This window comes from Anas acuta, chromosome 1 (genome assembly GCF_963932015.1).
Source record: "Anas acuta chromosome 1, bAnaAcu1.1, whole genome shotgun sequence".
NCBI classification, from domain to species: Eukaryota; Metazoa; Chordata; class Aves; order Anseriformes; family Anatidae; genus Anas; species Anas acuta.
Genome location: NC_088979.1, coordinates 90,321,924 through 90,381,520, shown reverse-complemented (window position 1 = coordinate 90,381,520; position 59,597 = coordinate 90,321,924). Strand labels below are relative to the sequence as shown.

General features: G+C 45.4%; 1 protein-coding gene across 2 annotated transcripts; it reads left to right on the top strand.

The window, feature by feature from the left end:
• Nucleotides 1–10,245: 10,245 nt before the first annotated feature.
• PTCHD1 (patched domain containing 1) lies at nt 10,246–40,914 on the top strand. Of its 2 annotated transcripts, XM_068687407.1 has the most exons (4): nt 10,651–10,789; nt 20,332–20,514; nt 21,914–22,574; nt 39,185–40,914. In XM_068687407.1, exons 2-4 carry the CDS (start codon nt 20,440–20,442, stop codon nt 40,837–40,839), a joined length of 2,391 nt encoding a protein of 796 aa, XP_068543508.1. In that variant the 5' UTR covers nt 10,651–10,789; nt 20,332–20,439; the 3' UTR covers nt 40,840–40,914. The 2 variants fall into 2 exon arrangements, with proteins under 2 accessions (XP_068543498.1, XP_068543508.1); XM_068687397.1 differs by lacking the exon at nt 20,332–20,514 and having other exon boundaries at nt 10,246–10,789.
• Nucleotides 40,915–59,597: the final 18,683 nt, after the last annotated feature.

The following is a 59,597-nucleotide window of genomic DNA, read 5'->3' as shown; positions in this document are numbered from 1 at the left end:
CACAACACCGCCGCCCCGTGGCCGCCTCTGCCCGGCCGCCCCCGCGGGCCCGGGGCTGCCCCCGGCCTCCTTTCCTTCCTTCCTTCCTTCCTTCCCCGAGACCTTTGTGTTTTGTTTTATTTGGGGCTTGTCGCCTGTATCTCCCCGCCCTGCGTGGCTCTGGGTGGTGGTGTGAGCCACAGGGAGGGCTGCAGGGGGAGGGAGCAGAGGGAAACTGAGGCCGGAATGAAGGAGAAGGAGGAAGGGGAGGAAACGCGTGATTTGATAAGAGCTTTACGGCAAAATTGGGATGCAGTAACGTTTTGTATGTCGGTGTCGGACTTCGACGGCTGGCAAGAGCCATGCGTGAGTGGGGATGCCACTCAGGAGTGGCTGCAGTCATGGTTCCTGCACCAGTGATTTTCTCTGCGGGTTTTTTTCCAGGAACTTCAGGTGAGGGAAATCCACAACATTGCCGGCAGTGTAAATGGCAGGCCCTGTTTTCTTTACAAGAATTAATCGACTTTTTTTTTCCAGGTAATCCTCTGTGTTTACAGCCTTCGGCTGCTGATGCATTGACGGGCTGGTGGCATCCCCAATGACTGCTAAAAGCAGCAGAGCTTCAGCAGTGGTAAATGAGAAGAAATGATGAAGCTTTACCATGAGACAGTGAAGTTTAGCAATCTCTCTTGACCCCAAATTCCACCTTGCTGAAGGCTTCCCTTTCTAATTACCTTTTTCCTCACATCTGTAAGCTTGATTGTGCCAAACCCTGGCTACTCTTCACATCCTGCCCCCGTTCTTCCCCCCTCACGCTTCAGCCGGTTTCACCTTTGTCCAGGCCATTCTGAGCCTCCTGGACCTCTGACTACAGATCAGCGACCCAGGGATTAGCATTACTTATCTTCATTTTCTCTTTCACTTAGAGGCTCTCCCTGCCCTGACAAGATGACAGCTAACAAATTTCAAGAGCCAAGGCTGAGTTCACCCACTCTACTTCAGCTCTTCCCCAGTCAAGCACTTTCCTCCTGTATTTTCACCCAGACAAAATTGTGCTTCCCAGCTCTCAAGTGTCAGAGTCCCCAGGCAGTCAGACATCGCAGGAAAAGGCAAGGACAAGATCTAATTTGCGAGAGGATAGACAGCTACGTAACTCACGAATCCCTCCTCTTCTTTTTCTGATAGCTTCTGCTTTGCTCAGTCACAGCTTCTTTCCATCATCTACAGCAAATGACACGGGGTCTAGCCTCCAGGGAACAGACTCATTCCACATGCAACTCTTTCTGTGACTTCCATTGATCCTGGACACCTGATATGGAAGGGGTCAATCCTAAAAAGAAGCAAATGTGTAACCATGCAAGTACAATGTGTGTGCACACTAAGGCCAAATTAAGGTCGTATTGACATCTCCAATTAGGTGTTTCTGAACGCTTCAGTGCTTGACTCTGCAACCTGAATGTTTTTAAACATACATCTGTATATAAATACTGGAAGGGAGTGGTGTTAAAGCAGATGGCTTCCCATCCCCCATGTGAATTCCCATGTACAGTATTGTCTCGGAGGGACCATTGGCAGATCTGAACTCCTAATATATGGACTTTGCTAGCTAAGAGGGAAACTCCAAGGGAGGATGAAATACTCCCTTTGCTGTGATTGTTGCTACTCTTCTCTGGCAGCAGAGGAGACCCAGAAATGCAAGACGGGAGAAGGGGAAAGCCTGTTGGTGGTTACAGACACATCTCTCTGTTCATTTTCCTGTTAGCAATGTGCTCCCCAAGCCTGGGATTCACTCTCTTACTGATATATCCCACCTGCTGGTCCCAGTTCCCCTCTGCACCATTATTCCCCATCAGCTCCCTAAAATTTCTATATTTCCATGCACTCCTGTTCCTCTCCATTCCAGCCAGACTAATTCACCTTCCATGATATCATCGGAGGATGCATAAAAATATATGTGGGAAAACAATCTCCCTGAACTTAGCAGAATTGCCAGGGACCAGAGCAGCCCCTGGCTTCCAAAAAAAGCAATTGCAAAGCCCCAAACTGAGCATGCTAAATGCAGCATGGTTTTAGCAGCCATCTCCTAGGAACCATCTGCTAAGCATGTGCAAATAGTGACTTTTGAGATTATTATGATTTAGTGAATTTGGAAGAACTTTACAGGAACAGCAAGAGGAGGCTCTAAGTACTACGATGACACAAATATTACAGAATAATGAAATACTGTTTTTAGTATTAGGAATAACATTCATCTCCCATGAACCAAAATGCATGCTTGCAGCAGCCTTGAAAGAAAAATAATAATAATAATAATCTTAATAATTTCCTCAAAACTTACAGTAAATTCCATTGAAATATAAAGCAGTCTTTCCTCATATGATATTCCCATGCAGTCAAAATAAAGTGTGTGCTTTCAGGTGCAAAGCCAAACTCAATTAGTATTATACACAAACCAGAACATACCCTGAATTCTGATCAGAGGCAAGCTGATGATTCATACTGCCATGGTCTGCACGTTCGTATTTGCTAGGAAAGCCAGTGTACGGATTGATAAGGGTTTTTTGATCTAAAAATAGGCACATGTGCCATTTTAAACATATGCCTTAGAAAATTACATTTTGACACTGTGTTTTAATTGTGTCATCCGGTGCTGATGGGCACTTAACCGGGTAGACCACCAACTCCTTGATTAAAATGTGAAATAGCACGTTACATTCACAGTAATAATATAATTTCGTATTCATGGGTGGAAAGTGCTGTTTGGAATGCAGCTTTCATAGAAAGCACAACCAAAACCCCAGTAAAGATCAAATGTATGTCTTACAGTCGGAGAACTCCCTGCTTCTGTTTTTATCTCAGGAACATCAGGAACAATCAGAAAATCAAGCCACTCCTCTGAGAGCATGTAAGAGAAATAGGAAGCTGTTTCCTTTACTTTGCATACCCGCCTGCTTAAATGTCTAAGGCTTCTGCACTGAAAATGTGCTCCATAACAGTAAGTGCTCTCCGTCAAATGCTCCGTGCATTTCACCTGTTCATGAGATGTACACCTGTGACTTACTGCAATGGGTTTCTTTCAGTACTGTGCATTCCTTTTTTTGTCAAGGGAGCTCGTTATTGCTTAAAAAGAAAGCCAGACAGACTGTTGTCTTACCCTAACGCAGTGCCCAGAAATCTTCAGCTACTGCCCTGCATGCTGTCCACACGGCAACACAGAGTAAGCAAGTAATGACATTTTTAAGCACTGTTTAAGGGCTGTGATACATTTTTAGTGATCACATTTAATATAAGAGCTGTGTGAATGGCACTCCCCTGCTTTAAAACAATGAGGCTATTTTGTTTTGCTTGTTTGCTTTGCTCCTTAAAAACCCTAATTGCTTTTCCTCTATGTTCTCCTGGCTGTAGGCAGTCCCTGACTTCATTCACAAGCACTTAGAGCAGTGCAAGGGAACGACATCTTTGTGACAGACAGAAAGGACAGTAGCAGCTCAAGGCACATCAGAGAAACAGCACGGAGGCACATCCAAACTCTTATAACCATGTACCTGGTACAATTGCCTGGCATACGTTGAGAAAGAAGAGCTGGGGCAGGGCTGTGACAGCGGTCATAAGGGATCCATATTTTCATGGGAAGCTGGAAATGGGCTGAGGACAGAGTAATTAAAACTCACTTCTTTATTTTCATTGTATTACTTGGCTCATTTTAGCACTTAATAACAATTGATAAAGCATAACAAAGGGAACATTAAGAATGATTTTATGAATAAGGCTTCTCTGGTCTGAATGAATACAACTCAACATTGCTGTATCACGTTGTATTTCCTAGATGCTCTTAAATCACTAATTACGCTCACTCCACTCCCTGTGAGAGGCAGCTTTTCTCATCCTGATTTGAAAGAAACCAAGGCATGGGGAGATTGACAGTGAGAAGTGGTAGAACCTGATTCCTGGAGCTTTCAGTCCTTGGTCCATACTTCCACCAACAGTCGCTGCTGCTCCTGTAAATGATGCAAAAACTCTGTGATAGTCTAAAACCTAGTCAACCTGATACCAGTTCATACACACACTCTGAAAGGCTGGGGAAAAATATAGGAGATGTTTTTAAATGTCCTTTACTGAAGGTCTCTTACTTTAGAGCCAGCAACACTGTCAATATGACTCAATATGCAATCTAAATGCAGGTGGAAGAACGTGACAGAGCAGTATGAAGAAAATTCTGAGTCAGAGTGTGCTGTCCCAAAGCTGTACATCTGTAATTTATATTTAGATAATTCTCTTTACTAACAGCTTTAGAGACACAAAGCCTAGCCAAAGGCTATAAAGGGGATAGAAGTCAGAATGCGAAGCAGTAAGGAGGAGGAGAAATAGGGTGACCAGCCCTGCCTTTACAGCTTGGCTGCTGTGCCAGGGACTACCAACAAGCCCATGTTTTCTGTTGCTGTAGGTGAGCTACAGAGCTGTCCTCCATCTTGGTAATAAGTGTTTCTGCATCCACAAATCACAGACCATTTTTCTTACATTATACTTCATCAATGGTGTGTGAGACATCCAACCCACTCTTCAGCTATATCCCGGAGTCACAGAAAATAGTGCTGGCTGACAGACACATCACAAGCACACCTATTCCATTCTTCTACCCCAAGGTGGGATTAGCAATGCTTATGTTCCACCTTACAACTTTATCCAGCTTGCCTTTAAAATCCTGCAATGGAAAAGTCTACACCCTTCTTAGGTGACCCTAGTACTCTGCATTGCTATTAGAAAGACACTGCTGTTAAAAAGCTTGGCTAGCGTATGACTTAAATGTCCCTTGCTTTCACTTCAGCCAGTGTGTAAATATATATACATTTGTATTTAAATATACATATATACAAGTAAACAAGCACCTACATATATGCCATGTATATATGGTGTATATGCATGTTTGCATACATGTATATGTGTGTATACGTGTGTGTATATGTATACATTTATTCCTGAATTTGAAATCAATTACTATCCTATTTCAATAGCTCCATGTGTTTTCTTTTGCTTTCACTTGCAACCTACTTGTTTTGCCCAGTTTTATGTGAAGACACATAAACAGAAAAGAAACATTCACACTACTCTAGGAGATACACTCTGCCAAAATTGCAGTGTCTCCAGACATATTTACTAAACTCCTAGCTAATGTTTTGTTTTACACTAAAACTTGTCTCTTAAAGCAGTGCTTTTACTGTTAAAGCAAAGAAGCCATAATTTTACACACTTAGCTGTGATGATTAAATTTTAAATTCCTACTTTCCTGGAAATTTTATTCATAAATGATACTTCTTCTTTTTTTCTTTTTTTTTTTTTTTTTGTCAGTCCCTTGAATCCTGCATAATATAATTGGTTTTCTGGTATCATCAGGGTTATTCTAATATGAACTTTGTATTTCATATGCAGGATAGTACATAAACATCTATGCTCTTTCATTGGTTCACAGACTTTTATCCTAACTAATATCTTGTTTAAGTCTGTCCTGTACTTCCTTGGACAAATTTATACTCTTGACAAAATAGGTGCATTCCCTATTTTTAGGAAACTGCGTCATCCAGTTATCTGATACAACTGCGTTCAATTAACATCAACCAGGCTAGGACACTAGGCAGATTTACTGTGCTGTCTTGTCTGCTTCTTTTGTTTCTTAAAATGTAGTATGAAAGCTGTAAATTGACTCGTCTGCTTATATTAGCTGTTACATTGCAGTACATCAGGACCATTTAGACTGCATTTCAAAATAAGAACTTAATCCACCTTACTGCAATGAAGGACTTTTTTTCCAGGCCATTATTGTTTACAGAGAAGCAAAGACCCTTCCTTAAGGCCAAAGGCAATGCTGAGAGAGGCGCCAGCAGTCACTGTTTTAAAATAAACAGGTGAGAGGCCACGATTAACAATCTGGTCATTCACAAAAATCAGAGAGCCTGGCCGAAAATACAGCCAGAGAATGACAATCCAAAGGCTTCAGCTTAAGAAGTGAGTCTAGATCTAACAGAATATGGGAGAATCCTAACAAAAGCAGAGCTGTGTTTTTGTGCAGCCTGCGCCAACGTGCGAGGGAACAGAATCATCCTTCCCCTCTACTGAGTTTTTGTACAAGCAAAGAAAAAGCACAGGCTCCCTGTGACATTCCCGTTTGTGCTTTTCAGTCCGTTCATGCTAATGGTACAACCGGGAATCTCCAATTTTTGCGTCATCACTGCCAGCAGCAGGCTAATGGAGCATCTCAGAGACAGACCACAGAACTGCAGTTCCAGCCACACAGGGCACTTCCCTTTTTTATTGCTGTCTATAAAAGATAAGTCACACACACTTTCTCTTAGCAGTCTTCATGAATCAGCAAAGAGCTGCCGAAGAGTGACCATCAGGGCACTCGGGAAAGAATCAGGTGCCAGCTGTCAAAGTATTTCTTGGTGATTTACATTCTTTTTATATGTCTCCGTGTCTAGTAGGAGGAACAGGCCAGCAAAGAGCATTTACCTATTTGCATTCTACAGGACAGGCTGCAAAAAGGAGATGTTGTCATGCAGCACCAGGAGGGTGGATCTCTTTCCTTTTAGCTGATGCAAAAAGATCTCCCAGTTCCTGTGACTTCTCTCCCAGGATCTGCATTAGCAAGCCCAGTTAGCACAGGTACGCCCTGTCACGGGTGGCAGAACATCAGGACACTGGGGAGTGCAATGCAAAGGGCATGTACAGCCCTTTGTACTTCATCTTCACCTTTTTCCCTTCCGTTTGGCGAACACTAGGGGCTCACGAACGCAAAAGGAAGAATTTCAGCAGGGCTGATTTTGGCAGTAGCCTGTTTCAGAAGGCAAGAGATCAGCCATCTTGAATCGTGGCAATGAAATCCGTGGGTGCAGGGGGCAAAATGCGTGGCCACCCCTTGGTTTTGTTGTTTGTACGTTGGGTTAACAAGGCAGCCATTGTCTGGATGGCCCCCTCGAACTTGTTCTGAGGGGGAACACGCATGCCAAAAATTCTGATGTGATCATTTTGTCTTTCTCTGGTTGCAGGGTTTAAAAATCACCTTGTCTCCCAGTCCAGGGCTCTCCCTTGCTGCCTCCTTCCAGCTGTAGGCAAGTCATGGCACAGGTTGATGTGATTAAATGTAAACTATTAATTGCACTAACACCAATTTATGATTTCCCATGGCTGCTTCTGTAATGCCCTGTTTGGTATAAGCAAATCACTATCTTTGCGGTAGAAGTGCATTTATCAGTGCAAAGATCGATTCTTTTGGATAATCCTCCTAATTGCAATGGGGCCCAGCTTGGAAACGAGGAGAGCTTCTGCTCCGCTCTTCTGTTCACTGCAAACTCAAGCTACCAGTTCTGAGGTTCTCTCACAAATCAGCACTGGGAGATTAACTTTATCATTAACCTTGTCTGTGCCCTCACCAACTTAATTGGCATTGGCCCAGGTCCCAGGCCTAAGGCCAAGCAATACAGAGCCGAGCACGGTTGGGTGATGCAATGACAACTACTGCTTTCCCCAGCCACATGTTACTTTGATCCCTCGGCACAAAGCAGACCGGCTTTGCACATCACCAGCCAGGCTTTCAGCAGGTACAAATGAACTTAACACAAAGAACTTCAGTGAAAAATGTTTTCATTCCTTAAGAATCTGGCCATAATTATTAAACTCTCCTTGGAAGTCTTTTTATAGTTCCTTTCCAAAAACAAAAAAAGTCTTTGCTACCCATCTCCTCACTGTGGGTAACCTCATTCTCTCCAAACTCCAGCTGGAACCTGCATCACAAGTTGCTCAGTGCTCTCTTGCAAAAATCATTCCCCGTTCACAGCACTAAAGCCCATGCAGACGCTCCTAAAATATCTTCTCTGGTTCCTCATGCCTAACTAAACAACGCAAAATCCTGATTTTCTGCATACCTCCCACAGCCATCCCAGATGCTCCTGCCACCTTTCCTTTCCCCTAGGCCCTCCTCACTCGTCTGAAGTCACTCACCAGAAACCCTCCCCCTCCCTCGCTTCTCAGCTTTTGCTTTTACAGGACCCCTTTTGGGGAGGTAGGAGGAAGGGGTTATTTTAAAGAAAGCCTTGCCAACTTCTTCCTCTTGCGTTCATTTTAAAAATTTGCTATTGTGACAAGACTGGAGCAGATGCTCGTTCCTGGCTGTTCAAAGCATCCTCCTGGTGCTTGCAAAGACCTAAAGCCCTGTGGCCTAGGCTGTGGGGAGCCTACCCAAGCCTTTCAGCCCCAGCAGTGAGAGCCTGGCCTCATGCTAAGCCAACGGGACCCGTCTGGCCTTCTCCTTTCCTGACAGCTCCCAGGCATGGGTCAAGGCTGTCTCTGCACAGGTCTGAGCGATAACAGGGCTTCACAGGGGACAGGTCTGCTCTTGAGAGCAGACTTGAACCCTGCACAGATGCCATCTCTCTGAGTCATGTCTTCCCCATCTCCCTTTTACACTCTGTCCCCCAAAGTAGCTGCCCTGAGGCTTCACTTTGAAAAGACATAATCATATTGTCCTCCCCCTTATTATCCCTCTTCCCAGTATCTGCACCTCATCGTACGGCCATCTCTCCCCATCATTCTTGCCTTAATTCACTTTGGAAACACTCTGGAGCAATGAGACATCATTATCTATTTTGCCAAGCGCCATTCAGGGCTGTAGCAGAGTAGCACACAAACATGATAGAAATCCTGCCCTCCCCTCCATTTCCTCCACGAGACACGCAGAGCTGGGTGTCACCCAGCAGGTGAACGCCGCTGCCCTGCAGGCTGCTGCCAGGAGCTCCAGTTGCTGGGGATTTCCCCTACAAGTGAGGGTGGCACTTTGCTCGGCCAGGCTTTGCTCGTCATGGAGTAGCACCTGAGGCCCCGCTGCTCCCCTCCTTGCAGCTCCCCCACCATAACGTGCTGAGAACTGGGCCTAACGTCAGGTCCTCAGACCCGTTTCACTGAGGTACTCTGCAAGGCTCGCGAATCAGCCACTGGCTGGTTGCTGAAATAATTAATAGCCCCCTTCATTTTTAATAATGATAAAATAAAAATCGCTTAATGGAAAGAAAAAAAAATACCAGCACAAATGACACTGCCAGTAGCAATGACAAAAGCTCTTTGCTCGTTGCTGATGACAAAAGGCACCAGGCACATCCCGATGCTTCACCCTAACAGTAACACAAGCCAGCCTCTGCTCCATCTGCCTACAGCTCTGCAGGGAGACGAGAGACCTGGGCTCCGTGTCCTGGTCTGCTGCTGAACTTTGCGGAGACTTGAGACAAATCGTCTCCGCTGTCAGTGTCTCGGCTGCCGTTTCCATCTCTGACGCTTCCTTCTGATTTTATTCATATGAAATGCGTTCCTTAGGTTGATCTGGGCACGACAAACACCCGCATCCCCGGACTCGGCGGGGAAGAGGGAGCCAGGCTGGCACTGCGGGCAGCCTCCCGACTGCGTGCTGGCCTTGGGCACGGCGAGCCAGCAGCATCGGGGGAAGCGGGGACACGGCTGGCCACAACTCGGCACTGCTCCACCGAGCGATCCGCGGTGAAACACGGGCAGAGTTTAGCACTCAGCCTGCGTGACCCAGCTGCGAGCGAGGAGCCGGGAACGATGTCAAGGAGGCGAAGCAGCGCCCGTGCCCAAACACCAGCTGGGGCCAGGCGCCCCCGAACCGCAAGGGGCTGTGCAGCCCAAGCGGGGAGCCGCTGCCGCTCCGGGCAGCAACAGGTGAACGGGCTGCCGGGCTGAAAAACTTCCCGGCGCTGGTGAAACCCCCGCCTGGGCTCCGCACAAGCACAGGGACGGGCGGCAGCAGCCCTGCCCGACGCCCCCCGGCCTCTCTCACGGGCGTGTGCGGCGCCCCCCGCGGAGCCCTCCCGCACAGCCCGAGCCCGGTTCCCCCCCGGGGCGAGGTGCCGCTGCCGCTGCCGCTGCCGGTGGCGGTGCCGGTGCCGGTGCGGGCGGGGCGGGGCCCCCGGAGCGCGGCCCCTCGGCGGAGGGCTGCGGGTGCCCGGCCCGCCTGCAGCGGCGGCGGTGGCGGTGGCGGCGGGGGGATTAGTCAGCAGTCTGCGGGCGGCCCCGCGCAAACTCCGCGGCGGGGGCGGGGAGCGGGGGAGCGGCGGAGCGGCGCCGGCCCCGGCCCCTTCGTCGCCGTCGCCTTCCCCCCGGAGGGCGGCGGCGGCGGCGGGGCGGGGCAGGGCGGGGCGGGGCGGGGCGGGGCGGGGCGGGGGCCCGCGGGCGCGCGCGCGCAGGAGGCAGGCGGGCGCGCCCCCGCGCCCCGCGCACGCCCCCGCGCCCCGCTCGCACGCACCCGCGGCGGCGGCGGCGGCGGCCCCCGGCCCCCCGCAGCCGCGGCCGGCGGGGAGGCGGCGCCCGGCGGGGCTGCCCCATGGTCTTGCGGGGGCCGTGGGGGAGCCGCGGGGGCCCCGGCGCGGCGCTCGCCCTCCTGCGCGCCCTCCGCACTAGGATGTTGCGGCAGGTCTTGCACAGGGGGCTGGGGACGTCCTTCTCCCGGCTCGGCCACTTCGTCGCCAGCCACCCGGTGTTCTTCGCCTCGGCGCCCGTGCTCATCTCCATCCTGCTGGGCGCCAGCTTCAGCCGCTACCAGGTGGAGGAGAGCGTGGAGCACCTCCTGGCCCCCACGCACAGCCTGGCCAAGATCGAGAGGAACCTGGTGGACAGCCTCTTCCCGGTGAACCGCTCCAAGCACCGGCTCTACTCCGACCTGCAGACGCCGGGGAGGTACGGCAGGGTGATCATCACCTCCTTCCGCAAGGCCAACATGCTGGACCAGCACCACACCGATCTCATCCTCAAGGTAACCGCGCCCCGGCCCCCGCCGTGCCCGCACCTCCCCGCCGCCCCCCGCAACAGTTGGGACGCCCGGCCCGGCTCCCAGCCCGGCTCCCAGCCCGGCGGAGCGGGGGCCGCCGCCTCTTGCCTGCTCCTGCCTCCCCTCGCCTCGCCCCGGCTGCTGCTGCCCACCAGCACCGCTGCCCCGCTCCAACTTGCCGAGCACTTGGGCGCCGGGGATGCTCTGGGGGTGCTGCATGCGGGCAGCCCCTTCCCTTCCTTTCCCTTCCCTTCCCTTCTCTTCCCTTCCTATCCCTCCCCGTTCCCTTCTCATCCCTTCCCAGCCCTTCCCAGCCCTCCACATCCCCTTCCTACCCCTCCCCATCGCAGCGTGCCCCTGAGCAAAGCGCCCACAGCAGACCCCCCACTGCCTCGCTCCCGGCCCCCCGTGGCGCTGCGGGTGGCTCGGGGAGGTGAGGAGCACCGCAGCCCCCCCCCAGTTCCCCCGGCAGTGTCCCCCCGTGGCACTTGGAGGGCTCCGGGCGTGCGAGTACCTGGCAGGACGGCTCTGCGCACCGTGTGCCATAACATGTCGGCAACCTGCGTGTGCCCGAGCTGGCACGCCAGCTTGCGCCGGAGTAGTTTTGGGAAGGGTTGGGAAGGAGAAGCGAGGAGGACGGACGCTAAAACCGGGTGTTAAGAGGGTCGGGTGCACGGAGGGAAAGGGCACCGAGCACGCACAGGGAGCCAGAGGTGTGGCTGGCTCAGCCCGGCACGTTTTCCCTGTTGCTTTACGGAAACCCCAGAGGCTCGGCATGGCTTTCCCCCCCCCCCCCCCCCCCCTTTTTCCTTGAATGTCAGGCTGTCAGACCCTGCAAAAGCCAACGCTAATTCTTCTTAATAGCTTCAGGGAGTGCAGGGAGTGTCTCCTCTCAAATGACAAAAAAAAAAAAAAAAAGGTGCATATACCGGTTGTGAGAGACTTTGGGGAGATGTCACTCTTTACTAAACAAGGAAATAACTGCTAGAGTGGATTTATTTCTCTTCTATTTCCACCGTAGCCACATGCAGGACTGTAGCACAGAGCCACTCGCTATTTTCCGCTTCTCTTTCCTTGCCGTTAACGTGTTACCCAGCGGTAATCAGCAGACAGATCTAACGAGCACAGGCTGGCTGAGCACAGGCACAGAAACGGTACCGGCGAACGAGAAAACTCCAGAGACAGACGGTTTTCGTTCCTTCATTTTCCTGTACCGTGGACTGCATTCACATCCACTGTATGCACATTTACTCAGTCACAGGACAATAATGATAATGGATTTTTTTCGCTGTACTGCTTTCTCCAGAGATCTGTAGTTTTATCGATAGCGCAGCCACACACAAATAAACGTTGCCCTGAATCCCTCCACGAGCAAACTTCTGCATAAGATTTATCATATCGGCAGAAGAGCTATAACTTAGAAAGTTCTGTCAGTGTTTAACGCTGCTTCATTTTTAACAGACAGAATTTGCCAACAAGATGATTATTTTTCATTTAGTGAGATAATGAACAGCATTGCCATTTGACTGTTTACTCATACCGTTAATCTGACATTGTCAGGCGTATTTGATGCATTATTTCCAACTCTTTACTTATCTAATTAATTCCAGCTTGCCTTGTGCAGAACAGATTATGGCCTTTGTCCTGAATGTTTTTCTGTGTGCGGGCAGAGCCGGGCTGAGGCAGCTGCCCATCCAACCTCGTGGATGGCCCAGTGGGGTCGAAACCCGGCGAAACAGGAGGGAGAGCCCCCAGCTCCCAGTATTGTTATGCTGGTGGTGATGCAGGGCTACATCATTCTGTGTCAGCAGGACTCACTGAGAGAAGGAGGAAGGGAAAAGGTGTCCATCAAGGTTTTCCTATGCGTATCCGGCTGCACGGAGGGCAGAGAGGAGCGAAGGCATCTGCAGCGTGCCCCCTACCCCCAGCCCAAAGCTGGCCAGTGCTGCTCCTCGGATGGACCAGGGGTAATCCCACCTGCACGCCTCTGAATGCTGCCGTGGGGGTGGAGTCAGGGCAGAGAACCCCCCTGGCAGCATTTACCTACCTTTCCCCTTCAGGGGAAGGATGACCTCCCCAGGGAAGAGTTTTTGCTGTAGAAGAGGCCTCAGCTCCTCCCGTAGGGCTCTTGCTGCATCTCCACCCGCTCGCAGGTGGATGGGAGACCCAAGGTAGCCCCAGGCGGGCACCGGCTGCTCTTGCAGCACCCTCTCTAGGTTCCCTTGCTGGCCATATCCTACATCACCAGCCACGGAGAGGGGGGAATGAGCCTTCACTGTTACTGCTACCCTGGTCGCATGGCAGGGAAAGAGAAGGAGATTTTCTCTGGCTACGGCAGAGGAAGAAGTGAGCTTCCATTATTGTCCCCCTGGAAAAGGGTTATGCAGTTTTGGGGTCTGAGCAGTTGGAGCTTAGTGGCACTGTCAGAAGTTAATCGCTCTAGTATCCTAATTAACGAATTGGTTATTACAATAACTTCTGTGGTGGTTTCTCTAAAATACTCTGGTTGGCTCAGTGCAGTTCCTTATGGGCAGGCCGTCAGCCTGAGAAGCTGTCAGCTGCCACAGCTGTGCAGCACCCTGCTGGCTGGCCAGGTAGAGATTTAGGGAAGGGCCCAGATCCTGGGCAGGACTCCCCAAGTAAGAGCAGCCGTGGGGCACAGCATGCCTGTGCCAGCATGGCGTTGGCTGCCCACATGGCAGCAGCGCTTCTTGCTGGACACGCAAGCTGCTCCACGGAAGGTCTCTCCTGCTAATTAGCAGGGAGGCATGTGGCTGCCTGCTAGCACAGTTCTGGCTTGGAGGCAATGCTGCGTACCCGTTTTTGTTTGTATAAAAGTAAATCTCCATCCATAGTTCTCATAACTCCCTGTAAATAGGAACTATAAGCATAGAAACACTATGCTTACAGTGTTTCTGTGCCTGCCATCCGTTGTGTTTCCAACTGTCCTAGCCATCTGCAGAAGAGAGGAAGGGGAGAAACCTAAACATGACCTGGAATGGATGGTCCAACAGAAGCCTCTAGAGAGTCTCGGATATGGAGGAGATGCATCCTGGGGCTGGGATGTGCTGGAGGGCAGTGGTGGCTTCATGCTTGCTGCTCCACCTGCTCTACAGCTGAGCCCAGGGCTGTCCAAGTGCAGGACCTCTTTCTTCCCCAAGATTTCACTCTGCCAAGAGAAAGAGAGAGAGGAAGTATGAACACTCAGCTGAAGAAAGTGTGCTCTTACCCTTGTATTTCCAAGAAGTGCTTGGAGAAACAAAAATAATTTTGGATATTTGGTGTGGACCATTGCGCAAAAGTTCAAATGCTAGTGTAAATTCTGTACAGCTCATCTAAGCCTCGAATCCAGCCTAAAAATAGCGTAAGAGCAGCCCCCTGCCAGTTCATTGCGATATTTCCACTTGCAGCTAGAAACTTGGGAGGTTGAAGGCACACAGACTCGCTGGAAACATGGACCTAGCCAGATGTTTTGAAGCCCTGAAAACATATACTGAGTTAGCCAGGATTTGAGACATTTTGAGCCTTTTAGTTCCTCTGTAATTAGAGCGATTTAACTGCATTGTACTGCAATAGACTTTTTTTTTTCTTAATGAAAGCTTTCTTTTTTTTGCAGGGTAGACTCTCTTATATTATTGTGTTTATAACATTAACACAGTGCTAATATTTTTTTTAGCAATAACTCTACTTATGATGCAGAGATGAAAAGGGAATGAAATGTGACATGCCTTACTAAAAGGGGTTTTATTCACAGTTTGCCTAGACAAAAATCTGTAGATGAAGGCTTATTTCTTTAAAAGAAACTGTCCTAACTACATGTTTTCAGACAGTGCTTATACATTGCCTCTCTCCTATGAACTGGCCATCAATGTATCTAGTTCACTGATTAAATGCCTATTTGCACGTGCAAGCAAATACTAAAATATTCATGTATAAATACACATTTATTTAAGCAGTGCATAACTTCTGATTATTGCAAAGCAAGACGGTCAAACTTCAAATTTTTGCAGACCTCATACTTGTTTGGGTTTCTTTTCCTCTCTCTGCTCCCTAATTACTATGTCTGCCCATGTGTGTGCCTGCATGCTCTGTCCGCAGCCCTTCCAGATTTCCTCATTTATTTTCTACGTGTGAGGAAACTCGTGGAGGAACCAGCTATATTTATGTTCCTGTGTTTGTGGTCTTTCTAATTGCTTTGCTGTGGCAACATGGCACGCTGAAGCCATTGTTTTCGAAGCTGGTAGAAGTCAGTGCTGGCTGTAGCAGAGCTGAAGGCTGGGGCTGGTGCAGCTCTGACTGGCGTAAGGCACCCAGCCATGCATTTTAAAACTTCGGGTAGTTCAGAAGGCCTGGAGGCAGCCAGCCAGCTGTGGATCTAGCAATGTATGTAGTAGTCTTCACTTTCTCTGCATAGCTTCAGCACTAACAGTGCTTCTAGAGAAATTGTCAGCAAAACAAATAGTGCATTTTGCTAAAAAAAAAAAAAAAAAAAAAAAAGGATGAAGTCATGTCTTCAGAGCAAGGCTGTAAGACGAGGGGAAGAGTCCTAATACAAGAAAAACAAGGGTGTGAAAGCAGCAGAAGTGCAAGCCTGTTGTCATAGCAGCACAATGCTGCAGGGCTAAAACGTATCTTATGCGAAAACAGATGAGAATTAAGATACGCAGGTGAGAGCCGGGCACAGCCAGGGAAGAGGGATGGCCAGCGGTGTGCCGCGGAGAGGCGCGTGCGGCAGCCCCCAGACGCCTGGCTGTCGCTTCAGGCCCTGCCTCCCACAGCACAGCATGGGAGGGACAGGTTCCCTTGAGGGGTTATCACCCCTCCAGAGGAGGGACCAGAGCTCAGGGGACACCATGCATCACGGCCACCAGGGTCCAGGCAGTGCTGCAGGGGTGCGGTCGGCTAGCGCAACCACGCTGAGGCTTCCCAAAAGCTGTGAGTTGAAAAAAAGCCCTGAAGTTGGGGAGTATCGGAGAACCCCCTCGCTCCTGCTGGGAGAGAAGACAAGGAGCTAAGTCACTGATGAACTTGATAGGCTGTGAACTTGTAGCTCTTGAGGTTTTCTGCAGTGAGGTAGGTGCCACCCATCGCACAGCTGCCAGAGGAGCCCTTCATAAGAGCTCGCACCATGTCCCCGGTCCCCCCCGAGAGGCGCTGTGAGGACCAAAAGGTCTTCATGGAGAAGAGTAGCTCTGTGGAGAAGGACACTGGTGGATCTAATGTGACATCAGCAGCAAGAGTGAAGTCGTCCTCTCTATACCTATCATCAGAAATGGATCTCAGAGTCCTTGGCCGTGCTTCACGTACTGGACTTGTGCAGCCCACGCATCATGTCTCCTCCAGGAGCAGTCAGCCTGAAAAGTCACGCTCTGAACCAGTGTTCCTCTCGGTGAAACAAATCCAGATGGATTTGCCAGGGTGCTGGTCAAAATTAAAACCACGTTGGTTAGGAAAGGTTCTCCACTTCAGATTAGAGAAGAAAACTCTTAGCTAGCAATTATCAGTAAGGTAGATGGAAAAGTAAATGCACACATAGCTGCCAGCATATATGTTTGAGCAGTAGTTGTTGTTCCTCAGTTGATGACTTGTGTTTTAAACAATTTTTACATTTTAATTACATGAAAATTGTTTAGAGAAAATGCTATTCATCATGTTTTGGACAGCTGAAAAAATAGTTGTAAAAATACAGAGCTTCCATAACTAGTATTTTAGCATCTTTTCGGGAAATCTGGTTGTAGTACTGCTAGTAAAAGAGTCCGGCTATAATATTTTCCAAGCTGTTAGGATCTGCTGGCTTCCTGACTTGTTAGTGCATGCAGCTGCCATCCTTCAGCCAGAACGGCTTGGGCAGGAGGCAGGTTCCCACCAGCACTGTCCTGAACCCAGGTACCTAGGCTGGCCTCAGGGCCTGGTCCTGCTCAGAGGCTCCCTTCTTGTCCTTCTCCACACCTTTTGGTTAAAATAAATTTCTACTGGTTTAATTCTGCCCATGTCTGTTGAGCCCACAGTGTTTTCTTTTGTGAATTAGGCTGGGAGATCTGTAAGTCTTTTTCTCTCCTATAACCCTTTTACTTTTTTCACTGAAGCAGGCTCTCAAAGTGAATAAAAAAGCACTCCACAAAGATAGAACATGACAAACATTACTGAGATCACAGAAAAAGTGGAGAAATTTACAGCAATCCAATAAAGGATTTTTCTTCTCTTCATTTTCTTTGGCACAAGTTACCTGTAAAAATTACCCAAAGAATAAACCAGCTTCACGTGAAAGTGAAGCCTGCATTCAAAATCATTGTCTTATGACTGAAAAACTAGAAAGCAATACAGAGCCTAAAGCAGTGTTGAGACTTGAAGCAGTGATACATAATGAGTTCACTCCTTGCTTTATTTTTGAGCCTTTCTGGGTTCTCCTCCATAACCGTGAGATCAGACTTTTCTTCATGTAATGAAAGCTGAGATTCTCAAAAAAAAAAAATCACACTGCTTCAGGGCTCAGAGAAACACCAGACTTAGTGAAAATGACAATAAAAAATAATAATAAGAGTGGCAACACTGACTAAAGGGAATCTCGTCTTTAATTTGAACCATCAGACATCAACTGAAAGACTAAATTGAGTCAAATATTAGCAAAGGCAATGTAGTATGGCGTGGTGAAGATCTTACTGCCATGAGTGAAACACGTCTCTGTGTGCCAGCTCATTTGCGATAGGGGAAGACATACGTATGCCTAGCTAGTTTTATCTAGTTGGCCATTCATCGACTATATGTCAAGCAACAAAGTGTAGTCGGGTCCTTATGATGAGTAATGTCACCTATAAAACACCGCACATCACTGCTCCGCAGCAAAACCGAACACGTTTCCACAGCCTGTATGGTAAGCACAAGCTAGCTGTGCACACCCTAAACATCAAAACCCATGGCTGACCCAGCTCCTGGGAGGTCGAGCTGTCTGTCTTTCCACAAATGAGAAATAGGAGCTTGGTAAAGCCGACGTGTCCCATACCTTCCCTGGCCAGGGGCTGTGTGGGACACCACTGGCCACTGCCATTCCCTCAGTTGTTGTCCTGCCAGGAGAGGAGTGGGACCCCGGCAGGCTCTGATCAGGGCAGCAGGTTGCATAACGTGGCCTTAGAGGATTTCTGGGATTGGAACGTTTTGCAAATGAATCAGCAGTTTCTGCCCCCTCCCTGCTGGGATGGGATCTGTTTGCCTCGCGGGAAGGCTGCAGGCTTCCTCATCACCTGATGGAGCCGACCAAACTCTGACAGCGGGTGCTCGCATTGGCGTTAAAGGACGGACTTCTGAACAAGACGACGGAGCTAGAGGCATTCCTCTCCCCCTCCTGTGGCTCCCTGGATCCTCCTACACAGGCTGAGGAGTAAAAGCAAGCTGTCTTTGTCAGACTGAGTGTCCGTCTCCCTGTACAGCTTCTCGCCTCCAGGCTCAGCTCTGCTGTCCCTGCTGCGGGACGTGCCAGGCCCCATGCTGGGTCAAGCCGTCCCGGGAGAGCGAAGTCGAGCCCAGCGGGCAGCTCTGTGCCTCGGCGCCTGCCCTCCTGCCCATACGGCAGAGCCAGCAGGACCAGCAGCCAAAAACAGCTTGAGGAAACCTTTGCGGCCGCAGCACGCTGGGGCCGTGAAGCAAATGGTTTCTCCCAGTACAAATGGAAGGCCTTCACACCGGGCTTCCTGCACCCACAGGCAGCAGGAGAGGATTCGTCCCCGCGTGGAAGCCACCGTCACTGTCTGAAGTAAACAGATCAGCAAGCATGGGACTTAAAGAGCAGGGCTGAGGTGTTAAAGAGTGCAAACAGCTGAAGAGAAAACACTGTTCCAGAAATCTCTGCCATGCTGTGCGGCACACTGAAACACCATTTTTGGAAGGGAAATGGGAATCACAAGGGATGGGCGCTGTTGAAACAAAAGTGGAGAGGCAGAGGTATAAGTTGTTGTTTCATGACTGAGCCCTTTCAGCCAAAAACAGTGCCTGCCACTGTGAGCTTAGGCATGCCGTGCAGCTCTCATGCTGCAGTGCTCTGGCACTTGAGCCGTGAGCTGCCTCGTGGTTACTTGCACTGCTGGCTAACCCAAAAGGCTGCAAGCAAGGAGCAGGCAGTACGTGTCTCCATTCGAGAAAAACTATTCAGGCAGCTTTTGGTATTCTTTTAGTCCCCCTTCTCTACTAATAACATCAGTAAGGAGAAGAAAACCGTTGGGTGAATGAGAATCTGCTGGATTCATTTAGAATAGAGTCACCTGCTACTCAAAACCTACCATGCTGATGTTTTCACCCTCCGACAGCAGGCTGTGCCACATCCTGCTAGCAAACCCATGTTCCTGGGGCTTCCCAGGTTCCAGGCCAGGACACAGGAGAGCCAGGAGCCGTGGGGATGCAGTTTTGGCAGGGGGAAGTCAGCAGTGAGGCAATGGGGTGCAGGGACTGAGTGGGAGAGAGAGGCACGGGCGTGCAGCAGGCTGTAGGGCCACCACGGCACCTCGGGACCCTGAGCTCGAAATTATCATTTCCAAGAAGTGATTAGTACTTTAGGGATGGCATTTAGCTTCTAGCCTTCTGCTGAAGATGAAGTAGCAGCTGTGACAGACAAGGTTTTTTTATAACCTAAATATTAACAGAAAGTGCTTCAGATGTAGAAAGAAGCGAATGCAGTGGCGAGGCAGAGCAGGTAAATAGCAACACGCACTGTTTGATGAAACTCATGCAACAGTTTCCCTTCTTCTGCTTTGTGTCACCGGATGGATCCTTTCAGACGTTGTTGTATTGTTAATAAAACACAGGCAGTAAATTCCTTCTATTGCTCCTAGTTGTCCTCAGCTGTACTTTATATGACATCTGGTTTTACAACCGTTGTCAATGAAATACATACAGCAGCTGCTGTTGTAAAATAAAATAAAATAAAATAAAAAAGCTTAAAATCAGATATCTGTCTTTGATTCAGTAAGCTAGGGCATTTTCCCCAACCTGTAGCAACATACCTTTGTATTCATACCACAAAACAGTTCTTGCAGAGCTTGGCAGGAACAAACTGGAAAGATGGGAAGAATTCCCCATACAGGCTCAGTTCTCTGGCATGTTCTTGCAAACCTTTTAATGTTCTGTTTAAGAGGAAAGTTGTGCAAGAGCCTCTAATCTGTTGCACAGGAAGTTATTTGTTCTCCCAGCAAGATGGAGAATTTCCTTCTCACCATGGCAAGGTATTGTGTTCTCCCAGTGCTGGGAAAAGGTTTATTAGTTCATTTAATTGCTCAAACCTTCCTACTGTTAATACTGAACTGTTCTTCTGTAGAAAATGAAAACTGCTCAAATGTGGAAAAACACACCTCCAAGCTGCTAGAAAAACATGTTGAGAATATAGGAGGAAGTTTGCATTTTTTTGCATATATGACATCATATCATCCTGAGGAGTGGAGGCGGCTTAATTAAATTTATACCCATCACAGATTAGGCAATGTAATCACAAAATAACCAGATTCATAGTATCATCTAAATGGTGGTTCTTTTTTTTTCTGCAGATAGGTCTGAAATAGCACACAAGCGTCACCACGACTGTTTAACTTCAACAGATGCAGGATCTGAGCCATGAGTATTAGACATGTCATCCGTTGTCACCAGACGAGTATATGAGCTGTGCTGCTGTGGTGTGCACCATCTCCTGCTTTATAACCAGTGTTTCTCTTCAGAAGGAGCTAATTCCAGTAAATGTCACCTAATCCCAGCCTCTCTACTTGGTACAACAACCTCCTGTCCTCCCTGGGAAACAGCACATGCAAATACAAAAAAGGGAATCATGTCCCTGTAGCCCATCTGCTTTGTCTTGCTTGAAATATGAAGGCAGAAAACTACTATTCCCCCTCTAAGGAAGAGCAGTCAGAGCTGTTCCTCCTGTGGTTCCTGCCGTCCAGGTGTGAGGATGGACTGGTCCTGTACCTCTGCTCCCAGTCCCCTCGGCCAGCCCAGGGGACACGTGGTGCTGAGTGTGGGCTGCCAGCCTCACGCAATGCTGGTGCTGGCACCAGGCAGCAGAAGCAGTGGCATGCAGGGGCACCTACGCTGGGGTTTTTGGGTGTCCCCGTGCCTGCTAAAGGGGAATAGAGGAGGACATACAGCTGCTGAGGATCAGACTTGTGGTGGGTGATGTGGTCTTGGCCTGCAGAGCACCTGTACGGGAGGTCATGGTGCTCTTTGCACAGCGAGCGTGGCACAGCAGGAGTTAAACAGTGGCAGTGGTGGATGAGGACTGTATGTTTCACAAGGAGATACCCCAAAATTAGTAGGTACTTTGCTAAGACATTGGCAAACTCAGTTCTCTACTTCTGAAAAATACTGCAACCCTGCCTGTTAGGGTTATTGCTTTACTGTCTTTTAGATGTCTTGTTTCTTCTGCATTAACTAAAATGGATTGAGAAGGGGTTGCAAGATTTTTCTGTACTTTTTTGAAAAGAGAGTGTAATTTTTCTGCCCTTCTGATGCTCAGAAATAACTGAGTGTGCTGTGGGTCAGAGCTCGTAGAAAATTTCATCAGGATACAAAGCAACTTAAAAAGGAGTCTGCACTAAAAGCTGCTACAGCAAACAATAAGCGGGGATAACCTGCAGGCCCTGAAAGGAGGGCCTCTGATCAACAGAGAGAGGAGAAAACTGGTGTCTCCTCCGTGACTCCTCGCTTTCCAGCAGGTGGGGGTTTGATGGGGGAAGGAGGGAGGCAAAAAGCAAGCAAATTAAGCAACACTGGCACCTATGCTCCAGCTGTGCCAACGGTCCTGGTCATCAGAGCAAGAGGAGAGGCAGCCTGGGGGGCACCAGCGCGACGGCGTCCCCTAACCTGGCCGGGCTGCCGCCACCCCTGTCATCTCACCTACCTGCAAGGGACGTGGGAGAATGGCCGGGCTGCTATCTTAATGCATGCTTCCTTTTTTTTTTTTTTTTTTTTTTTTTCGCGCTGAGCGTGCCATTAATACCGCAGGCACCAGAACTTTCACTGCCGTTGCCTAGATGGAATAGGAGAGGGACGGAGGCCGCGAGCCGCTGTTGTTCTGGCTGCTGCTGGGCGGGATGGACTGATGAATAACGTCTGTGATTTCTCTTTCCCTTGTAGTTGCACTCTGCTGTGACCAGGATCCAAGTGCAAAGACCTGGTTTCAATTACACGTTTGCCCATATATGTATCCTGAACAATGACAAGACATGCATAGTGGACGACATAGTGCATGTGCTGGAGGAATTAAAGGCTGCTCGTTCTTCTAATCGAACTAATTTTGCAATCACTTATCCGATTACTCACTTAAAGGATGGCAGGGAAGTGTATAACGGGCATCAGCTTGGTGGGGTTACTGTGCACAGCAAAGACCGGGTGAAGTCTGCAGAAGCCATTCAGCTCACCTACTACTTGCAGGCAATCAACTCCTTGAATGACATGGTGGCAGAAAAGTGGGAATCCATTTTTTGTGACACTGTTGAACTTTTCCAGAAATCCAACAGGAAAGTCAAAATGTACCCTTTCACTTCTTCTTCGCTGAAGGAGGATTTCCAGAAGACGAGCAGGGTGTCAGAACGCTACCTGATCACAAGCTTGGTCCTTGTGGTCACCTTGGCCATTCTCTGCTGCTCCATGCAGGATTGTGTCCGCAGCAAACCCTGGCTTGGCCTGCTGGGATTGCTGACCGTGACCCTTGCCACCCTGACTGCAGCTGGGATCATCAATCTCACTGGTGGGAAATACAATTCCACCTTCCTGGGGATCCCCTTCGTCATGTTAGGTAACTATCTCCTACTCTCTCTTTTGTGTGTTTGTGCCTCCCTGACGCCTTTCCCAGCCGGCGGAGAAGCATCACTGCATGACTCCCCGTGTCTGCTCCCTGTAACACTGCGCTGTGCCAGCTCATTTCCTAAGCAGCTTGTACCGTGCCTGGACGTTACGATTATTTCTGGGTTCCTGGTGGTGCGCGGTGCCCTGCTGTGTGATACGATGCCCACGTGGTGCTGAGCACCAAGTACCCGCGGGTGCCACACGTAGTGCAGGGGAGGAGCCCTGCTGCTGTGGTTCCTTGATCCTTGGTTTGGTGGCCAGCATTAGAAGGAGACCTCTGCACGGGTCAAGGCAAAGCAAAAGGGCCTTTGGAGAGCTGGCTCCTCTGCAGAGCAGGGCGGTGCTTTGCTCCCTGCTTGGCCGGCGCCTGCCCACAGGATGCGTGCGGCACTGGGTTCTGGGTTGTGTTGCTCATGGAAGTAGCTGAGTTGGGGCAGGGAGCACTTCCAGCCCCAGTGTGAGAGCCTCATGCTGTGGCCCAACTGTGCTGTGGGATGTTTGTCCTGAGGGCGGCGAGGAGGAGGAGAGGAGGGCAGGCACCGGTGGAGGTGGTTCGGGGCATCTGGGGGGAACCCCGGTGTCATAGCCAGATAGGCAGGAGGGCCTCGCGGGAGGCAGAGGGAGCTCTGGGGAGCTCCCAGCCTCTCTGTTTGTGTTTGGTTCATAAACAGCGTGAAAAGCTCTGCGCACTGTAGGTGTTTAATGCGCCCTCGTTCTCAGCGTTATTCATTTGCGGAGAATAATACATGCATTGATTCGATCACAGCTTTCCCAGCTGAAAATCAGTGCTCAGTAATACTTCAGATTTCAAGTGTAAGAGTGTCTCCACTGACTTAGTCACATTGTGTAGTGATACGACACGTTTTGGCACAGCTATTTTTATATCGAGCGCCAGGTTCCCATTCCGTGCCCGTACTATGTCTGTGGTATTGTTGCACTTTAATTAAAGACTATGCTTCAGTGCATCGCACTACCAGCTAACGTGCAGAATATATTCAGTGACAAAGAGAGTTCAGCTACACTGCATCGGCTGCACCGTGTCACTCTTGTTTTCCGGTGACATCCATGAAAATTAAGCTGCCTCGTAATCCAGAGAAGAAACAGCACAAGAAGTCCGAGTCAGAGGAAGGCTAGCATTCTGACCCAACTCTTTGTTTTCTTTTGTGGGTTTTTATGCTTATGCCTGTGTTAAAAAAAATCTCTTCCTCAAACTAAGTAGTTTATATAAGCACGCGGGGGAGATTTCCAGATGTGTTACAGAAGAGTAGTCACAGTAGAAAAACAGTCTAAAGTCCAGCTGCGGACAGGATAGTACCTGGGGAAAGTGACTCAGAAATATGAGATATTAGCTCTTTTTAGGGATCAAAGCATCTGCTTCCTGGGACAACCTTCCAAATTGTGAATTCACTAGTAATGGCTATGCTGAGACTTGAAATCCTTAAAGACTTATGGATAACTATGAAGAATTTCACACTTCTATTTTAGTGCTCCTTTAACTACTGAACTGTATAGCTCACTCTGCTTTTTTCCTTTTTTTTTTTTTTTTCTGGTTGGTTTTGGTCATGCTTACTTGAAGTATTCCACTCTTAAATAAGTGATTTTCAGGTACGCAGCTCAGCTCTCACGGCGAGCAAGCCAGGACAGAGCAGCCATGTTCACGGGAGTCCCCCATATATAAGGGAACATCCCCAGCTGCATTGTCTCCCAGGGTGTGGGGGCATCTAGAGGTGAACAGAAGGCACTAAAGATGTTCAGGAGTTTTTTTAGGAGAGCTACTTTAAACCAGCAAATAGCTGGAACAGCAGGGCTTTTCTTTTTTTTATCCTGCAGTGCAACAGAAAGATTCATCATGCATTTCAAAACGTGTTTCATTCCTATACATCGCTTCGCTTGTAAAGGACAGTTTAGCTCAAGGTAGCTGAAGGCTGGAGACACAAACCACGTTCCCTTACAGCCAGCTGAAATGCTTCCACTTAATTTCAGTGACCATCAGATTAGATCATAGATTAACTGACCTTTAGAAAGCTAAAGGATTTCTGGCTAACAGGGTAGCCCAATAGCTATTACTCATAATCTCATGCCTAACAGCAAAAATTACACAGAAAAAAATGCTTACGCTGGACACATTTCAGGCAAGGCCCCTATGCGGGTATAAATCATTGATGAAGTTTCCCTGGTTTATAGCAGCTGAGGATTTTCAGCTCCTCGTCAGCACCACGGAGCAGGGGGGGGCTCTCCAGACATCGTCTGACCTCTGCCACAGGACAAAGATTACGTCTTCCCCTGCAGATCCTTCTCGCCCCGCACTTTGCCTCCTCCTTGGGCCGCTTCCCGCTGTGGTTCACTGTGCTACCACTACAGCATACATCACGTCTAACCCGAATTCCCCTTTTGCAGCTCAGCTGCCATTATTCATTCCCTGCATCTGGAAAGCAATTTATTTTCTTCACGTATTTGGGACCACTTTCACTCGTGCAGTCCTCCTCCATTTCATCCCAGGTTTCCTGGCGGTGCTTGCTGGCCTTGCAGCAGTCTTCCTGCTCGCAGCTGCTCGGCATCCTCCGCGGAGCGCAGTGCCTAAAACTGGGCGCGGGATTCGGGCTGAGGCTTCAAGCACCGAGTAGAGTAGGAGGATTATTTCACACATCTCGCATATGGCACTCCTGTTCATCTATCCCCATATGACATTCGCTTCTCTCAGCAGTATGAAATGGTTGACGACTGGTTTGTGGCATGTGGCAATTCACAGACCATTCGTGTCACATTCTACCCTGTTTGCATGACCGATTATTCCAATGCTTTGAAGTTTACCCTTGTCCTTGCTGAATCAACAGCACTTTTATGTCACACCATTTCTCCTGTTCATTAAGTTCCTCCTGATACCACCACCGCCTTTCCAAAATACATTAACTGAAGCCGGTCAGCAATGTTTTGCAATTGCCTATTTTTTCGTATTTTCAGGAATTATTTTCTCAATAGCTGGTAGTTTATCCGGTCACAAGCCTGTACTAATAATTTAGGCAATATACTCAGTTCATATACTCAGTTAGGCAATATACTCTGCAAAATACTCAGTTCAGCATGCTCTGTACTACTCAATTTTATCCATCTTGTACAGCCCTTCAGCACCAGCCATTTCCAAAAATAAGCAATCCGCAGTGAAGGGTGCCAGCCTCTCTACATGTGGCCTCCTTAGCTTTTGCGCCACTGGGACAATTACAAGCAATTCAATTAGCACAGCTTACCAAGCTGCGCTCCCAAGCTCAGAGTAAGTGCAGACAGGAACATCTTTTGCCTACCCCACCTGTTAAATACGACATACTAGCTTAAACCTCTCGTGCTTTGGGTTTAATCACCTTCATGGCGAGTTTCTCCTAATTTCTTTTCCTCTTTAATTAAGGCGGGTTGCCGTAGCTCAGCCGATGAAAGGTAACTCATTAAGTGGCGGTGGCTCAGTCACCGGTGCCTGCCTGCATGTGCCCAGCAGGTGCCTCTGCAGGGGTGATGTTTGTGCTGCTGCAGGTTTCCTGCTCCACAGAGGCCAGCGGGCAGAGGGCACGCTGCCTGCCGCCTCCCTCTTCTCTGGGGAAATCTCCTGAAGTCCAGCGGGGAACCTCTCATCACAAGCTCTGGGTTTATACAGGTGCTTCTAGTGTGAGAGCGAAGCCCACAGCCTGTGAAACTTGGCAGGCTCCCGCCGTTCATGTGGGCATATTTAGCATTAGCATATGCCTTGGCAGTTCCTTAAAGCTATCAGCATCTGCATTTAGCAGCGTGTAAACGAGTCATTTAAGGGCAGAGGTACTCACACACCAAGTTAATGTCGAATTCTTTGCTTCAATAAGTCTATCCATTTTTGACCCTAAGAATTATATACCAAAAAAAATAATTTTTTCGTAATTCAGCTGAATTTAAAATAGCTGAGTTATCATGTCAGCTGAAAAGCAGAATCAAAAACCTGATTTCCTATTGCCTGCTCCGCTGAAAACTACAGATGTTTGGTCTGGCACAGATGCTAATGTATTCATCATAAGTTTCCCTTATGCATTAAATGCTGTTTAACTGCCAATCCTTTAAAAATATCTGTTTCCTCAAAAAAAAAAAAAAAGTGTAACAAAATAAGCCACTGAACAACCAGCGGTGCTGCCCCAACAAGGTTTTGGGGTGACTTTTTCACCTCCTGCAGGCGGGGCGCAGCATTCGACATAGGTGTTGAGCAGCAAATCCCAGCGCTGCCCTCTGTGCTTAGGAGAGAGCTCACAATCTGTTCCCTGTCCCTTCAGACGCTCCTGCAGCTCGCTGGGGGAGATGCGGCTCTTGCCGGCTGCCAAGTCGGTGGCAGGGACGGGCTCTGTAGAGTGACGGTGGCTGCGAGGTGCTGCCAGATACGGGCAGAGACGCGGGGCCAGCTCCATGCGCTTATATTTAGCCCGGGGTCCGAAAGCACACTGCTGGTTACGCTGGCACGGGAAGCGCATTTAGCAGCTAGGGGAGCAGCTTGAGCTTGCAGCTTGCTGTAAACTGAAAGAAGAGTAGCGAGCCTGGTGCGAAACCCGACAAAATAGGAACGGATGCTTACCACGGCCCTCGTCCCACGCTGCCGCATCGCAGCACCCGCGGCAGCTCTTGCAGCATGGCAGCAGCACCCCGATATTCAGTGGGAGGGTGCCCAGGGGCAGGAGGAAGATGCCAGCAGTGCCTGATGCTTTGGGAGGTACCCGATAGTTCCCCGTGCTTGAGGGTGGGAGCAACACGGAGTGCTAGGCAGGTGTGAGGGCTGCGGGGTTAGAATTGTGAAGGCAGCAAGCTGCTGAACCAAGCAGCCGGCAGCCAGCTTGGAGACCCCAAGGGAATGAGGGTGCTCAGGATAGCAGGGCTCAAGCTCCCCGTGCAGCTTGTAAAGTGCCAGCCCCACTCCTTCAGATTTTGGGAAGAATGTGCTAGTAGGGAATTGAGATGTGTGCCAGATTGGAAGTCCTAAAAGCGTTCATTATCTCCCCTATCAAGCACCCAAGTGTTTGCTATATTCAATAAAACCAAAGTGTCAACACCAGTTACATATAGAAGGTTACAAAGAGAAAGCAACAGCTCCTGCACAGGTCTCCCAGGTGCCCTTCAGTCCACACGTAAAGGTAACAGACACATGGATGTTTGACTTTGTATAGCACTTTTCCACCCATTTTTCTGTTGTCAGCTAATAAAAATGTGAAGCGTATCGAGCCTCTCTTGTCTTTATTCCCCATGCTGAGCTCTCTCACTCCTGCCTTTCCTGTCCCTGCCTGCCAAGAAGAGACGTGTTCCTCAGCTAGTTCCTCACCCTGCACTGCCCTCCAAACCTTTCTCCTGCTGTGTGTCCCATTGCATTTTGGGGCAGCCCTCTGCAGTAAATCTCACCCATCTTCCTGTTGCAGGCGTAGCATTTCCTCCCTCATCCCTGCACAGCTCTCAGGGTGTTTTGGTCCCTCCAAGCTTCATCTTTTTCTCCTCAGCCACAGCTGTGCCCTTTGCCCCGACCCTTTCCCTGATATTCTTCAATGGCATCCTTGGCTCTCGAACAGTTCCCCAGGAATGCCCTGGAAGTGTACTGTTGTGTTTTTGTGTTTTTTTTTGTCACTACATCTGCTCGGCTTTCCCAATTCAATCCTGCACAGCTCGATTTTACAACTAATCAATTTGTGTTTTCTTCCTTTTATTCCCCTTGTATAAATAAACCAACAAAATTATCTGGTTTTATCTACTCTGAGTAGATTCCCAGGCATGCAGCTTTCCTAGCTGTTCCTTTCTCCTCTCCTTTTGCTCTCCTCTCCTCGGTCCCCGCCTCACTCCTCTAAGCAGTCACGCGTCTCCTGCAGACCCTCAGACACCACCTGCCGTTTCTGTCCCTGGAGGGGAAGAGCAGAAGTAGGCCACCAGGTCACCCCGCTCCTCAGCCTACCACAGTCCTCTCACCAAAGTCCCCACTTTCCACCCGAGGCGAGCTGATCAACCACCTCCTCCACCTGCCGGTCTCTCTCGCTCCAGTTCTCCTCCTGACGGATGTGTCACCCCAAATCCACTGAGGAACCCAATCACCAAGAAACCACTCAGGCACAGGAGGGAAATAGGCTTAAGATACACCTGGTGTTGGGGTGTCTAAAACACCGTCACACCAATACTTCCCCCTGCAGTGGAAGATCTGCACGTGAGGCCAGCCAAGTGTGAAGGTGGCACAGCCCCCTGCATCCATGTTCCCCCTTCATCACCTCAAACCTCAGTGACGTTCTCATACACGTACGTGCTCCTTGGCTTCAGGAGAGCATCAGTGACTCAGGAAAAGAGGCACTGTATTTAGAAGTCAGTCCAGAGAACAGTTTAATGCTGAAACCATGTTCTGTGCAAGCATGGAATGAGGTCGGGTGTTTCCTATGGATCGGTGGTGCTCCAACATGCATTTCTTTCATACGAGAAGTGTGTTACAGGGGATGCAGTGCATTTAATGAGCATTTATTTAGGCAGAAAGTAGCAGAAAGATGTTATACTTTTGCTGTCCATATTCTTTTAACTAGAGAGAAGTCAGTGTTTGTTTAATGGAAGGGCCTGTCAGTCAGAGAGACTGAATTTGCCTGGTTTTGACATCCTGAGACCTTCACTGCTTCAAGTAGTGAAGTCCCTCAAGAGCACCTTCCTCATACATGAAAATATATTTGAAGCTCCCCAGTTAAAAAAAAAATATAATAAACCTTTTACTATAAAAATTTGCAGTGTGTTTTTCATACCAGGCTCGGCTGGTCCATGGAGACCTGGGGAAGGTCAGTAGAAGCTGATGTGATTTTTCATTGCAGGTCTTTGTTGTGAGAGAGGTGGTGCCCATTTAGTGTCTCTCATTAACAACACTCCCAGGCAGGCGATAGCCAAGAGGTAGATGTGGCAGGGGGCTGCCATTTTTGGGTGGTGAGACCTCTGCATGCTGGAGCAGGACACTGGTGGAAATGGATTAAGTTAAATTAAATTGGAATAAGTTATATCTGGGTGCTTGGTGGAAGGCCCAGGCGGAGTTCTGAACTTGTAATTGTTTTTCTTTCTGCCCCACCCTTTTTTTTTCTTTTTATCAGTAAAAATAATACTTCATATGTGCTCTAAATGAAGTTTTGCAAGATTTTGAGCATTGCGTTTCACATGTGGTTGAACTGTATCTTATGAGTAAGAGCAATGGCAAACATTGCCTAAAGAGGAGAATTTCAGACTATGCCTGAGTTTTGGTTTCAGCTTTCTCACCAGAAAAGGGTAATTTGAATTGCAGTCAACTAATCCAAATTCCACTGGGCTAAGTTCCACTAGGAAAAATCTCCTAGAAGCAAATGATATTCTGGTTTGTGGGCTTAGAAATGTAAAACAGTTATAAAATCTGATTTTGCCCCCCATATACTGACTGTATCTTACTCTGCCTTCAGTGGCTGCTAGGTATGGCCTGTCACTTGGCTATTCTGTAACGCAGTAAGTGTAAACCTTTCATATGTTGCAGGTAGCTTTCATTTACCTTTAAGTAATTGTTTTGTGCTTTTTTTTTTTTTTTTAACACAGTGCATGTGAAATCTGTCAAAAACTCACTTCATGGGGAAAATCGGGTTGCAGTTTTGCCTGCTGATATGATGACTCTAAGCATGTCAGACGTGAGACAAGCCCAGTAACACGTAACACCTAACTCCACATCTGACAACCCCCTTGGCCAGCAAGGTTCAAGGTTTGTTCGTCTTGGTTGAAGCCCATCTCACTGGCTACATCTGTCTTTACTTTGCTACCCCAGTGCCAGATTTCCCCCTTCCAAGCGGCCGTCCCAGTGCAGAGGGTGGTCCTGGCATCCCATGCATGCCCTGTGGCCCTGTGTCCTCCTCCCTGTGCCATCCTCCACCCAGCCAAACAAAGCACTTCGTAGACGAGCATGCCTCACAGATGTAAATATTCCAACAGCTAACATCAGATTTCACTGACACTCAGCTCCTTCCATTGCGCTGAGTGAAATATGACTTTTAACTTTTGCCATGTCTTTTACGAAAACGCAGGAAAGCAAGTCACACGTCTAAACAGACTTGACAGCCTGTTATTTAAACGCCAAAACAAGCCTTTACCCTTTCTTAAGTGGAATTAAATATTCACTTTATATCTAAAAGTAGATTTTGAACCATAACTTGCTTTGCTTATCTTTCTCAAAATAAAAAAGCCACTCAAGTTTTCTCTCAAATGTATTTCTGTTTCTAAAAAGTGCTTATCTGACATTCTTGCTACAACTGTAAAAACAAAAACTCAAATATAACACTCTTTCAATGCTAAAAAAGGATGATCCAAGAAAAAAAAAAATCACTTTCCCAAAGTCTAAATCAGTATTTTTAACTCTATTGAAATCAATGGTATGATTCAAGATTAACCATGTACTTTCTGAATTACCCATATAATCATTATACTAAGAGATCATTGATTGGAGCTGGATTTGGTGGGGTTTAAAAAAAAATAATTTGAAAATGCAATATTAAGTGAGAAGATTGCTTTTTATAATGAATAGCTTTAAAATGCACACACTCCAAAAATAAAGAGTGGCTAATGATCTTACTGCCATTGCTGATTAGGGATCATGGCAAGAAGAGGACTATGAATACTGAGGCATAGTTCTAGTCATTAAAAATTCTTTTGCTCTTTGTTTATTTTCCCCTTAATAGGTAGAAAAATGATGGGAATAACTACATCTGTCTTGTGTGTACGTGTGTTTCTTCAGAGTTAAGGGCTTCTATCTAGAATGATTTTAGTTTCGATTGTATTATATAGAGCATGCTCTTAAAATTAGTGTGTGAATTGCACTGGTTTCTAAAACATGTGCCCAGTGTTGCTTGTTTGCTGCGATGAAAGATGATGGTGGGGAGTTTAGAAGTGGGACACGTCACGTACCCCAGGGATCACTGGTCCTGAGTATTTACAGCGAGACAGAGAGTGTGAGGGTGCTTTCTTTCCATCAGGGTATCCTTTGTGCAAATGTGCACACAGTGAGAAAGCGTGATTCAGAAAGGGCGAAGCCTGACCAAAACAGGCTGCTTCACAAAAGAGCAGAGAGCTAATCCTGTGCTGCATTTCCAAGAGTTATGTTTAGAAGCAGAGAGAAGGTGGGATATTATGTCAGGCATTTGCTGCCAGCAAGCGGGGATCAGAACGAAGGTGGGGCCACAGATCTGTGTGGGCGTCACGAGCAAGCTAGCCCCTTTTACGCTGTGCTGGGAGGCACTGCACGAGACCCAAACGAGGCAGAAACCTTGTGCTGGGCTGCAAGACGCACACTGCTCTGCTGCCTACGCATCGAGCAAGCTGAGCGCAGGCTTAGCAGCCCAGAGTCTTTCTGCAGGATCTAAAACTAAAAATAACGCTGTGGTCTCCTAGCATAAAGTGCTGAGCACCAGCTGAAGATTTCATCTCTGCGTGCGGCAGCCTGTGCTGCATGGTGTGCGGGGACATCTCTGCATTGCTGTGCTCCCGTGGGCGCAGCCACCCACGGCTGTGAAACACAGCAGATACTTCCAGCTTAGTATTAAACATTTCTCTTTGTTCCCTGCCAAGTAGATACAGCACAAAGCAGAACGGATAGGCAATCTCTCAGGGGTCCGAGGCAGGTGTTTGTCTGCTGTGAATACACCAAGATGCTCACGTTTGTGGTCCCGGTAGTAAGCCAAGGACATGCTTGGGGCTTTCTGGCTGGGATGGCTGCTACTGCTGTAAGCGTGGCTGGGGAGATCAGCCCCAGAAATTGAGGGGGAATGGCTAATACGCAGATGTGAAGTGATCCCAGAAATCAGTCTGCTGGTATCACGCCTAAATGCCCAGCAGACTGATATATCTAATCTCAGAAAGTATGCTTCTCTTTTGAGGAAAATCCCAAATCAGATGTTAACATCTGCAGGTGTAGCACACCTTATTAATATAGGTGTAAAAAGCAGTAGTCGTTAAGAAAATAATTGCAAATACAAGTGTCCTGAGACACACACTGTGTGCTGCCAGGGGACATGGTTATCACAGGACTCCCATATAGTGCGTTAGTATCCTATAGGATATTAATGGCCTATAGGATGTAACTCTACACTGAAGTGGGCCCCCAGAAACATGCAGGCAAGCGAAGGACAAGCAAGTGAGACATGCAGGGTGTTTTCTTTGCTCAGCAGGACTGCTAGGGACAGCCATGCCTGCGTGCTTCAGGATGCCCAGATGTGCAATGTGCCATTCAGGGGGCACTAAGTTAGGCCTTGGTTGGAATAACTCCTGTTTGTTGCAGCAGCATGCTGACAATTCAGCTGGTCAGCTCAACCCATGGCACCAAATTGTGATAAACTTGGTGAGACCTGCAGCGTGAACTAGTCTTGCTTCTGATTCTGTTTGCATGCTGAAGGTCTGGATTTGGTGGTTATTTCAGTGGTATGAAGCCAGATGTTTGCTTCAGCTGGATGCAAATGCTCTCGGTCTGCCTGCAAATTCAGCGGCACTCAGAAGCTGCTGCGTGTTCCCAGGTAACATTGTGCCTGCCAGGAGAGGCTGCATGAGGCAGGTCACCCATCTACTCAGCAACTGGTTGGTTACAGCTCCTGTGACACAGGGAGTCCAGATTAGCAGTTTCACCTGGCTTTTTGTAAAATGGGAGCTGGTGAGCTTGCTGGTCTAGCTGGAAAAAAATAAGTCAGCAGAGGGAAATTGTCTCAGCCTCTTTGTTGACATTACTGTGGAAAGCAATCACATAGCTGAGTGATATGCATTGTTATTTTTAATACTGTAGGCTAGGAAAATTCATTGCACCTTCATTATATCATATGTTATTACAGATATCATTTTGGAAAGGGCAATTCCTGCAGTATGATGCTGATCTCCTGTCTTACTAATTTTGCACAAGTGCAGTTTCTGAGAGCTTAGCTATGCCCTCAGTAAGCCAGGATATGAATTTATAGCATCCTAGCTATTCCATGTTAATTCACCCAGCGTTTGTCTCCGTGGGTGATATTTCACTCCACTTTGAATGTGAATCAAGTTGTCCTTCACGGGTTTTCTTGTGCTTTCTTTCCACAAAGAAAGCTGGTGTAAAATAGCTCGTGCTCTGTAAATTCACACACTTCCTCACTGCACACTAAATTCCTCTTGCAGACAAGTGCTTCCATTCACTGGGGTGATTTCAGACTTAAATCAACCTAAGTGAGACCTCATTCGTCCAGCTGAACCGATTGTGTTGCAAGGATGGAGCCATTGCAATATGTGCAAAAACCTTAAATCAAAATCCAGACTTAACCCCAGCAACAACCCTGCTTCTATGTCAGGCTTTGCTGATCCAGATCACGAGGACACAGCCATGCATCCTACCATGACTCCTTCCCATTTTCAGCCTGCCTTTCATGCCATCAGTGTCAGGAAAACAGATTTAAAATTAAAAAATAAAATAAATAAATTAAATAAATTAAAAAAAAAAAAAGTTGAGGATGTTTCTAATCCTGATCGTCCCTTTAGTTGGGACATTGCAGAAGCAGGCGACTTGATAGCAGTGGGGTGGTGAGGAGCAGCAGAGCCTAGGCAGGGGGAAGGAGCAGGCTGCAGCATCAGGAGGACAGTTTGCCTGCACCAGTGCTGTGTGAGTCTGAATTCGGCAGGTGGTGGGCACCATCCGTACTGGTGCAGCATTCAGCCCAAGCAAGGCAGAGATCGATCAGTATTCGTGCTTTGTGTGCAAGTGCCTTAAAATGAGATGAATGAAATTAATTGCCCATGAAACGCCACCTTCCAAAGGAAGCGTGGAAGAATGCAACTTCAGAGCCTTTAAGGGAAATGTTGATGGGAAGGTTTTGCTCAGGTATCAAACACACACACACACACACAACCTTCCAAAGAGCAAGAACAACTGATGAGTCCCACAGTGTGCTGTTATTCTGTTGCTTTGTGGATGCTTAAAACTGCAAGAAAAGGAACCAAAACTTCATTCTCAGTCATTCTCCTTACTTTTTCTTACTGAAAAAGTCTATTTGAATACACAGCCTTCCTCTGCCTGTGATAAGATCAAATCCCCAAAACCTCACTTTTAGTGCAGAACTGAACATGTCCTTGAAACAGAAGGAAAGCTAGCAGCAGCCTGGGTTTCAGGGAAGCAATTAAGGCAAGCGAACAGAGCTGGGCTGTGGCTGCAGTGGTGGGGAAGTGGCTTCGCTGCTCTGCCACAGGCTCTGGGATGCCATAAATCCCATCTCCCCTCAGTGCTTCGGTATTGCCATTCAGCAGGCAGCAACCGAGCCAGCCTCAAACCCCAGCTGCTGATGCCACTTGCTTGAACAACCACTTAGCAGGTGAAAGGATGCATCTCTTTTTTCGATATTTTAAAATGGTACTAAAAGGAATGGTCACAGTGCCTGCACATAAGTACTGTTTAAAATTAGATAAGCAATGATAATACTAAGCAACAGAATTTTTTGCCTTAGCTTTCGCAACTCCCTATAAGTTGTTTTTTGTTTTTTTTTTCTCTTATGCATGCTCTCCATTGATTTTGTAGAGCGTGTGTAATTGCAAAACTTGATCCTGAAGGAGGCTAATGAAACTTTTTATAGCACTTTCAGGTTAGTCATAAAAGCACAGTATTTAAGCTAGGAATCATTTATTGGTTTTATTACTGTTATTGTTATTAGTTTCTAAAATTAAAGATAGCCTACCTCAGCATGTGCAATAATTAAGCTCCTCCAAAATAACAGATAGCAATAGCTATGCTCTGTGTTTTCTTTGAAAAAGCCAGAATTTCTGTCATTCAAGACATGGCGGGGGGGGGGAGAAGAATTTGGTCCCCCTCTTCTCCAGTACCCTTCTCATATAGCCCTAACATTTTCATTTGCCCATTAAGAACCTCTTTTAATTTAAAAATAAATAATAATAAAAATAATAAAAATAATAAAAATAATAAAAATAATAAAAATAATAAAAATAATAAAAATAAAAATAATAAAAATAAAAGTCTTTCTTTGTACTCCTTGTTCTCAGTGCATAGTTGTACAGCCTGACTGTAGGGGACAACGAGTGAATCATAATAGCAAATGTCAACAACAAAAGATCTCCAATAGCCCATTAGCTGTTTGAGTTCATATTTGTTATTTACTGAGTGATGGTGAATAATGAACAAATTGCTGTAAATCATTACAGATTTGTGGCTTAAGTCGCTAGTAAAAAGGGAAAATCGGTTAAAGTAATTACATAATTTATTTGCAAGGAAAAAATTGCCTCCTTCTGGTTAATATTATATAGGTTAGACACAGCACTAGCAAGAGGAATAAAAGTAATTGGTGCAAATCAGTTGAGGACACGCAAAAAAATAGAAAAGGAAATGACAGGAGAGTGAAAGAAATTCTTGCAAAATGCCTCGATAGACCTATCTGCCCTAATCTCTGGGACTGAGATCTGTATAAGCACCAGCAAGTTAGACAACGCTGGAGATGGGCACCCCAAGCTGTGCTTGTAATCAGTAGCTAGAGGAGTAAATTAAGTTAGTTAAATCCCCTTCTAGCTAAACAAGGCTAATCTTCGGACTGCCGTGCCTAATTCGTGTACAAGTTCAGGTTTCATTTTTTCCTCCTATCATACTGGATTGGGTCAGTAGTGCCGCTGATGCAAAAAGCATGCAAGTTTGCTTGTCATGCAGGCATGCCTTCCTAAAGGTAAATTACAGTTCTATAGCTGTTATACACATGGGCAGGCAAGTCAGAGATTGTACAATCGAAGGAAAATACCAATTCCCAGCACACAGACCGCGTAGGGAGCAACAAAAGGGACCGATCCTAAAATAGAACGGTATCTCACTGTTTTTCCGTTGGCTTTGTAGAGCACACGCGGGGACGCCTCTTTGTGCCTTTGCTTGAAACGTTCTCCAAATCAGATTCCATTTTAGGTTAGTCCCGAAGAAGATGTAAGATGAAGTGGTGTCCCAGAGCGTTCTTTGTTTCGTCCTTAAAGAAAACATGTTTAATCAGGGGTCAGTCTTATCAGACATTATGCAAAATCTTATGACTTAAAAAGTCCTGCTCAGCATCTGATTTAATTAGCTCTAATATTTTTTTTCATTGCAAAGTCAAAGGCTTTCCAAATTAATGCAGCTATCTGAATATTTTTGGGCAGGAGCCTGTTAATGCTGAAATGTTGTTTTGCAAAAACATGTTATAACTAAAGCTCATGATGGAAGTAATTTGTAATATTCAATGACCTCATTTTATACTGTTTTGCTCACGAGAAGCTAATGCATATGATGCCATGTGAAACCCTCAGACAAGCCTGTCTGCAGGACTTATGGGAGCCATAAATGGATTAAACCTCTCACTCCCTGCTTTGGCAAGTGATCAGTTACATTTAAATAAAGGTCAGCCTGTCTTTACAAAGAACACACTGGAAGCAAGCTTAATAGCTTTCCCTTCTGAGCCTAGAACATAACTATTTGAAGTATAATTAACAACGGGGTGCCAGTCACTGATTGTGCTTTTTGTTTCATTTTATGTCTGGGGAGATCCAGTATTCCCCATTAGTTTTGAGAGGGGTCACAGTGCTAGTTATCAAATTGACAGTCTTGACCTGGCCCTGTAAAACATTGTTTGGGACAGTTCAGATGAATGCCAAATGCCATACCAAGACCAGAACCATGACACTGCTACAAATTGGACACTTGTGTTCTGTGCCATGACTCCAAATGACAGTGCAGGTATGACATCTGCCAGGCATGAGAGCACGGACTTGCTTATTCTAAATACTAGGTGACCGTGATAAGGAAGAACATCAGCTGTCCTATTATCCCATCTTATGAGCTCTATATTTTGGATTCCCTATAAAATACCCAATTCCTGTTCTTTTCAGCATTAACAGAGTGACCATGCCTGCCGTCTATTAAAATGTAGGTAGGATATTCCTTGCAAGAGGGGTAGAATGAATTGGAAACAAAAGGCACTGACCACAAAAGGGTTACTTTGTCAAGTGAATTAAACATTTAGCCCATGTGAGGAACTTAAGAGTAAACAAGGCATGTTCTTGAGAATGCTTCATTTATTTGGGGGGTTCCTGACTGGTATTTGTAGCCCTTGTGGCAGAAGTGATAATCATCAATCGTGAAGAGAACATAGCTGATAGAGCAATTTTGGTAGTCTGCAGACAGCCTGAAATCCTAATGGAGATCTGTGAATTACCTTGCCCTGGCTGACTGGAGCACCAACTTCAGCAGTCCAGTGACTGCACTTCAGTGTCATCGTCAAGTAATTCCACTCTGATCATTTCATCTAATGTTATCAGGGAGTGGGTAAGAGCAAAACACCGTGGACTGGCTTTTGAGAATTTCTGAAGATAATGCAAGAGCAGACAGGAGAGGTAAGGAGGGGAGGACAGGAGAAACAGCAAAAGAATGAGGAGTAAGAGAAATTAGAAGGCAGAGAAGAGGATGGGATTAGATAGAAAGGATCTATTAAGTAAAGATGAACATGATGTGAAGTATCATGAGAAAAATATCAAAGCCTTACATTCTGGTTGTGATACAAAGACTGTATTTTTCCTTTCACCTCAGTGTAGAAGTTCAACCTACTTTCATCTCATCCACTCTCATCTGATATCTTGCCTGATGACTGTATTCCCAGATCAGGTCCACTAAGAGTGAGCAGAGGTCTGTATCCCCAGAATGCGTCTCTGTTAGTGATCATAAAATAGAAACCAGAAGAGGAGGATGGCCAACCAGAGATTAAAATCATGCACTTTTCCCAGTTTACCTGCACTTTTGGGTTACACACAGGATTTCAGGTCTGTTGGTCATTATTTCCTTTCATGAATGTTATGTTCATCTTAAGAGTTAATTAAATTACAAAATATGGGAACCACCAGGAGAAATAGAGCTGCATTTGGTTTTATGTACCCTTAGATGTGCTAAAGTAAGAAAATCAATGCCTTAAGCAATTTCATACTATTCTGTGTCTCAGTTCTACCATTCTGTGTCTCTAAAATCTATTTGTGCTTTTTTGTTTGTTTCATTTCTAGGATTTCTTTTTCCTGAAAAAAAAAAAAATTGCATAGGAAGTGCAGAAGTCAGTGACTGATTTACTTGACAGTGTTCAGCTTACATGAAGGTTTCATTTTTTTGCAGTCTTTCTACAAAGCAGCCAACTAAAACTCTGCTTCCAACATAGGCACTTCAAGGTCATATTTCTTTGTTTCCACCACAGGTCAGATCCCATCACCAGGAAAAACTAATTTCAAAGCATCTTCCATCACAGGCACTCCAAGATATTGAAATGAAACACCCAGCCAAAGAAAATACTTTTTCTTTAACCCATCAACCCTGCGTCAGTGAAGCAGAACTCTCCTCCAGCTCTGGCAATAAGGTTTGCTAGTCAGGTAGCAAATGCGCTTCGGTGGCTTAGACCTCCGTAATATTTTCTCTCTCCTGCAGGACATTTACTTCAAGAACAGTTAAAAGACAGATACGTCTCCTTTGAGCCTTTTAGCATGTCCACGTTACGTTATTCCACGTGTTGATTTGAGTACTTTAAACACTTGCTTTGTTCTCTATTGTAGGTCATGGGTTATATGGGACATTTGAAATGTTGTCCTCCTGGAGAAAAACTAGAGAAGACCAACATGTTAAAGAGAGGACTGCAGCCGTATTTGCAGACTCCATGCTCTCGTTTTCTCTCACCACTGCCATGTACCTGGTCACTTTTGGAATAGGTGCCAGTCCCTTCACTAACATTGAAGCAGCCAGGATTTTCTGCTGCAATTCCTGTATTGCAATTTTCTTCAACTACCTCTATGTACTCTCCTTTTATGGTTCCAGCCTGGTGTTTACTGGCTACATAGAAAACAACTACCAGCATAGTATCTTCTGTAGAAAGGTACCAAAGCCAGAGGTATTGCAAGAGAAGCCTGCATGGTATAGGTTTCTTCTGACAGCCAGATTCAGCGAGGACACGACAGATTCAGAGGAAACGAACACCTATGAGAGTCATCTTTTGGTGTGGTTCCTTAAACGTTATTATTGTGACTGGATAACAAACACTTATGTCAAGCCTTTTGTAGTTCTCTTTTACCTTGTTTATATTTCCTTTGCCTTAATGGGCTACCTGCAGGTCAGTGAAGGGTCAGACCTGAGCAACATCGTAGCGACCGCCACACGGACCATTGAGTATACTACTGCCCAGCAGAAGTATTTCAGTAACTACAGCCCGGTGATTGGGTTCTACATCTACGAGTCAATAGAGTACTGGAACACCAGTGTCCAGGAGGACGTGCTGGAGTATACCAAGGGCTTTGTGAGGATATCTTGGTTTGAGAGCTACTTAAATTACCTTAGGAAACTCAACATATCTACCGGATTGCCCAAGAAAAATTTCACTGATATGTTGAGGAACTCCTTCTTGAAGGCCCCTCAGTTTGCCCATTTTTCAGAGGATATCATCTTTTCCAAGAAATACAACAATGAAGTCGATGTTGTGGCCTCCAGGATGTTCTTGGTGGCCAAGACAATGGAAACCAAGAGGGAAGAACTTTATGACCTCCTGGAGACCCTGAGGAAGCTCTCTCTCACCTCCAAGGTGAAATTCATCGTTTTCAATCCATCATTTGTGTACATGGATCGTTATGCCTCTTCAGTGGGAGCCCCCTTACAAAACTCCTGCATTAGTGCTTTATTTCTGCTCTTCTTCTCTGCATTCCTGGTGGCAGACTCTCTGATCAATGTCTGGCTCACTCTAACTGTTGCCTCGGTTGAGTTTGGAGTTATAGGTTTTATGACCTTGTGGAAAGTGGAACTAGATTGTATTTCTGTGTTGTGCTTAATTTACGGAATTAATTACACAATTGACAACTGTGCTCCACTGTTATCAACCTTTGTCCTGGGCAAAGAATTCACAAGAACTAAATGGGTGAAAAATGCCCTGGAAGTGCATGGGGTAGCTATTTTGCAGAGCTACCTCTGCTATATTGTTGGTCTGATTCCTCTTGCAGCTGTGCCTTCAAATCTGACCCGTACACTGTTCAGGTGCTTGTTTTTAATAGCATTAGTCACCTTCTTTCACTGCTTTGCCATTTTACCTGTGATATTGACTTTCCTGCCACCGTCCAAGAAGAAGAGGAAAGAGAAGAAGAATCCTGAAAACCGTGAGGAAATAGAGTGTGTTGAAATGGTGGATATGGATAGCACCCGAGTGGTTGACCAAATTACAACAGTCTAACTTGTTTGTTTGTTGCTTTTTTACACTAGGTCTTACTTAGAAAAAAAAAAAAAAAAAAAAAAAAAAAGAAAGAAACCAGTGCTGACTCAGTATCTGGGGAGAGAAAGGGGTTTGGAGGTTTCTCCTCCCCTCTCTAAACTAAATCCAGGAATATCCAAAACAATGGGAGAATTTCAAAAAAAAAAAAAAAAAAAAAAAGAGCGGGGGTATTGTACCTTGATCAGCTCCTATAACAGATATTATTAGAGAATTTGCATACCCATGCAATGAGGGGTTGAGTTTTAGAACATGATGTAAGACCTAATGAGAGAGGTTGGGTTCCTAAGCAGTCTTCTGCATTGCCTGTACTGCAGATACTGCAATTATTGTTGCTAAACCCCATCAGATTGAAAGGTCAACTGTCAAGGCTGAAGTAGCACTAAGTGTTCGCTGGATGTAAAGGCTTTACAAACTTTCTGCACAGCAATAACTCAAGTCAGTGAGTCAGCTCTTATAGGTCTTAGCCATCACATTTAATTTTTCTTTCCTCCCCTAATCTAAACATTTATGCAAGACTGTATAACAGATAGCAAACTGTACTGGAAAAAAAAAAAGCAGTACACAGCAACCAAACAATTTCCAAACCCTTTTGTGTTATAAATCTTCTTTTTTTCCTAAAAATATCCTTATTTTAAAATGTAAATCATCCCATGTAACATTTTTAATCATGATTTTATAGCTGTTTCTGTTTCTTATAAAAACAAAAAAAAAAAAAAGAAAAAAAAAGAAAAAAATCCCAGTGACTCTGTCACTCTAGAAAATATATAATTATATTTTATAAATGTCTCGCTACTAGGTAAACACATAACCTGCTTTACCAACTGTAATTTTGTTAGCACTCTACTAACACGTGCGAGTGGATCTAGCAGCAGACAGAAGACGGTGTACTGAATATTTCAGCACCAAAATCCATGACACAGACCTCACGTATTAATATATCATCAAGAAAGTGAATGTTAGGGCTCTTTTAGTGAGAGCCTATTTCAGGCCATTCACTGGTAATGCATACTAAGAGGATTAGTGGGTAGTTTTACGTAATGTATAACTTAATCCTTCGATCTTCCTAGAGTACTGGTAAAGCAATAGACCTTACAGCTATGGGCTCTTCCAAGAGATGCATACCAAGAGAGTTGTACATAACAAACTGAAGGCTGGGACTGCAGTTTAGCAGTAGGAAGTTTAACAATGTCCCCAAAGAGCCCGTAACAAAGGGGCCTATTGGAAACATCACATCTGAAGAAAGAAAGAAAGAAAGAAAGAAAGAAAGAAAGAAAGAAAGAAAGAAAGAAAGAAAGAAAGAAAGAAAGAAAGAAAGAAAGAAAGAAAGAAAGAAAGAAAGAAAGAAAGAAAGAAAGAAAGAAAGAAAGAAAGAAAGAAAGAAAGAAAGAAAGAAAGAAAGAAAGAAAGAAAGAAAGAAAGAAAGAAAGAAAGAAAGAAAGAAAGAAAGAAAGAAAGAAAGAAAGAAAGAAAGAAAGAAAGAAAGAAAGAAAGAAAGAAAGAAAGAAAGAAAGAAAGAAAGAAAGAAAGAAAGAAAGAAAGAAAGAAAGAAAGAAAGAAAGAAAGAAAGAAAGAAAGAAAGAAAGAAAGAGAAAGAAAGAGGTTATAAAGATTACATTACCAAGTCTTTTTGGAGCTGTGAGTTCTAAATCAGTAATTCTGTCAGCATCTGTGATGTGGAGTAATGCAGATAAAGAAGCATCTCTTCCTTCCTCCACCCCTCCACCCTTCAGAACTACAAGTTTATTACTGTAAGGGTTTATTATGGGGTTGGACCCCCGTGGGGTTATGCAAGCCAGTTCTGTAGGTTTTGCTGGGAGTGCTCCAGCTATAAATGGACTGCGAATACCCGGCTGCAGGAATCTGGCCTGTATGTTGGGTGATCTCATGAATGTATGGACCCAAGAGTGCAGTAAAAGTTTTCAGCAGCTGGCACAGTGCTTGCTTCAGCCGTGGTATCTAGAGGTGGGATGGGTATTGCAGGGGCTTGGGCTGCTGAGAGCACTGTGTCTCAGAGGATGCCTGTGTTACACAGACCTATTATCTCATCTGTGGCCGCAGCCCCGGGGTATGCTTCATTGTGTAAAAATTCTCTAAAGCATCAAGTCCTGGCAACCCCCAGCTGCTAATGCCGCCTTGTAAATATGAATTTTCAAGCAAAGAGATACTTCTAGAGCTTCCTTCCTGGAAGAAAAGATAACCAGATATTTTGCCTTCCCTGAGCAAAATGTTACTAACTAGCAAAACAAGTTGGCAGAGCAGCTGGCAACGTTTGCTTTCCCCTGGATAACTCTCTTCTCTGACCAGAAGGGAAGGAAGCAGAGTTCAGGAATGCACAGGCTCTTTGCTTGAACAAACACCATTTGCTGTAGTAGCAACAGTAACAACAACTTCAGCCTTGGCAGAAGTCAGGCAGACACCTTGAAGACAGCCAAATGAATGTGAGGTGAGGGGAAAGACCTGTTTCCTCTCTTTTCTTTAGACTCAGGCATGGGGCTATGTTTTCCAGACAGAAATCATTCCTCCAATGTACTTTCAGTGTAGATTTTCTGTGACGGCCATTATGTCATTTAAATAACAATCTCCCTATATCCTGGCTGCTCAAGAGGCAGCTGCAGTGACTTTTAAAATTCAGAGGGCATTAACAAATCAGTTGAGAGCTACAGAGAAATTGCAAACCATTTTTGACAGCAGCAATCTTCTGGCTTGTGGGACACCTGGAAACAGATGTGTGAAAAAGGTGGTTTGTACATGGCAGAGAGGAATAAATACATAGCAAGCACTGATTTGACACCTCTGCTGTCCCTGATGCTATCACTTGCAAATGCAGGATGCAAGGATGGCTACCGTAAACCTCCCACATCTAATTGAAATGCATAGATAGGAGTGTCTTTAAAGAGATGTCCAAAGACAAGCTTCTAGTTTCATAGGTCTCTCATTAAGTCTCAGCATGTGAAGCCTTCAGAGGTCTTCAGGGAAGGTGAGAAAAACAGTGATAAAATCACTCTTCTGTCTCCAAAACCAATGCAAAAAGAACACGGAGGCCCTGGTATGGCAAAGCACAAAAGTACAAGTTTAGGTATCCACAGAAGATAGGGTGAGAAGTCATGAAGCCCACATCTTTGCCCCAAGGAAGAGACAATGATATTGAAGTTGTTTCTGAGTGATATTTGTAACAGTCCATTCTTAAAGGTCTTTTAAAGGCAGATTCTTCCCCCACCAGGTTCCTCCCGTGCCATCTTACCCCAAAAATAACTCATTCTGGCTGTCCGCAACCAGGAAGGAGAAGAGGAGCCATGTCCCTTTCCACACAGAGAAGGCCAGGCCAGGCCAGACCTGGCAAGGGACAGCTTCTGAAGCCTCCCCACCCCTCAGAAACCCAAAGCAGAGCCAAAACCAGCTTCCCTACGTGTCTCACCGTGTTTCACCTCAAGTTGCCACTCTGTTCCCAACTTGCAGGCTTGGTGACGTAAAGCCATGAAAATGCTTAGGGTGTCCTCAGCCAAGGTCCAAGAGATTCCTGCCTGAATCCTGATGTGTCTGAGAGAGACACCACATGCTCCTTCTCTCCAGGTAGCTTGAATACCTCAGCATGAACCAGAAACAGCACCTTCTCAAGGCTTCTCAGACTATGCTAACCCACTTTGGCCTTCCTTCCCTTTGACTTTTTCCTCTGGAGCAATTGTCTTCACCAAAGTCAGTTGGTACTTGCTGCATCCGCTGATTAACAGGTGCAGATATTGTGCTCTGTTCTCAGCCCAAAGCACTCCAAAATGCCAACTCTGTGTAAGATTTTACCCTCACTGGTGAACCTCTATTTTGGAAGACTACCTAGGCTTAAGCAGTTTTTGTCACACTCTTGTCTTTCTAGCCCAGGTTTCACTGTGGTTTTGTTTGCAATATAGACAACCCAGCTTTTGTATAAATTTAGTGAGTAACAAACTATTATACACTGTCAGGCACTGACTAAAATTGAACAGCAAAAATTTTAATTATGGATAACAAGAATATATAGGACGGTGGCTCACTGAGAGCATATATCTTCTACAAACATTGACATTTCCATACAGTAAGGTATGGTGTATAGCATATTTTTACTACAGGGTAAGCATGGGAAAAAATAACCAATATGAGTGCATATGACCAGCCCATTTTTCTTACAACGTAATTCCTAATGTTGGCTTAGCACAAGTCCATTTTCAATTTACAAGTGCTCTAATTGGAGGGAACAAAAATGAAGAGAGAAAAGTTGGTATAGTTGGAATAACTTAAGCATAAAAATTAATTGATGAAGCCAGAATTTTCTGCCCAAAGCTTTATGTGAAAATGTTCTATCTAGATTAAAATTAGAGCTGTGAAGGCTGAGAAAAGCCTGTGTAGCAAAGAAAGGTTTTCCAAAGACAAGAAAACACATTTAGCATGGAAAACTGCATGAACCTGAAGGGAAAACAACACCAAAGTGGCTTGAGGTTGCATTGAGCCATGTGAGGATTTGCATCTGCTCTCAGAAGCTTTCTGAGCCAGTGCTGAAGTCAGGTAACATGTGTACTGTAAATTGAAAGGTGTACTTTTAAAGGCTTTTCTCGCGGCTAACTGTCCTCTGGTGAGCCACCAAATCCCACCGCAGCCAACACCTTGCTTATTTTTATTAAAAGAGGAAACAAAACAGAGTGGCTGCACACCTGGGTAAAATTCAGAAGAGTCAGACGTGACTTCTCTTTTAAACAGGGAGAACATCAGAAAGAGCTCTTTAGCATGTGGTTTTTGTGGGAGAAATAATGGTTGTTGCAGAAGTTAGCAAATGGGTGCTTTTCATGTTTCTCAGCTTTGGAAATAGAGCAGTCCTGGAGATTTGGGAAAAGGGAGCAGGGTGTAGGAGCTGGCCTTTCGTTTGTTCTGTGCCCTGAGCTACTGCATTTACCCTTGCATGGATGGGAGCTGAAGGCAGGATGGGAAAACAAGAAGGAAACAGGATGCACGTTGGGCACACCACAGCCAGGGGCAAGGGCACCTCCCAGGGCACCATCTAGGGCACCAGGTCTGTGCCTCAGCCTGACCCCACACCTCATGCAGGGTGCAAGCAGCCCCGAGCATGCACAAGGGCCTGTGCACACACAGCAAGCTCCTGGTGTGCCTGATGTTACAGCAGTGCCTCACTGCTTTCTGAATCAGAGCTCACAAGTCCATGGGAAGCCACTTTCTGGAAAAACCCTGAACAGAAACTGTTACCAAGAGCCCTTTCCTCCCTTGCATTTGTGGATATTAAAACTCCACATAAATATGATTAATATTTTATCCATATAAAGCAAATTGTAAGATTTGGGGCGCATACGTAGGGGCAAAGTGTTTCTTCCTGCAGCTCTGATGAGAAGGCAGCATAGGCAGGCAGCATCCTCCACCTGCAGCAGGGCACCACACCTCTGTCATAGGGATACCCCCACGAACCCCAGGGCAGGCACAGGGGGAACCTTACTCCCCCTGCCCCCATCCCCAATCTCATTAGCGAAGGGGGAGATTTAGCTCCAAATTTTGTCAGAAATGGGCACCCAGGGAGCCCTTGTGAAACCCATCCTCTGCCAGGATAGTGCAAGGGAAAACTCGTCTGTTTGTGTTTTTTTGTTGTTGTTTTTATTTTGGAGAAAGGCATGGCAAAGGCATGGTCCCATGAGAGGATTTGAAGATGTATTCCTGCTCAATGTGCACAGGTTGGGGCGGAGGGATGTGGTCTCTGCAGAGGTGCCACCGCTCGCCCCGTGGCAGTCAGGATCCAGCTCCTTGCCCAGAGGAGGGCACCTGAGCATCACCTGCAGCTGCCTGGGGCAGCTGCTTCTCCAGCATCGGTTGGTCTGGTGTAGCTGCTGTTCTGCAAGTCATCACCTTTCTCAGTCTGGGGGAAAAAAAGTCAGTATAAATAATTCTAGGTTATTTAAGCTCCAAGTCTTAATCTGTGCATCACATAAATGGCTTGCAAGATGTCAGGGGTTTTTGTTTGGGCTTTTTTTAACCTATTTTTACTATTTTTGTATTAATTTAGGAAAAAAAAATTGTATAATGAATCTCAATGTATAGCATAAGCCTAAAATAAAACGGCTGTCTCTCTCTTTGCTTCCTGTGCTCCCACACTGCTGCAGAAGTCCCGTGCTGTCACCTGGCCAGCAAACAGATTTACCTGTCCTCACCCAAGCAGCCAGGCAGTGTGTCCTCTCCAGCTGCCACCAGAGAGGGACAGCGGAGCAGTTTGTGGCACCTGCTCTCTGCTCACACAAGAAATAGACTTACCCAGAGCTGGTAGGTGGATGCGAAGCACTACTCTTGAGCAGATCTGTTACTATTAAAAATGCTCTCCCCGACACCTCAGCATCCACAAAGTTGGGAGATCCCATCACCACCACACCTCTCACGCTGTGGTCGCAGCCCTGCGATCTCCCCATCCCTGCAGCCCATCAGCCTTCCCCCACTGGGCAGACCACTCAGTTACACCTTTCCCTGTGTTTTTGGGAAGGTGAGCAGCATCCCTATAGACCCACCCAGACAAAACTGCTGTGATGTTGGTGCAGACTGCTTCTCCAAGCGACAAGGGTGACAGGCACAGCTGCTCTGTTGCAGCTGTTTGGAGGTAAAAAGGAGGTAAAAATCAGTTTCCTCTCAAGAGCAAAGGAGCCAGATCCGAGAGTCACTGCAAACAGCAGCAGGACTGAGAGCAGGGGGTGGGATTTGGCTGCAGCCGCATTGCCAGGGCTTTTGGCCACTTCAGTTTGATGGGGAGTTTAAGGCTGCTGTTCAAGGGTGGCTTCTGTCACCTGCTCCTGACCTAGTCCCTGCCAGCCTCACGTCACCTTAAATTCATGATCCATAAGCACTGATGGCAGAAATTCTGGCTAAAAGAGAAAATCAAATTATATTCATTTTCCAATCGATAATCTAATGCAAGAGAGGCTATATGTAAATGCCACACAGGACCTCCAAGAGCAGCACTCCCGACCAAGGCTAGTGTGCCTTTTTTGTCTACGTTAGCAAGAGCTGTTCATGTAATTCTCCATAGACATATCTTATAAAAATCAAACATGCAATGGGTACATTTTATTCTGAAAATTCATCTGCATGTATACCTTCAGGACACAAGCATGCAAAGTCTGATCTTTAGGTCATCAGGAATACAGCTAAGCCCAGCAAATGCTCACAAGTCTCGAAGTTACATGTGCAATTCTTACACTGCTACATGTCAGTCAGAATACTGTAATTCCAAATTGGCACATTTCATTATTTGTACAACTACTTTACAGACATAAACCGGGCAGGGTTAGGGACTGAAAACATTAGAGTGTGCTCATATTTACATTCATCTTGTTATAGATTTAGGAAATGTAAGAATCATGTTAAAGGCCTTGACAGCTGGATAGCCAGAGCATGCAGAATATTCTATTCTGATTCTTCTGCCACATTCAATCCCCTGATATCTACCCCATGAGCAGGCATAGTTCTGAGCAAGACTGACACTTGTGTTCCTAGAAATTACCAAGTTGCACAGGTGAAGTTTGCTGGAAACAAAATTTTAAATGTATGCAAACAAACCGATGCCAGAAAACACAATGTGCAAAAAAAAATATGCCTTCACATACTGATTGTATCTCATAATTAGCAATCTGTTCACTGATGCTACAAGTAAAAATGGTTTTATATTTGTCAGCTATATTTAGAAAACTATATGCCCACTAAAATACATATAGTGCAGACAACCCCATACCAATTATGTATTTTATATATGCCCAGTTAAAGATGGCTCCATTAAAAGAGAGAAGGAAAAACCAACCCAGAAATGTAGTTGAAAGCTGTCAGTAAAAATGTTTTAACTGTCCTGGAATTAGTAATGTAAGGGGGTGGAGCAACAGAGAAGCTACTGAAGAGTTTAGGAACAAAGCAGCTAGCTGCACAAATGCAGAAGTGTTGAGAAAGGAAAATCCTTGGGTGTTATTGTACCAGGTGGATGGGAGAGCTGGTATAAAAAAATCTGGGTTGCAAAAGGAAGGAACGTCTAATGAGAATAAGGAAAGAGCAAAATGTGTGAGCATATATAGGATTCGCACTTCTAACATATGCTAAGGCTGCCTAACAAAAGACAGGGTCTGTCCACATGCACAAAAACGTAATTTCACAGCTGCCTAATTACATTAATTTAAATATAGATTCACTACCTCACTGCTTTGGAATAAAAGGTGGATAACATTCATAGTTGAGTCTGGAGCCCAGAGCTGGAGACTTAAGCATGATATATACAAAATATCATACAGAGAAAGAGATCAGTCAGATGCACTCTGGCTCATAACTTACTGCAAAATAACAAATGGCCTCTCCATCTCTTTGAACAAAATTCTTACAGAAAAGCAGCTGATTTTTAATGTTTCTGAAACAGGCATAACTTCCTGATAAAATACTCATCTGTTAGAGGGATTCTTTTTTCTTTTGAAGATGTGATCAATTTTCTCTCTGGACAAAAGGAGCCCTGAGGCACATTACCTGCAGTGGGAAGTGGGAGATACCAGCTCTCTTAAGGTGATTCCTGAGTCAAGAACATCTGCAATCGAATTTTTCTCTTTTCTTTCCTCTCAGCATGCAATTGCAAGCTGTTCCGGACTTGCCTATTCGCAGTCATGTATAAATCACTACACCACATCCCTGGCAGCAGGGAAGGTGGGCTTCTGCAGAGTCTCTCCCGGTGTTGGCTCCAGAGGCTGTGGTCACGGTGTGATTTCAGGATATTCCTGTTTATTAGCCCCTCTGACGGGAGCCATTTCTGCCCATGGTTCAGATCTGACTGGAAGGGTCACTACAGCAGCTATGGCAGAAAAGCCAAATACATTTTGCTGCACTGACATAGCTCTGATAAACAGGAGGGATATGACATATATTATTAGGTCTAGAAAGGAGAAACATTCAAAGCCCAATGTCAGAACACCGTATTATATTTAATGTCCCCATCTGTGTGGATGTTATACAACAGATTTATAATATGGATGTTGCAGAAATGGGAAGAGTAAAGAGAGAGGCAGAGAGAGAAACTACCATTCAAACGACTCATTTGGCACTCTCCAAATCTCTCCATCAAAGGAATGGTTATTGCCTCAGAGTCAGGAGTGACACCAAGCCTGAAGAATCTAATTTACAAGGAAAGGTTAAAAGAATTGGACTTAGGAAGGGGAAATTTGGAGTTGAGGTACGTGACTTCAGAATTACGGAAAGGCTTGCTAACATCTGTGAGTTCCTTTTCTTCTCCCAGTGTGTGTTTCGAAAGGCAAGTTCTCAGAATACAAAATATCTGAAGTGAGAAGTGAGTAATAAATGTATGGAGAATGTTTCACAGGTAGAACTGACAACTACATATTAGAAATTGGATAGACAAGGGAGACAAAAAGTTGACTTAGATCAGAAATGCCTAAATTTACTGTAGAGAACTCTGTAAAAACCTACACAGAAAAACTCCCAGATGTACTCATAGGCCTGAAGAACTCTTCAGGTGGTCTGTTCCAGCATCAGGATAAAAACAAGGTAAGAGTTTTAAATTATTGACACTTACAACCAATAGAGCTTTAAACTCTGGAGCCTGGGTAAGGGAGAAATGGAAAAAATGTTGGGAAAAAGACTTTAATAGCAAACTTTTGGTGTACAGCAGCATCTCTCTAAGGACTTCACAGGAGCTGTATCTAATAATACTTGGTTAAAGCATGGCCCATCATGCTTCAGATGACTTTTTTCCTTTTCCTCTAGCAGCCAAAGGCTGAGTTTCACTTTGTCTGTCCACTTTCCAAGGCAGACAGTCCCACTGACACTGCCTGAGTGCCCAAGGACCTGGGGCATAGAGCCAAGCCTGGACCAGCACAGCTTTAATAAGGAACAGCCCATGCCTGAACCACTGCCGGGCAAAGCCTTATTACTCCTTCAGCAGAGAGACCTGCATTCATATTTCTAATGTTCTTTAAAAGCTTATAAGACAAATTGGCCTCTGTGGTGCTCTGTAGATGCGCTAAGACGTAGACGTGCTATGGATGCCATCCAGGCATACTTATGCTTGCACTTCTCCTGTGCTTGGTAACCCTCAGCCTTTGGCTTTTTGCCATGCAGCCCATCTGAGGTTCACATTGCAGGTTTTATAGAGATAACTGCTTGGTGAAAGAGATTTTGTTTAGATCAAACCCATCTTCATATATATGGGCTGTTTTATTCGCCCCTGAAGGTTTTTCGCACCTGCCATCTCTGTCCTCTGTTAGCATGTTTTTAAATGAAGGTGGAGACAGCAGGAAAAATAGGATTGTAGAGCAAGTAAAAGTCCGATTGTTTTTGCTAAGTGGCAGCTGATTTTGTATGGCTTAATTGCCAGTGATTTTGTGAGGGTTGATTTCCACTACCAAATTTTCAAAAAGTGCTTAATATTCTGCTCCTAAGCCAGGAAGACTCTGGATTTTCAGTATACTGATATGGCGGAGTACAACAACTGGCTTCAAAACATGTCCAGTAGAAAAAAATAAATAAATAAATAAATCAGAAAGGGGAAGAGAGGAAGACAGAATTGCAGTTTCTGAGATTTTCAGCATAAAATATTGGCATTTCTTTAATAAAAGGCTCACATTTTTGCTTTTGTTCTGATGGGAAAATCCTACTGGGTGACAAATTTGAAGTATATAAAGTCATTTGCAAAAATTCTGTCTGAATTAGGCAATGTTTTTGATGAGCCTGCAGGAGTTGCAGTGAATGAGAGGCTGCTGTGCAGGAGGGGAGTGGTAGAAGGTGAGCTGAGAAAAGATCTGTCTTGTCTGACTTGCTCAGCCTTGTCATGGACCCAGCCAACAGCAGCGTGCCCAGCACCAGAGCAGGAGGGTGTCTGTGTTTTGATACAATCATTTATGGAACAGTGAAGTGGTAAATAGTTCCCTGGTAAGGAGGGCACCCACCAAGCTTATTTCAAAATGCTGCTGAAGGGAAGGAAGGTCTCAAGGTCCAACTCCACCAGCAGGGCAAAGTGGGGCAGATGAGCTGAAGGCAAACAGTGCTGATCAGGAAGGCAATAGCAAATGCAAACAATAGCAAACAGAAAGCATGAGGAAACAGATTTGAATGTAGAATCTGCTAAATATTACCAAAAAGTCTCTGATCCAGAAAAAAAAAAAAAAAAAAAAAAAAAAAAAAAAAAAAAGTCAGAGAATGATCACTGAAGCCCAAACCCTCTTACAGATCTTAACTCATTGTTATACCTTGCTCAGCAGTTCCCCGGTGCTCACACAACCATTCTGTTTCAATTCTCTAGACTTAGTTCCCATTAATATACGTTAAATCAGCCAACAAATAAATACAAGCACACATTCAGAGATCTCAAGTAGTGAATTACATGGTCATCCTTTACAGCTACACTTACTACTAAAACATATGGGAAATATATAGATTTCACAAAACAATGGGAAAATATGTACAAAATTTGAGTCTACCTGAAAACAGTTTGCATCAAATTGGCCAAACAGAAGTTAAAAATTATTTCCAGATAAAACTTTTATAAGCTTTAAATGTGACAGTAAAGTATCTCCATTCAAGCCTTCTGAAGAGAACTAGGGAGAACAAATGTGAATTGCAATTTAAAGAAGCAAGCAAGCAAATTGTGACCAGAGTATGTCTATAAAACCTTGGCAGTTGACCTTCACTGGGTGAGGATGGTAAGTGGTTTGGAGAACCAGCACTTCATCAAGTGGTTGAGTATATTTTTACCCCTATCAAAATACGAACCAGCTCTTCAGGTAATAGCTGATCAAGCAAGGTTTGTCCATTTGCCTGCTCTCAGTGAGCATGAAAAACATCATGTTCCTAAATTAACCCGTGATTTCTGCTGACTTTGATTACTTCAGATATATTTCTGTTAACCACTAAGGGAAAGAAAATCCAAAATAAAAATGCTCCAAAGCTTTAATACTTTTTCTTTTCTCAAGAACCTACCCCACCCCTCCCATTAGCTTCTTCTTTTGCTATGTCAGACCTCTCTGATGATATTCCCCAGTTTCAGCCAACTGGCTCAAGCGCTCCCCTACCACACTCTTGCAATTGTAAGCACTCAGGGGTTCCACTAAAAGGGTGGCTGGATGCAGCTTCAGGACTAATTGTATCCTGTGCGTTATAGAATTATGCACCAACAGCTAAAAGGACACAATGACAAGGTGAACTATTGTGACACACACTGTGTAATGTCATACAATCAAATGCAATGTTTAGTAAACATGAACCTCTTTGTCATTTTGTATTTATTTCTACAGGTTTAAAATAAAAAATTAAAAAAAAAATAAAGCACACATTTAAAAATATCCCTTTTTCCATTGCATCTCTGCAGCATTATGCAACTCCCTGGAGAGGCCGATGGGCAGGCAATGGCTGGGCCAATGCATGAGGGATTGGGCGATGACCAGCCAGGAGTGTGCAGCGACTATTGGACCAAGTTACACCTGCAGTGAGACAGCTGGGGGCTTCCAGAGGGAGTGGGAGGGAAAACAGGGGCTAGCTGGGAAGTGCCTAGCTGGGAAAACCAAATTTCTGCAGAGACAGGGACAGTAACTAGGTCGCTGCTCAGAAGCAGCGTGTTCACGGCCCATTGTGCTGGTAATGAAACACCGGAGAGTTTCTGATGCCTGGGCACCCTCCTTGGCCACAAAGCTCACAGGGGAAGCAAGGGAAAAAGCCCAGCATCACTAACAGAGTGAAATGGAGAAGTCACACAAATGGCAGATGAGCCAGGGGTTTCTGGGAGCTGCCTGGCTTCCAGAACCAGACCCCATGTGGCATGGCCCCTTCCAGAGCTGGACCAGTGCTCCTCTCCTGGTCAAAAGCCCCTGTGCTAACTCTTCCACACACAGCTAGAGGACAGGCAATTCTCCAGCATGCCCAAAAAAACAGGCAGGTGACCTGCCACTCTGCAGCAAGCCAAGCTCCTGCCAGTTTGCCCAAGGATCCATGGCTTGAGCTACAAAGCCTCTGTGGGATGTGAAGGCACTGCCTCGCAGGCCTGGGGCAGGATTGTCCCCCTCTCCTCTGGGAGTGACAGCACACATTTCCAGAGAGTTCTGTGCTTCTTTAGTAGAAGGTTTTCCTGGCACTTTGCCCTCCTGCTCTGCCATCCTCCCTCCCTCTCCCATTCTCATTTATGCTCGTTCTCATTTATCTCACATGCACATCAGATATTCCAAGGCAAAAAGGTGATCTCAGTCCATTCCCTTCTGACTTAAGCCAATGCAACTTCCATTGGCAAAGGAAAGTGATCCGTGATTCTGGCAGAATGAACATCTTCCTTTCCTCACTAAGCCTCAGAAACAAAGAAAGGTGATCTAAAGACTGGTGTCCAAAATACTTCAGAGGGAGCAAGGGGCAAGCAAGCTATTAATTTTTACAAACAATGTGCTGTTAGTCTAGTAAAAGTACAACAAGTACTAGAAGTACATCATTTGTAGAGAGGCCACATCATTTTTTTCAGTGGTTACTGAATCACAATGTCTTTTTGTGGTAGAATTTTTGATCTGTGTTTTGAATACAAAGCAATTACAGTGTCAAAAGGCATTATCTGGGGAAAAAAAAAGAAAAAAAAAATTAAAAAGCATAAAATGTAATTTTGTTCACATCCCAGAATTATCATTGCACAGGAACAATTTATTGTGTGAAATTTGAACCTCGTCTCTGAACTTTCTTGCTGTGCATTTGCACTGTATGTGTGTGTACACAGACATGTTGTGCACTCGATGGTATACTTAGCAGTCACATGAAAGGGAGATCCCACATGGGCAGTCCAAGCCCAACTACATTCAGTATTTTCACTGCTACTAGCATGGATAGTGGAAGGGAGAGGGCTTGTCTGTGCTACATTACTAAAGTGCTAAGTTAGGGAAGACTACAGGATTTCAAAGGTTGAGCATAGAAGTTAAAAAGCATTTGATACATTGGAAAAAAAAAAAAAGTTATGATATCAACAACAAAAATTTCAAAAAAGACAAATCCATAGGCACAGAGAAATGAGTGACACAAACTCAATATGTGGAAAAAATGGTCTAAACATCAGTTCTGCAGAAGAGGATCTGAGGCTGCATTCAAGTACTGCTTCACTGAGTAAAAACTAGGTACAAAACCGCCAAACCTAATCTTTACCGCATTTATTGAAAGAATAACACATGGAAGACAATTTTTGTTTCTGTTCTCCTTGGAGTCAGTGAGTCTTCAGCTGCACACTGTGGGCACAACTCTTAGAAAGAGTACAGAGGTGAATGAGAATATGGAGTCAGGAAAATATACTTTCTGTGGAAAAATCTAGTTCGCCTTGCAGAGATGAATTTGAGGAGAACCACAGTAACAATCTGCTCTATGAATAGGATGTACAGGAAGGACAGGTGTCAAATGTTTCCCATGTCCCCTGAAGGTGGAACAAGACAAAATCAGCTTAATTTGCAGCAAACTTAATTTAATTTCCATATCCTGATTCCAAGAATAGGCATGCACTGGGAATATGCTGCCTAGGCTGGCTGTGGAACCATCTTTAGCAGGGTTTCAAGAACAGGTTACACAAAAAAATGGCTTGAGAATCCTGGATACTGATTCAGTCCCTTTTCTACAAGCATAAATACATAATCCAGTATTTTCAAACCAGAGTACGATAAAAACAATTCAGGTTGCCCCAGGCTATGTCCCTTTAAATTGGCTCAGCTTGGGTATTCAGAAACAGAGGCACCTAGAATGGCTTGTCATATTACTTAATGTAAAAGCTAGATTCTTGGCCTGTAGAGGCTGAGATGTGCTTAAAAAAATGGGAGATTTATGTATCTGTATCTAATACTTTTAAGTATGGCAATTTAAAAATTTGTAGCAATTCAGCCACAAGTGGAGAAAATGTGATGTCTTCTACTGTTTTCTGATGCACTTTAATATGTAGCTATGAAATCCAGGCTCTTTGGCTCACAGAAAAACTCTGCTGTAAAACACTCTGTAAAATAGTCCCAGAAGTACAGAAAAACAGCAGAAGAAAGAGGCAAATTCATTAACCGGAAAGACAATTATTGGAAGTTAAGGAGAAAAGAAATACCACTCTAAAGACATTCCCCATTTCTTTCCTGCAAATCAATCTTTGGCTGTTTAATGAGTTCCTTTCGGCTTACGCAAATAATTCATAATGAATAATTTATCTGACTTTTTTTTCCTTCTGTTTGTCGGACATGTAAAGGCAAATTGGTTTCTTCTCACATACCCATTACTCAAAATTATGTTAGTACATCTTTCTGTGAGCGTGTTTCCACCGCAGTGACTTTGCTCTACTGTTGCGTGTTGATACCACCAGCCTGAGGCAAGTACCCCACCTTCTGTTTTCCACACAGAGATTCCTTCAGGCTGCATTAGGTCCTGCTTTCAATCAGCCTCTGCAGAATCTCTCTCTTTCTAACCTCCAAACCTGAACATCTGAACGGGATGCAGGTGTCTGTATTAAGATGGACAGCGGGAATCGCTGCAGGCACCAACCTAGGGACCTTCCCGGGCTCCTGCTTTCTGAATTAGCTGGCTGAAGGGAAGCAATATTTACCAGGGAAACAGAAGCAGCACTCTTCCAGGTGTTCTCTCTCTCCTATTTAGTCCCTCTGTATCTTCCATATTTTTGGCTGGCCTGATATAATTCACCATTATGTTTATGCTTACACTTGTTTTGCACCTGAGTGGTAGGGAAAGGATTATGACTTTAGTCTCAAGTCTCATCATAATAGTCCCTTCCTGAAGGAAACTGTCACCGTACCGAGAGTCACCCTGATTTGGGGTCAGAGAGGGTGGTAGGGTACAGTACATGGACAAACAGAGGGAGCTCTCCTGCTACTAGGAACAAAGAATAAACGCTTGTGTGGAGGACTTTCAGTTCAACTCTGTCATGAAATTTGGGGATGCCAGACTGATCAGCTACCACAGCAGGCATTGTTTGTGTCATGTAATGCACCAAGGATGCCAGAAAATGGCAGAGAATTAGAAAGGTCCCTCAGCAGGCAAAGTTTGGAAGAGAAAGGAAAGCTTAAACAGGACTACACTTTTTTTCCAGATGTGCTTTTCCAAATCTTTTGATGATTGCATTACATGGAAGCGGTTCTATTACAGTGGTTTGAAGTGGAGAAAATTAAGGGCAACATTAACTGCACGCTGAAATATTTGACTTGATAGCAAGACATTTTGCTGTATTAGATATAATGTATCCCGCTCCATCAAATATCTTCTCTAACCACGTCATCTTTAACCTTTTCAGTGGAGAAAGTCATATGCGTAGTGTGTCTTCGCAGAATCAACTTCCTTATAAGCACCCCTCAGACTTTCTCACCGCTTCAAACTCCTAGAAAAAGACATTCAAAGTTACCAGGAACAATTTTATTCACAAATGAAAAGGCTTGTCTTCTTTACTGCAAATGATAGGCCATCTAAAACTGCTGACTATTTGTTGCTGACATGTTAAAGTGGGAGAGCTTGCATGGTGGAGATAAAAAGGGGGGAGGAAGGAGAGAGTGGAGCAAATGAAAGAATAGAAAGCATGCAAGGAGAGAAGTGAGATTAAAAGGACAAAGGAAAAAGAGAAGTAAATAAATAAATGGGTTGGGAGAAAAAAAAAGGTCACAAAAGGAGGGAAAAATATACTTTTGTGACACCCTCAGTAGAAAAGAAAAAACAGTGAAGAAAGAAAAAAAAAAAAAAAAAAAAGATATTAGGAAAATGTAATGATGATACCACATCTTAAAATACCTCTGAGAAAATAGTGAGTGATGTCAAAACTCCAGTAATTGAATTTTTCACCTTGAAAAGCCAACGATGGTTTTGCTTCAATGCTTAGCCACACAAAATCAAACTCCAGGTCTCTGACTGAAAGTATTTCTTACTGAAGTCAACAAGAATCAATAGGAACAGCAGCATTAAAATCTATGTTGTTTTCATCACAGAAAATGTAAACACAATACTCTTTCCATATCTGTACTTCTGTCTCTTCGTAGCCTCTGACACTCTCCTAATATATGTCTATCCCAAAACCACTGTTGTTAGCCTTCCTCTATTGATGGCATCTAGCTGAAGAGAAGACAGAAAGGGAGAGTGCACGTATCATCTGTTCTTAATAAATAATCATTAAAAGACACGTCAATAGCACCGCTGCTTTCTCCAGCACTTAGTCTATTTGCCTCGAGCCAGCTCCTCTGTACTTTCTCCCTATTCTTGCATAATTGAATACTACATCTTACCTCTTTTTTCTGTGCAAGGACTACTCTTATCTGAAAAGTATTGCAAACTCATTCAAATTTCATGAATTCATACTGGGCCTAATGCAAACTAGCCGGGAAGTGGTACAGGAAAAACAAATAAATGAGTAAACTGACACCTCCTCGCTGCCTGTCAATACTTCTTCTTTTGTTCTTTCTTTTAACAGCTCCCCGGGCCTGGCTTGCCTCCCCCCTTTTCTCTTTCTGCAACACAAACTGAAAAATTTATGAGTAGCCAAAACTTACTCAATCATTTCAGTCTCTTCAGACTTACAATTCACCGCATACAGCACGTGTTCAAGTTACTGAATCATCACACCGAGACGTTCCTTGGACCACTGAAGTTCCCAGTCCTTCTGCCTGATGGGCCTGATACGACAACCTGCAAACAAGGGCTGGATGAGGTAGCAATAGTGTCACACACAAATTGGAGAGATGCTTCACTGGTGGCACCAGACCAAAGATTTCCTGGCAGTTTAGACAAAAACTGAACGTCACTGTCGTAGGAGCAAACAAGCGAGCAGCTCTCCCCTCAGATGGCAGTGAAACTGAGGTTTTGGTGAGGGGGGGCTTCCTCCCAGGTGTATGGTTTCCATCAAATCAGCTCAGGCTCCCCATGCTGAGCAAGGGATGGGCAGGGGCACCACAGGCACTTCTACAGGTGGGCAGCCCAAGTGCCTCGCCTGTGTGGTGGCACACGAGGAGATCGGCTCATCACACCCCATGCATCAGCATGAGTAGGATACTCCGATATTTGAAAGCACATGTTAAAATGCAATAGGCCTGGGTCTTCAAGCCTATTTTGTCAGTGCAAAAGCCTAATGACTTTTCATTTTAACATAGTCCAGATACTGGAGCCATGAAAATCCACAGGGAACCATCAGGCTTGTAGGCTTCTCTATATGTCTCATTGGGGATGGGAAGACAGATAATATACAATCATGTTAATTAGCCAGAGAGAGTGACTTACAGTCTCCTGTACTGTGTGCTTTGAATTCTGACCACAGTTAAGCAAGGGGACAAACTCAGATATATTCCTGAGTTGCCTATACAATAAAGCATACCTATATCTAGGCCCTAACACAGGAGTAGGATTTGTCTCCCTTTACAAAATCATGGTCTCCAAACACAAAATACTGAAAGAAAGAGAACTTAATATTTCTCTTTAGAAGTCTTTTAGCAAAAGAATGTGCCACGATGATGTACAGTGGGAAGGGAAAGAAGACAAATTTGATAGAATAAAAATAGTGAATAAGGATTATTTTTAAGGACACCGTCCCACAATATTTTATGTTAGATGCAAAATCATATATTTGATTTGCAGCATATGAGCCTTTCCAGAAATTCTGCATGAGTTGTAAAATGCTGGGCAGTAAAGCAGTGCCATCCATCAATAAGCAGAATGAGCAGGTTTCTTATTTAGAAAGGTACACAGTTCACCAAAGC

Bases quoted from the DNA above. Each gene is read 5' to 3' on its own strand.
- PTCHD1 (XM_068687397.1), top strand. From the start codon at position 10,361: ATGGTCTTGCGGGGGCCGTGGGGGAGCCGCGGGGGCCCCGGCGCGGCG. The intron at 10,790-21,913 runs GTAACCGCGCCC...TTTCCCTTGTAG, and splicing joins ACACCGATCTCATCCTCAAG to TTGCACTCTGCTGTGACCAG. The intron at 22,575-39,184 runs GTAACTATCTCC...TCTCTATTGTAG, and splicing joins GATCCCCTTCGTCATGTTAG to GTCATGGGTTATATGGGACA.